This window comes from Oreochromis niloticus, linkage group LG5, assembly GCF_001858045.2.
Source record: "Oreochromis niloticus isolate F11D_XX linkage group LG5, O_niloticus_UMD_NMBU, whole genome shotgun sequence".
Taxonomy (NCBI): domain Eukaryota; kingdom Metazoa; phylum Chordata; class Actinopteri; order Cichliformes; family Cichlidae; genus Oreochromis; species Oreochromis niloticus.
Genome location: NC_031970.2, coordinates 18,243,629 through 18,303,019, shown reverse-complemented (window position 1 = coordinate 18,303,019; position 59,391 = coordinate 18,243,629). Strand labels below are relative to the sequence as shown.

General features: G+C 40.3%; 3 protein-coding genes and 1 long non-coding RNA gene across 19 annotated transcripts; 2 read left to right on the top strand and 2 right to left on the bottom strand.

Moving 5' to 3' along the window:
* Window positions 1-4,899: 4,899 nt before the first annotated feature.
* On the bottom strand, window positions 4,900-18,886 carry LOC102082205 (uncharacterized). 3 transcript variants are annotated; one of them, XM_005469730.4, is made up of 4 exons: window positions 18,761-18,886; window positions 18,445-18,531; window positions 8,763-8,912; window positions 4,942-6,563 (listed from the first exon to the last, which is right to left on the bottom strand). In XM_005469730.4, exons 3-4 carry the CDS (start codon window positions 8,908-8,910, stop codon window positions 5,470-5,472), a joined length of 1,242 nt encoding a protein of 413 aa, XP_005469787.1. In that variant the 5' UTR covers window positions 8,911-8,912; window positions 18,445-18,531; window positions 18,761-18,886; the 3' UTR covers window positions 4,942-5,469. The 3 variants fall into 3 exon arrangements, with proteins under 3 accessions (XP_019214831.1, XP_025763026.1, XP_005469787.1); XM_019359286.2 differs by lacking the exons at window positions 18,445-18,531; window positions 18,761-18,886 and adding an exon at window positions 9,465-10,060 and having other exon boundaries at window positions 4,900-6,563; XM_025907241.1 differs by lacking the exons at window positions 18,445-18,531; window positions 18,761-18,886 and adding an exon at window positions 9,317-9,389 and having other exon boundaries at window positions 4,900-6,563.
* On the top strand, window positions 15,452-28,790 carry znf362a (zinc finger protein 362a). Of its 10 annotated transcripts, none has more exons than XM_003459578.5 (9): window positions 15,452-15,748; window positions 19,288-19,351; window positions 20,723-20,963; window positions 21,235-21,360; window positions 22,993-23,317; window positions 23,502-23,726; window positions 26,586-26,664; window positions 26,760-26,918; window positions 27,007-28,790. In XM_003459578.5, exons 2-9 carry the CDS (start codon window positions 19,289-19,291, stop codon window positions 27,124-27,126), a joined length of 1,338 nt encoding a protein of 445 aa, XP_003459626.1. In that variant the 5' UTR covers window positions 15,452-15,748; window position 19,288; the 3' UTR covers window positions 27,127-28,790. The 10 variants fall into 10 exon arrangements, 8 of the variants coding, with proteins under 8 accessions (XP_003459626.1, XP_013122657.1, XP_005469788.1 ...); XM_013267203.3 differs by having other exon boundaries at window positions 15,453-15,748; window positions 20,756-20,963; XR_001223554.3 differs by lacking the exons at window positions 15,452-15,748; window positions 27,007-28,790 and adding exons at window positions 15,783-16,118; window positions 24,054-24,260 and having other exon boundaries at window positions 26,760-26,807.
* Window positions 20,788-41,396, bottom strand: LOC112846907 (uncharacterized). The gene is made up of 3 exons (XR_003220123.1): window positions 41,270-41,396; window positions 34,937-35,010; window positions 20,788-21,002 (listed from the first exon to the last, which is right to left on the bottom strand). It is a non-coding gene; the product is annotated as an uncharacterized LOC112846907 (long non-coding RNA).
* LOC100691157 (alpha-1,3-galactosyltransferase 2) lies at window positions 40,232-55,069 on the top strand. 5 transcript variants are annotated; one of them, XM_019359289.1, is made up of 6 exons: window positions 40,232-40,491; window positions 43,984-44,032; window positions 44,168-44,257; window positions 46,665-46,760; window positions 53,077-53,214; window positions 53,360-55,069. In XM_019359289.1, exons 2-6 carry the CDS (start codon window positions 44,028-44,030, stop codon window positions 54,042-54,044), a joined length of 1,014 nt encoding a protein of 337 aa, XP_019214834.1. In that variant the 5' UTR covers window positions 40,232-40,491; window positions 43,984-44,027; the 3' UTR covers window positions 54,045-55,069. The 5 variants fall into 5 exon arrangements, with proteins under 5 accessions (XP_019214834.1, XP_019214837.1, XP_019214833.1 ...); XM_019359292.2 differs by lacking the exon at window positions 40,232-40,491 and adding an exon at window positions 40,807-41,190 and having other exon boundaries at window positions 46,676-46,760; XM_019359288.2 differs by lacking the exon at window positions 40,232-40,491 and adding an exon at window positions 40,807-41,190.
* The last annotated feature ends 4,322 nt before the right edge of the window (window positions 55,070-59,391 follow it).

Here is a 59,391-nt window from a genome sequence, read left to right as displayed (position 1 = left end):
CTTCGCTCTCAGACTGCTGGCTTACTTTCAATTCCTTGAATTTCTAAAAGTAGAAGGGGAGGCAGGCCCCTCTCCTCTGGATTCAGCTCCCAGTTTGGATTCAGGAGACAAGACACCCTCTCTGCTTTTAAGACTAGGCTTAAAACCTTCCTTATAGAGCTGGATAGGATGGCTGTCCCTCCCTGAGCCTGCTTTATGGGGTATTTTCCTGTTAAAAGGGAGTTTTTCCTTCCCACCATGACCAAGTGCTTTATAGGGGGTTATTTAATTGTAGGGGTTTTCTTCAGTACCTTGAGCAATCTGTTGTTGTCATTTGGAGCTTCATAAAGGAACAGATGAACTTTAGATAGAGTTTTGTATCCCCCTTTGGTTGATAAACACACTCCAGAGCTCATTAAAGAAATAAAAAAATCTTGCCTTCATCCTGTCTCAGAAATTGAAAACAGAAAAGAAAAAAAAGTTATGTGTAGGTGAAGCAGAGGATTACTCATCTAGCTGGGAGCAGATAAATCACTTGTGGGCGCCTTGTTAAGGCAATAAAATGTTACGCCATTAGGAAGAAAATGATCTCAAATCTTGTATAACAATACAGTTTGTTGTTCTTTTCCCCCCTCCTCACAGATCACAGTTTCAGCACTGAATGTAAGAACTTCAGGAATGAGGAAATTTGAACCAACTTTTCCTCAAAATTTCATCATCTACTTATATAAAATAAAAAATCCTCCCTCTCCCTCTCGCTTTCACACACACACACACCACACTCTCCACTGCACTCCTCAAACTTTAGCGGACACACAGAGAAATTGACCTCCTTGTATAATCTTGCGTGAGTCAGTGTATTTGTCAGCACAAGTCTCTGCACCGTAAAAGAAGCAGTGCGAAGGCCTTTGGCTCAATCAGAGAGGAGACAGTCTAATTCACCTTCATCCTGTTTCCTGAGTCCTCCTCATGCCTCTCCTGTTACATGCTGAAGCACTGAACACAGCGAAGTCCAGGCTTGTTGTTGTAGCAGAGTGCCCTCTGGTGTTGGCATGCTTCCCTAAGTTTTGCCTGCTACATCATGTCAGTATTTTTTTTTTATCTGAATTATTCATCATTAAAAGAACAACGCGGACATTTTTTATGCAAATAGTTGAAGTAGAAACCTGAAGCAGTAGTAAAAGTTTCAAAGGGGAAAAAAAATCATTTCCATGTCTCCTCTAGAGACGTCAGGCCTGTGCAGCAGGTGATAACAATAGTTTGGTCCTAAGTTTTTGGATAGTGACACAGTTTTGGGTTTTGTTTGTTTGTTGTTTGTTTTTTAATTTTGTCTCTGCACACCACTGCAGTGGATTTTAAATCAAAGAATCGGTATGTGACGCACAGGCTTCCAGCTTTAATTCAAAGGGTTTGACAAAAGTAATGCAATAATTCAGGAGTTATAGTCTTTTTTAAATTTTTAAAATGTTTTTTTTAAATAAATAGTCCCCCATTTTCTAAAAACGTTCAGAATCAGTTGAACAAACTAGCAGAATTGTAATTGTTTTGATTACGCGGATGAAAATCCTTTGCAGTTAATGATGTTCTGCTGAAGGTGCTGCTTGTTTGTGAGTCTCTCTGCCTCCAGTTTTGCATTTATTGAAAAGCGACACTGCTGGATTGTGATCAGCTATCTGACTTGGCCATTCAAGAATATGCCCAACCTGTTTACTTTTCTTTAGCAGTATGCTTTGGTCATTATCCATTATTAGCACTGCGAAGCACTCGGCCATAGCCTGAATCTGTAGACTTCAGATGTGATGATGTGACTGCTGCTCTACATCATCAAATAAACACTAGTGGCCTGGTTCCCTGCAGCCATTCATGCCGATGCCATAACGCTACGTCGATCATGTTTGACAGATTTCTGGCTTCAGATGAGCCGTTTCTCTCCTCCATCAATTTCTCTTCCCATGATTCTGGTACAAGTTTATTTTAGTTTCAACGCTCTGAAGAACAGAACTGTGCAGGTTCCTGCAGATATTTTCTGTCAAAGTCTAATCTAATCTGTCCTCCTTGTTCTTGAGTGTAACCAGTGGTTTGCACCTTGTTGTAAACCGTCTATATTTCCATACATGAAGGTGTCTCTTGATTGTAGATCTAAAAAAATGATACACCTCGACTTGGATGGATGTTATGAAGGTGTTTTCCTTAAAGACGGAAATAATTCTGCCATCATACACTTTAACTGTCTGTTATGGTCTTTCAGATCTTTTGATGTTGCTGAGCTGGCCGGTGCATTCCTTCTTTTCAGGAATGTGATTGATGATTTGGCAACTCTTAAAGTCTTTCCCATTTTTTTCAGTCGGAAAATAGAATTCTTCACTTTTCACTGACAAGATCAACACTTGGAATTAACTCCAGCTCATTTATCAGCTTCATTTGTCATGAAATAACCAGGGAACCTGGCTATGAAATGGCCTGTCAGTTAATTATCCAATTATTTCTGAGCCACTGAAAATCTCTGTAACACCTAAACAGTTGATGGAAAACTTTTGCTCAGTCACTCGAATTAAAGCTTAAAGTCTGCACTTAAATCACATGATGATTGTTTGATTTAAATAGTCTGTAGCAAAAAAAAAAAAGGTCTCACTGTCCACAAACGTATGGAATGAACTGTAGATGTCTCAATAAAGCGCAGAGACAAGAGAAGAAGCACAAAATTGAAGTAAATGTGATGGGAAACTAAATTAAGATTAATTTGAAAGTTATTCCTCTAAAAGTTTAATTTGGATTTTTTTTTTTTTAATTTTTAATGCTCTCTTTAACTAAAGAGAGCATGCCAGAAGCAATTTGAGACCTATTGGTCTAAAGCGGCTCTACCATTTGCGAAACTGGTCTTAAGTTGTTTTGGGTTTCCTTTTTTCTTTTTTTTTCACAGATTTGAGAAATGTGCTGTCTCCTGTGTCTGGACAGGAAAACCCGATAACCTTTTCTGAGCCGGATACATGCCTGTTAAATATGAAGATATTGCCAGAGGACTAAGTCAGTGTTGTTTGTAAAGCAGAGGTGTCAAGTGTACAGCCTGCAGGCCAGAACCAGCAGAGAGAGAGAGGGGGGCCATGAACATGAACGAGTTTGACACCACTGATATAAAAGAAACAAAAACTTATCGTCAATTATCTCTAAATCTCACTAATAACACCTTACATTTTGTTTGTTTAGCCAATGCATACAAAAGAAGATTCTTCTGTAGGATCACAGACTTTAAGAGCCAGGTTTTAGTTTTTGCAGGGACTTGTTGCCAGACAACCAGATGAAAGTCGAACAAGTCCCCAACAACAGAAACAGGCAACACGGGAACAACTTCAGCTGTTAATCAGAGAGATTTAGTGGGGCTGAATAGTACTTCTTTGGGACTTTTTGAAAGAGCAAGGGTACCTATTCCAATCTGTGCAAAGTTAATATTCAACTTAAAGGACAAAAATGAGAGTGGAAATAATTTCTATTTACTAAAAAAGAGCTTTTATTACTCATAAATAAGCATTATAAGTAGACACTCATTGGACATTTTATTAGAAACACCTTGCTAGTACAATAGTTCAATGCTTTTGAATTTTTTAATTGAACAAGAAACATTCCTCAGAGATTCTGGTCCATATTGATATCATAGCATCACATGGGTGCTGCAGATTTGCTTTCGGCACATCCATGATGTGAATCTGTTGTTCCACAAAATCCCAGAGATGCTCTGTTGGATTACTGGATTGAGATCTGTTGACAGTGGAGGCCATTTGAGTACAGTGAACTCATTGTCACGTTCAACAAAGCAGTTTGAGATGATTTGAGCTTTGTGACATGACGCTTTATCCTGCTGGAAGCAGCCATCAGAAGATGGGTACAGTGTGTCAGAAACAATACTCAGGTAGACTTTGGTGTTTAAATGATACTCAGATCATACAAAGTGACCCAAAATGTGCCAAAAAATATCCCTCACACTTACCATCACCACCAGCCTGAGCCACTGATATCAGGCAGGATGGATGCAACCTTTCATGTTATTAACACCAAATTCTGACCCTACCATCTGATCAGATCAGGCAACATTTTACCAATCTTTTATTGTCCAATTTTGGGGAACCTGTGTGATGATAGCCTCAGTTTCCTGTTCTTAGCTGTCAGGATTGGAACCACGTGTGGTCTTCTGCTATTGTAGCCCATCTGCTTTAAGGTTCAAGAAGAGATGCTCTTCTGCACACCTTGGTTGTAATGTTCTTTGAGTGTTCCCGAGAGGCTGAAGCAGTCTGGCCATTCTCCTCTGACCTCAACATAAGTATTTTCTCTTTTATGGAGAAAATACTTATGGTTAAGTGGGAAAATCCCAGCATATCTGCAGCTTCTGAAATTCTCAGGCCAGCCTGTCTGGCATCAACAACCCCAGCACGTTCAAGGTCACCCAGATCTTTCTTCCCCATTCTTCAGTTGGATGTTACGACCATGTCTACAAGCCTAAATGCATAGAGTTGCTGCCAGTTGACTGGTTGACTGGAGATTGATGTTAAAGAGCAGTTGAACAGGTGTCCCTAGTGAAGTGGATGGTAAGTGTGTGTATATATATATATATATATATATATATATATATATATATATATATATATATATATATATATATATATATATATCTACACATAATAAAAGTACTTTCTGCAAAACAGTTTTTTATTACTAATAAGTATGTATACAGTGTCACATTATATATTATATTGCAGTTAGCTGAGATGTTGAAGATGAATAAAAATACCCTTCAGTGTTTTTCTCTTCTGTTGTAGCAGCTAACAAGTCACAGAAAGCAGAAACATGGCAAAGAAACAGAAATCACAGATTTAACACTTCAGGATGCTTTTATAAAGTGATCATTTGTTCTCTTTCAGTGCGCAATTGTGATTGTTAACTTTCGAATAACTTGAATAATAAGTATTCAAGTTCACGTACTTCAGCTTCAGTTGAATCCTTTGGAACAAACCTACAAAGAAAACCAAAAGAATTCCCGGTGTGCCCTGCAGTCACTCAGCATTTATTTATATGCAGCTTTAAACAGGCATTATGTGATGGAGCATCAGCAGACTCATATTAATTCATCCTGTTCATAACTTTCAAAACAGTGTTTGCTCCTGTATTAGTCTTATTTATACTGGAGTGGCTTGTTTTGTAACCCACTGTGTAATGACAAATAGTGGCAGATCTCAAAGCTCTGAATAGTAAAGAGAGGCCTTCCAGCCATCTGTTCCAGTCGAGGTTTTTAGTGTCTTTCTACCAAGCACGCCTCAACCTGCCTCCTCAACAGCTATCAGCAGTTTCCACATATTACTCCTCACATGTGAATAGCTGCACGCAAATGTGTATTTGTGCTCTATTCAAGTCAGTGTTAACAGCCAAGCCAGCTGTAATCTGATGACTGTGTCGCAAACGGCGACCAATCAGGTTCCACTTTCTCTCCTCATTTGTTTGGCGTTAAATAAGTGTTTCATCACCAGAGGTAGACGTGTCTCTTGTGTTTGCCGCTATGTTTGATGAAAGTAAAGATTTGATACACAGCTCCAGCAGATTCTCAATAGTCCTGATGAGAACAACATTGACGCTTAGGTTGAGAGGCAGCGCAAATATGGAGAGCACACATACCAACCCTATCATTACATTCACCCCGAGGCAGGGAAAACCCCACTGTCGCCACCCACACCAGCTCCTGCACTGCGAGTCCACGTTTTCCTCTCTGATAAATGCCACAGATACATCTCTCCTTGCCATTTCTTGCTCCTGTCCTCCCTTCTTTCCAGACAAACACATTGGGGAAGTAAGGACAAAGTCTCCATGGTTGCATGTCAACATCTGCCAGCTGTTCCAGGCTGTATGAACAGTACAGCTGCTCTCTGTTTTCTCTGGGTCAACATGCTGTGCTGGCTCAGACACCAACATCCCTGGTTTTACAGGCTTGAAGGGTGCAGACAACTCTGGAATGAGTTCTTGGCAGTGACAGTCGCCTTTATTGAAGACTCTGAACATCAGCGAATGGGCTTGGCGTCTCCTTTGAAGGCCTGTGGTGCTCGTGGTCAGCAGGAGCAGAAGGAGAAAGAAGCCCATGGACCAGCAGGGATTTATGCCACTTGGAATGGGGCTGAAAAGGCTGGGCAGACATCTGACAAGGGAGCTATTTGTGTGGAGACAGGCAGCAGCCCACACTTCCTCCAGCTTCCATTGCCCCCTGACATTGAGGGCAACAATGACCCACACTGACAGGCAGCAGAGGTAGCCGACAACATGAGACCGCATGTCTTCATCTGAGCCGCTGCTGTCTTCCTCTTCCTCCTCCTTCCCATCACAACACTGTCCATCAGAGCCTGCTGTCCGCCTTGCTGTCCTGAGAGGGACGACAACACAGGGCCACAGGAGTCTGATCACAGTCTCCACAGCGATCAGAGGTGCAGTCAGGAGCAGCACCGCTCCATAGGTTTGGCTGAGAAAGAGCAGAAAACGCAGGGCAATAAAATCCCCTGATGGAGTCAAGTCCGTCAGCCAAGAGTCAAAGATGCAAAGGCAACTCAGAAAAGCTGCAGAAACACAAAACACAAAGAAAAAGTGTCAGAGTCAGTGAGTTAGATGACTGGATTAGACCAGATAATTAGATATCAGAAAGAAGAGAAAGAGTTGCTTTAATAAAGTAACTTAAAATAAATATTCTGCTATTTTATTAAAGGCAAAGCTCTGAAAAACACTTCATCCTAATATAGGTGTAAGGTAACTCGGCCCGCACCCACTAAAACAACAGCGAACACAGAGACAAAGCCTAAACCAAACAGGTTTCCATACATGCACTGCAGCCCTGAGCTGTTCGAAACATTACCCAGTGCAGATGTATGTCAAATGTCCAAATCATTTTTTATCCTAACACACCCCTCCATACAAAGGCAGTTTGACTGATTGAAGTATGAATAACTCAGGTAACTGTGTAGTAGTTAATGTGTCTTGCCTCCCAAATGCTCTACCAGTGCCCCAGCCAAAACCAAAAGGAGTGGTGAAATTTACATAAGGTCGGTTGTATTTATCTTTATTTTAGCAAACGATAGCATTTGCATCTCCTATCATTTGCTACATGTAAATAAAAAGCATCTGGCAGCGAGTGGAACTGGTTCCAGCATCATTACATCTCACATAACAGCAACTTGCATTGATTTTTATTATTGTAGAATCTGTAAATTGTTTTCTTGTTCTGTCAGAAAATTGTGAAAATGTTCATCCGAAGTTCCAAAAGTAAAGTAACAACAACAACCCAAACTCAAAGATTACAATAATTCTTTAATCTGTAGCTCTCAGATAAAGATATAAGTTCATTTCCTTTTCTATTTTACCTACAGTGAACATGAAAAACACTTTTATATCTTTTTTAAATTCATACTTCTATATTCTTCTCAAGTTTGTTTGGTAGATATAGCTGCTTTGATGTCTAATCACCTTATGAAATATAAACATTCATTATAGATGAGGTTATTATAGATTAGATTAGATTAAATAGGCTCCCAATTAATTTACCAGGCATTTTGGTTCTTAAAGCCGATTAGACCGACTCAGGTTGGAGTTGTGAAACCACTGCTCGTATTTACCTGAGATCTCTTTGTACTAAAAAGAATGAGTTGTAACGCGTCTCTGTTAAGAAACGCCAGCTCCATTTCTTAATAGATACAGAGTTTCTTTTTTCCCATGTTCAATAAAAGCAAATTATCGACAATAAAAGTACATTTCTAAAGTCATCACCTGTCAGAGTTTAGACCTCTTGCAGAAGGAGATAAGGCAGGTTTTCAGATTTGACTGGACCATGGATGTGTAATTAAGAGGAATTTTGAAATATGGGAATGCACAGTATTTATGATGTGCTGTTAATCTATGAATTGAGAAACTGCTGAAACATTTAGGAGCATTATACTCATTGACTTTGTCAAGTGTTACATAACTTCAAGATTTAAAAAGTTCAACACTTAACAAATGTATTGAAAGTAAGTTTAAAGGTTTCCTCTTTTGTTTCATTTTTTCTGATGTAGGAAAACTCTGGCTTCTCATGGCTCCTGCTGACTCCTGCTAGCATAATGTTTTGCCCGCCCTGCGCTTCAAAATGCTCCTTCAGTCCTCTCACTCTAACAGTTTAATCAGAAACCTCACAGAAATGTTTTCTTCCATCGACAGAGGCACACATCCACATCCAAATGCTGCTGAAGCCTGAGCATTAATCACATCCTCAGCCAGCAGATCCCAGGCAGAGCAGCTGCAGCTGTGATCAAAGCCTGTGGCTACATACTGCCACATCTCAGCCACTGGCAATGAATTAAACGTGTGACGTTTCACAGCATCTCCTTTCTGTTGTGTCTGCAGTGCATTTATTACAGAGCGTGTACTGGATCAACAAATTCACTATTTCTGTAAGGCCATTGAGGCATCATTATTCGATTTGATTCTTTATTTGCTGCACCTATAGCCACGCCCAGCAGTGATGTCACAGGCCTCGGGTAACGCCTGCGAATCACCATTGCAGGGTGAGTGCTTAAGCCACTGGAGGTCAGTAAAACCAAGATTCTGCTGTGGGGTAAGTTTACTCTTAAAAAATAAAAAAATTTTATTTGGAAACTTGAACGTACAGGTTGTTGGAAACACCTTCTGATATTTTAAACTAATTCAAGTGACTCAGTTTGTATAAGAGGGCTGTGGGGCAACTGTAAACACTGGCTTACAATCCTGCAGTGTCCTAATCAAGCCCTCACCTGTGACCAGGAAGTCTGTGAAGACGAGGAGGCAGCAGCAGCAGAAACTGACAGCACTGTACGAGTCGGCCAATGAGGGCAGGAAGAGAAGACTGCAGGCCAGTTTACATGCACACAACACAGCCGCGCCTTCCAACACACCATCCATGGCTGAAAAAACACAGAGTTAACATATTAAAATGGCTTCTTGTCTCAGGGTGGAAGAATTCAGGGATGACAAATACAAACACTTCTGGAACATCTTACAGAGTCATATTTATGTTTTACATGGTCATTCTGGCCATTCAACCTCCAGTGTTTTAACACCATGCTTCACAATCAATATTTAGTTGTTTACATTAACACTGAACCCTGGAACTGAAGCCTGTTTGCAAAAGACCGAAATGAAAATTCTAGGAATAGGTTCATGTCATGTCACTGGGTAAATATCAATACTATTCAAATTTTTTCAAAATGATGTCTTCCAAAGGCAAGACAAGAAATAAATAGTAATAAATGCAGTTCACATTCAGTAATGTGAACAGGTGCAAATGTACAGTAAACTTTGCTGCGACCTGTCTGCCAGCATGTCCACTTCCTGGCCATGAAACTGGTTTAACCTGTGTAAACACTCCCGCCACCTCTACCACACAGCTACAGGTGAAAATCTATACTACAAGCACCAGATAGTATCAATCTTCTACGAAGTTCATTCGTTCTTACCTGTGCACACAGGAGCCTACAGAGCCACATGTCAATATGAGCTTCAAATGCTTCATCCGCTTTCTTCGCCTCCCCTTTTGCTCCACCCTCAAAGGGGATAATGACCCTCCTCCTTCCTCCCCTTTGCCTCCCCCACCCCTCTCTGTGATCCCTGCACCTGGACAGTGGAGGTGAGAGAACTGCAAGGGTGTGGCGTTGTTTGTGCTGACGAGAAAACCTGTCGAACGAGTACGTAACCAGCAGCGTGTGATGCAAAGGGGGTGTCTGTTTGCTTGTAAAGAAAACATTATCTAAACAGTTCTGTGTTATGCCCCTGAGCCTGTTCATACTGCACTGTGCTAGTTCAAAGGGTACTTTAAATACATACATGCTCCATGCAGTCTTATAAAGCTGGATTAAACTCCAGACCACTGAAAATGGAAATACGGTTTGTTATTTATTAGCTTTTCAATGCTACATTTTAATCACTTGATCCTATTTAGGCATCACAAGTGATTAGTTATTATACTGGTTTCCAGTAATGCTCTGTTTGTAGAGACAGAATGGTCCTCTGTATCCAGTAGATAGACCCTGCATGCCACATTATTTATCTATAAGATCCTTGTGGTGAAAACTGCCTGATTACTTCTGCTCTTTTATATTGAGAAATGAAGTGTAAATAAAGTGCATCTTCATAGGATTTTAGGCCCTACGCTTAGCTTTTAAAGCACATCAAGAGTAATAAATTAAAACACAGCACAGTTATCTTTAATTATATAGAAAGCAACTCACTGAAGCAGGCAGTGTGTTGATCATTTCTCATCAGCTACTGCATCTTTATCTTTAAAAACAATGAGGTCATTTTTTAAACAAGCCTAAATGTTCTTGGCAGGAATCCCTAACACAGCATCGTCACTGTGATATGCTTAGCAAAAACAGAACATTTACTTTTCAGAAGGTCATCTTGTGCTCAGATCTTGCCTTTAAAAATGCTGCACCGCCAGAAAGATTTGTGCAACTTTCTTCTGAGCAGATAAGCTTCAAACGCTCAGGTTGAGAGTGGATTTTTCCCCACAGAAGCTGTGCTTTTGCATGATCCTCCTTTGCATTTCAGCCCATTAAGGAACAGAGCAAGCTCCCAGACAGTTGAAAACATGTGCAGACTAATGAGTGCCTTTATTGAATGACGAATCAGACATATGAAGGTGTTGCATTGTTTTATGGATGTCAAAGGGACTGTGTGTCTATAGCTCTAGTATCTTGGATATCAGATGAGGACTCACACACATACATATATATATATATATATATATATATATAGTAGCTTGCAACATATTTTTTAAGGTACAAAAGGAAAATAATCTTGTGATGTCCTCCAAGGGGAGTCTAGGCTTGAAATTTTGAAGTTTATTTTAGTGGCTGCCTGAAAAGCCAATCATGTATTTTCTACCACTTATCCGGGTTTGTGTTTTGGGGGATGAGAGTCTGAGCAGAGAAGCCCCAAGTTCCCTCACTATGGCTCTCTCTATCAGCTCATCAAGTCATTTACAAGTCAGCTGAAAGATATAATATCTTTAGCGAGTCCTGGGTTTCCCCCGTGGCCATTCTGCTAGTAGGAAATACTCGAAACACCTCACCTATGAGGCATCCAGCAGTCACCTGACTAGGATGCCTCCTGGTTACCACCTGAACTGGCTGCTTTTAATCTGGAGGAGCAACGGCTCTACTCAGAGTCCCTCTGAAAGATTGAGCTCTTCCTTCTATCTCTAAGTGAGAGCCCAGATATCCTGATAAACACAGTGTAGGAACCATCTAAACTTACAAAAGCGTTCCTAAAAACTGAGCCTATTCATGAGAGGCCCCCGCACCGATTTCTATGGCATAATAGTGTCATGATGTGTGTGTGTCAGAGGAAGCCAAATTCAGACTTAAACTCAGGCAGACAGAAATAAAACTTCAAGCATAGTAGGAAATGGTCCAAAGAAAAAAAAATCCAGGAAACAAATACAAAAACATGTTAGAAACATCTTGGGGTGGAATAACAAATGCATTGACAAAGGATAAGTAGAAAACTGGTTACTTAAACACACAAGGCTCCCCACGGGAAGTGAACACAGCTGGGGAACAACACAGGTGCAAACAATCAGGGAAACAAGAGGAAGTAAAAGTGAACACGAGACAGACAGGACAGAGAACTATAAAGAAGCTAAAGCAGAAAGTGAAATGTGATAAATAAACAGTCACAGACACAAAGAACTGAGATGAGAGGATGGATCGAAACCCTGAAACAATTAGGAACTGAGAATGAGACTAAAAAGGAAAATATATGAATAACAATATAAACAAAACTATAAGCACGAACCAAGGAAGGAAGAACGAATTTGCACAATCAGTCTGATGAGGTTTATCCCAACTTGCAAAGTGAAGAGATGTGCTTCTTCTTTCCCCTCATAAAATTAAATATCATACATAATATACACTGTAAATGTGCAAGACTTGTTTTTTTAACCTGACTCTGCATCCTGACCTGATGTAAGACACGGGCTTCACCTGCAGTGAAATATCTCATTGGGTTTCTTTGCCTCAATAACTCATTAACCTCTGATCTGTAACTCTACTGGCAGGAATCATCACCAGTCAGTTTTTCCTCACAATTTTTAAAATCTGTGGATTTCCAGAGATTTGGAAAAGTTGCTGCAGCACTCCATTTACAATCCACTTCAATAAAACTAGAGTTAAGATGATTTTAACAACTGTAATAAAGTTTCTTTGTTTTTTTGTGTGATTACACTATGCAGCTCAGTTTTTGTTTTGAAAGTGTTATATCCTGTTTGATTTTGTCTCCAGGGTACAGAAAATATATTTTATTATTTTTAAACTGTCACTTTTTTGTGACTAGAACAGTGAAAAAAAAAAACAGATGACCTTTCTGATGCAACCCAAAGGGGTGTATATATGTATATATATATATATATATATATACATATGTGTGTGTGTGTTTATCATTTATTTGTTATAGAGTACTCCCAAAAACTTTGATCATATAGGAGAAAAAATGGCTGGCATCACAATTACTAGCTGTAAGACCGGGGTGTTAAATACTATTTTAAAGAGATCATGAAATACAAATGCATTTTCGACATCTTATGTAAGCATAATGATGACATTTACAAATTGAATTATTTCCCACAATAAATCAGCAACACATTTTCAAACGTTTTGCTTAATTTAAATCAAAACAGGGTGAAAGGAACCCTTTAGTTTGCATCTGACTAGGTGAGGGGCTTCTAGCATGTCCTACAAGGAGTAGGTGCCAGAGCAGACCCAGAACACGTTGGAGAGAATCCTTGGTGCCTCCCAGAAGACCAGGAGGAGGTGGGAGGGGAAAGCGGTGGCATGCTTTGGCTGCAGCCAGCATGAAAAACGGCTGGATGTATTAGTTAAGATAAATTTTTATGTATGTTGGAATTTAACTTTGTGGCAATAAACAAAAAAGGAAAAATGTGGCCATTACCTATGTTATAGTGTTATTCCATGGCAAATATGAGCTGACCGCATTTACTTTCAGCCCAAGTAAGAGCCACATATGTGTAGTCAGAAATCTGCCAATTAAATCAGAGCCTACTGCTCTCTATGTGCACCCGCTTTGTATTTAGTGGCAGTTCATTTGAATGCATTTTGTTTTCTCTGTCTGACTCATTTCAAATATGGAAGAGGTGGAGTCCCACTGAGATATACATTTTACATAGATTTGAATGTGTGTGTGAGCACTTGCCCTTATGCTAACAGCAAGAGGATGCAGAGTGTAAAGAGAGCTGCAGCATGTTAGTAAATGACACATTAAAGAAAATCATTAATTAAGGTTGGAAGGTTAAAAACCCCAATAATCCAACAGTCCTGGACTAAATCATCTGATCTTATTAAGGCTCCATTGTATGTTGCTGGATATTATAAAATTAACACCAAACATTCAGCCTACTTTTACAAGCAGAGACAAAAAGCTTGAAGCATCACCTGCAGCACAGCGCGTCAAACAAACATAGTCAACAGAGAAGGTAAGAAGCTTACTCAGCTGTGCAAACAGTCTTATCACAAAGTAAAGAACTACCACCGGTGTGATATTGGCACCTTAAAACAGTTTACAGCAATTAAATCACAAGGATGTGTGCTTTCAAACAATTTTTGTCAAATATAATCCATAAAAGGGCCATGCTGTTTAATAACGTTGGGATTGTCCCCTGAAATTCTTTTTTTAGAGAGATTTTTGTATCAAAGCCAAGCTTAGAATTCAGTATTTTATAGCATAAAGTATATGTTACACCTGCAGTAAAGCACCACACAGAAGCACAGGCATCAATCTAGGCGTTTTAACGGTTTGCTCCACCCTGCCACAGGACTAAAGCTAACACTGATGGCTGTGACGTTGTGCAGTGTGATGGCCTGGAAAAAAAGTGAAAGCAACACGGACAAAATTCTGTATGCGGTAAAAGATAAATCACTAAAGAACATATTTGCATTCATGTACAAATACACTTCAAAAAATTTAATTTTACAAAAAAGAAAGAAAGACAGGAAGCACTCCGTGGCTCTCACATCTGATCAAACAGACATTTCACACAAGGAACAAAATCCAAGAAAAAGTGCTAATCACTACTATATGTGGTGCAAATGTAGCCATGCAGTATGTTATCACCAAAGGTAAAACGAAACAACAACAAAGAAAACTCCACATGCATCCTCCTATTCACTCAGGCCACCAAACCTGTCTCACAGGTACATCTTAGACCCTTGAAGGTTCTTATCTACATCCTATATTATTACTTCCTCATGTATCCTAGCAACCAAATGGATTAAAAATGACCCATTTTGACCCACCTTACTAAAACATCACATTAACATCTAATCTATATCCACAAAACTTGAATTATCAACAGGTTAACAACACTGTAGCATGGGCATGTAGTAGTAAACCTCATCTGTGTAGTTTGGTAGTTTTTTTTATGGTTATGCTCTGAAAGGATTCAACACTGAAGAAGACTTCCTGAATTTGGATTCCTTTTAAAACTTACTTTATCGCATAGCACATATTTACAGATACTTTTTGGAGTAAAATGTAGCAAAAAATTGTTTTGAAGCAAAATCCAAACTCACCACCTTTGAACTGGTCTCTTTCAGTGATGAAGAAACAGTACAGTGTTTTTGCACTTCACAGGATGGACCGTGAATGTTATGAAAAAAACACAAATCCTATTTTTATTTAAACAAAACCTTTGTTTGTAAAAACTGACAGCCCCATTTTCAGTTAAAAGTGATGCATGTCTGCTGCTAAAACATAAAAGTCTGACATTACTGCAATACATGCTAGTATTACCTCAAAGAAGATTCACTTCTTACTAATGAGCCCCTTTGAAATGGTGTCTTCAATCACTAAAAGAACCACACTGACAGTTTTATACTGCCTCTATCGTTCCGTTAAATAATGTATTGTTAGATACAAATAACCATCACAAACATTACCTCCAGTAATAAATGACCAGTGGGAGTTTAGCGGTGTCCCATTCCCTAATGTAAAGTGACTAAGGCTAAATATCTCCTGTTTTCAGCATTGAGGCAAAACCTTCACCATCAGCTGAAGCCCTCTCTGTGGCAGCAGTGCCATCTCCTGCTGAGCTAAGCACAGAGCATATTAGCAGCCTGTCATGCTGCTGCTGCTGAGAGGATTACACTTCATATGTGTGCATGACCATCATGATCTCCTACACATGGGCGCCAGCTTTTTACAGACCATGAAACAGATTACACCTGCATAGGGCAAATCCCACTGTTAGGCTGCACACTTGTTACCCCACCTCTATCTCTCTGATGGAGGAAAAAAAAACAAAAAACAAACCAAAAGCAAAACAAAAAACTCAGCAATAAAACTTGTTTTATTATTTGTGTGCACGTCTGTTCTCAGTGATGACACAAGAAAGAGACACCCTTGCACATGCAAATATATAAAATAAAATAAGATAAAATTCATTATTGCCAAACAATCAGTGCACAGATATATGTGAACTTTTCCAATTTGTATCTAACGCTACAGCGCAAATGCGCACACGTTCAGCATCTGCGAGGAAACCAGAAGCCAGAAAATGGGTTAAAAAATCTGTTTGAGCGCAGTGTTTTTACACTGAACAATTCCTCGCCTGCAGCACCCAGAAGTGAACAGCAGGCGACCCGGAAGATTTGAAGTCCGACTGAGAGCGAGCAGAAAGAAGACTCTAATCCTTTTTAAAAAATTATTTCCTTGCTCGCTGGTTCAGGTATGTTGGCCACTCGATGCAATTTCTCTGCCTCTTTTTGCTTTTTTTACCCTCCTTACCCCCTCTCTCTCTCGCTCACACACACACGCAGCTGCTCCGTGTCGCTTCGTCACCGTTTCTATTTAAGTCATGCAAAAGTTGGAATTTAAAAAAGCGCATTTGCAGCGCATTAATGGCGAATAATCACTTGGTTTTTCGGCCGCAGTGCCACTTAAAGCTTCCACGGCGCGTCAGGATTATCATCGACGTTTGGATTTATGGCTCAGCAGCTGCAGAGCATTCAGCAAAGGCATGATGATTGTTGTAGGAAGTGTCAGGGCTTTTTTTTTTCCTCCTCCTCAAGCCGGGCTATTCAAACCTGCAAATCAAAGTAAACAATCATTCGTACGCTTAATGCAAACATGCCGCTAGCAGATGCGTCGCAGCAGCGTTTAGTCACATCCGGAGAATTATCTGCTTATAATATTCGGATCTGCAGAATATGGCGTCCAGTGCTTATAAAAATAAGACTGGGCTGCCATTTTTGTTTTCCTTTTGTCTGAAATTTTTTAATAAACTGTCTGAGAATGTGGGAGAGGCGGCGGACAGACCGAGGAGAGCGGAGGATCGTGTCTCTCCGGGGGGAACGGCTCGTGTTTAAAGCTGCTCGGGTTAAGATTTGCACAGTGTTTCGGATCCCTTTTTTGTTTTTAACGGAGGGTTAAATCAGCAGAGCAGGTACAGAAATGGGAAAGTTAACGCCAACTTTTGTTTCAGGGAGAAGTTGGGTGTCATTTTTTTAGAGGCAATCTCGCAGTCTGATATATTTTTAAAGCTGAAATATTGAGGTTTAAAGAGGATGTTCTGGATTTAAAATGTGCCGCCAGCAGACCCAGACTGACTAACCAACTGTGTGATCGTTAGGATCTAAAAACTATGCAGATATATTCGTCTACTTATGCAATAACAGTTCATGCAAAATTAACAACATGAAGCATGTTTAACATGATTGTTTTTAGAGCCTTAATAAAGCTTTAAAAGTCGAAGGAAAATGTTATTTAACCCAATTATTTATGCTACATAAGCCACTGATAAAAGCTTCGTGATTTCTATTTTCTGAGTGTATATTCACACCCTTTTCTCTTATTAATAATACTATTAATAAATAGTCATAATAACCACAAAGTATCAAGGTATAAATATTAACGAACCCAAAATAGGGAATTTTAATCTGCCATGTCTGCAGCTGTAAATATTAATATGTTTAAAACTCATAAATTTCAGAAAGTGACAGGTCAACTTAAAGCTGATCTGTAGTACCACATTAACCTATAAGGGTCACTGATGTGATGTGTCCAAGTGCATCATATGATTTATTTAATTCATCACCTGCAGTAACCAGTAAGAGTGTCACAGTAACCTCAGAGTTTTAAACAGCATTATTAATGTCTTTAAGTGACATTTCTTGCTGTTGCATTACCCGATTTTCTTCATTTTAAACTTGAACACCTGGATTAACTTTTGTGTTTGTAGCAAGAGTAAACATAAAGTTGTTCAAATGAAATAAAGATTTATTTTTATAATTGGTCACAAGCACAATCTTTAACTCTACAAGTAAAATCTTATAAGTCATCCATTAAGAAACCAAGTTTCATATTGTTGGTAAACCTGTTAGTTTAGAGAGAGAGCAGAATAAATACTGGCGTGAATTTTTACTTAGACTTACTTTATTTTAAGAAGCTGTAGGGCTGAAAAAGACAATCTGATATTGAAGCAAAAACTAATGAAACTAAAAATCAGTGGTTAAAAAGTCACTGTGGGCTGTGGGAAAAGATCATTTTCACTATTTTCTTAAATCTGATTCATTAATCGGAATTGACTGCAAAACTCTACGTGTGCACAAGAGCTCCTTTCCCAAACACCTGCATAGCTTGGATGTGCAAGTCTTTTTTTTCCTTCCGACTGGAAATAATTACACCTTTAACTTGCCATACTCAAGGTCAGATGCAGTACTACAAAAAAATTAAACTAATCTGGCCAAACTTGGCACAGTCAATCCTTAAGTAAGCAAAACAATGCGGTCCTGACTCTATAGGACGTAAAAATTAACCTGCTGATTGGCTGCTGTTGCAAGCGTTTTCAGTGTGTCAGGGTGTCGCGTCTGAAAGTGACAGAAAGATGTCCAGCACCAGACGGACTCCTAAACTGAGCCTGCTGCCTTAAGACAGAAATGGTCCGGGAACTGAAACGTATCCCCACTGGCATCATTAGAGAAATATTTTGCGGGGTGCACTGTACGCTCGTACCCCTGAACATATCAGTTTTGTTTCTCTTGGCTCGCAGATGTGGACTCTGTTCTGCCTCTGCTAAGCCAAACAGACTTAGGAATGGGGATGTGTGCCAAAGCATGCAATGCGAAATGTTTTAAAAAGAACTTCATACAGGGTTGAAAAGAGAAGTTATGGAAAGAAAGGCCATCGGGTCAGGACTTGAGCAGTTAGTAACTTTCTTTGCCTGAAAAATAGGAGTGTTTCTGCCCACCTGGTCAAACCAGCTACTTGATAAAGCACTGTTAGGTTTGTGCCCGCATTGTGCCATCATAGTCAACCAGGGAAGAAAACAATTAAGGTTAACAGCTGAGTCATTTACAAATGAGTGTAGCATGTAGTGTCTGTGAAGCAATACAAGTAGTCTGTGTTTATAATTTGATTACTGACCTTCTGGTTTAGGCACTGGCTGTCTTTTGGGTCTTGCTGTACTCTGTGCTGACACCGTGCAAACTTTGCTCTGTTGCCCATCAGACTCTTAACCAGCCGGGGCCCCATGTGTCAAGGAGGAGACAGAGAGAGCGGGAGATTACGATCTGAGCCACTTTGCTTCTAACATTTCTGTTTTCTCTGATAACTGTTGCTCTAGCTAGCTGTTGTAATCTTGCACGAGCCTCTCTCGGGCAGCATGTCCATCATGCAGACTTGTGGTTGGAGATCTTAAAGAAAAGCCTGACATCACTCACACACAAAAAAAAAAACTCACCGAATGCAACTTGGAAGCATCCTCCCTGCTATCAGTGATGAAGATGAAGTGTGAGAAAACAGCATTTTCTCACACACTTTTCGGGAAGCAGGAGGACTCATACAGGGTTTCTTTGAAAATGCTGTCACAAGACTAGAAAAGATTATCTCAAATTATCACGTCTAACAGTCAGCTGCTGCACGGGTGGAGAGCTACTGACACATGTTTTAACCGCTGTTTGCTACATGAACAACAGATCCACACATAAATATATAGGACATCGTTTTACAGGGATTCTCACAACAGTGGGCTCAAACAAGATCAATCTGAGGAGCCGCACACTGGTAATCAGTGAAGGGAGTTCAAAATAACTTCCTGCATTGTTATTTAAAACTTAAAAACAATCACTCACCTGTGGAACCAGGGATAAGGTATCACACGTAAATGTGGATGTCCCCGTCTTGTAAGTCTGATTACCAATGTTTCCTCAGTCCTGAGCATTTACAGCACCCTTCACCTTTTTTATAACCCCTATGTATTTATTTCAGGATGGCTGAACCCCGCTTTAACAACCCCTATTTTTGGCCTCCCCCTCCTGCCATGCCTGGTCAGGTGAGTGACTGTGGTATTCACCCTTGTTTCTAAACATCTTAACACTAGACTATACATGACTGTAACTTTTAGAATATTTTTTGCTTTTGTTTTAAATATATATATATTTTTAAATGATCTAGACAAATAGAGCATTCAATATTTAATTTCTTCATATTTTGCTTCAAAAGAGCCAGATGTTCTTGTAGTATTTTAAATAGGTCTTGAGCAATAGTTGTCCAGACTCTCAAAGCTGTTCTTTGGACCATGGCTGCTTTTTCACTTTTTGCTCCAGTCCTTGTAGCTGACCATTGTCTGAGGTACAGATTTATGAGCATAAACAAAGCATCAAACTCAAGCGATCAACCAGTGTGGTGTCTAAATACGAACGAAAAATGCCAAAATTAACACAGTAGGCATAAAACAGTATTTTTACACCAACAAGGTGATTCCAAAAGAGGTATTTTATGTACAGTGGACACTGGACAAGTGGAGGATTAAAATAAGAAGTAGCAGGTCTTCTGTTCATATGAACCAGATAAACAGTATCTGAATGTCATGTCCCTAAGAAATAGGAAAAAAATCCAGTAAAAACCTGACAAAGGACCTAAGAGATGCATCTGGTCCTCCACTTGAAGAGCTATTTACTGAAGCTTCATCATAACTGATCTTCATGGAAGGGTGCCTAATGAGAAGTGTGTATATATATATATATGTATAGGTTGTAGCTCTATAAATATAGAGCTACAACCAGAAAACTATTTAGCTTAGCCTAGCATGAATAAAAATTAAAAAGCACCTAACTAGTGTTGTGTACAACTAAATCCTTAAATGGTGATATGTGATGATGATATGTAACTTCGTGTAAAACTACATTCTGATTTATTTTCATGGTTTTTTATTTATTGCAGTTAAACAGGTGTGACATGTAGGGAAAGGCTTTTTAATTTGGAGAGAGCTAGGCTAGCTTTTTATTTTCTAACAGTTTTCCCATTCTTTAAGCTAAGCTAAGTTGTGCTAACTGTCTGTTAGTTTTGGCAACACAGTTAGCATAAATCTTCCCACCTGAATACTGTCAATAAAATGAATATAGAGAAAGTGTAAGTGTATGTTTAAATAAAAGTGTTACAAACCTTGACACCAAGGATTCTTTAAGATCACTCAGAGGAAGTCACTTTTTATTTTTTATTTTTTTCTGCAGTATTCAGTAGCTACTACCTATTTGGGCTTCTTTCTGGTTTTAAAAATCATAAAAAAAAAAAAAAAAAAAAGCGCCTCCAAAGGGAAATGTAATATCAGGTGTTAGCCACAAGAGGGAACCATTTCCTTATGAACTGACTGACTGAACTGATGGCTGTTTTCTTGTCACAAATGTTGTTTTCTGGCTGTCAGCTGGATAACCTAGTATTGATCAATAAAATCAAGGAGCAGCTGATGGCGGAGAAGATCAGACCGCATCATCTGCCCCCTGCTTCAGCCCCTTCCCAGCAGCCCCTACTGGCTACCTCCAGCCAGCCTGAAGGCGGCCAGCATGGAATATCCAAAGCCCAGCAGATGCCTGTTCTTCACAACCACAGCCCATCTCAGCCTGATATCGCCCTGCACGCCCGCCCTGCCTCCAGCTCAGTCACAGGTACTCCAGCGCTAAGTGCACACCAGTTTCCTCAGTCCCCTGCAAAGAGTCATTTGGCTCATTAAAGGCTCTTATAATTAGTAATGAAAAGTTTATTCACATGTCCACATATCAGGAAGTTACAGTTATATATGTTGTATCAGCAAGGGCGCACATATATGTGTCTGTATTCGGTGGATTTGGGGACATTTCTTCAATAATTTTACTGTAATGTCATTTCATTGCTTTAGACTGTAATTACACAGGCTGTGTGTGTGGCTGTGTCTTTCAGGCCGTATTCTTGGAGATGTAAATTTGAATCTAGATGATAAGGCAGCTATAAAAGCCAGAGGATTATGGGAAGACTGGCATCTGCGTCAACTCATAGATCATCCTTCTAGAACAAACCACGTCTCAGGTAACCATGCAGATTTCTGCAGATATTATTGATTATTCAGAATTACAAACATATTTATGGGTGTGGCTGTAGCTCAGGAGGTAGAGCAGGTCAGTTGGTAATCAAAAGGTTGGTGGGTAGCTGGTCCAGTCTTCATGCCAAAGTATCCTTGGTGAGATACAGATCTCCAAGATGCTCTCGGTGTATTCATCTTGGTGTATCAATGTGTGTAAATGTTAGCTAGAAAGCATTTAGGTGCAGAAAAAGTGATTGAATGAATGGGTGTCAATGAGGCATGTTTTATAAAGTGCTTTAAGTGCTTAAGTTGAGTAGCAAAGTGTTGGATAAGAGCCAGTCCATTTACCTTTTACCATATTTACAGAGATAAATTTAAACACTAAGATTTCACAGCTTTATAATGAATACGTTGTATTTTAAGATGAGAGAATTTAAATGGATGGATGGATGTAGACAATGTGATCAAAGCCACATGGTAACCTAAACTAAGGAACTGCAGTTTAAACTCTACCTGTGCTCTTTGGCACCTGCAGACTGGGATATTTCATCATTGTAAAATGGATCAACTAAACTCAGATGGAGCATCAAGTTATTTGCATTTGACTATACATGCAAATTCATAGTTTTTCTGCGGCATGCTACATTGTACACCATTAATGGGTCCAGGTGCCTAAACTGTGTCACGGCTTAATGAAATCATGCCAAGTCCTATCGCCAGGCAAACAATACTTGTGTGTGCAGTCCTGTGAAAAAGTGGAAACACTAATACACTTTTACTGCTTCCATGTGAAGTTAAAGGGTAAGTAGCAACCAGGTGGTGCTAATCAAATGCATGCGAATAATTGATGATCAGCAAGTCTGAGCACCTCTATAAAAGTGGAAGTTTTGTTGGTTTGCTGGTCTGAAGCATTCAGGTATGTGTGTGAACACAAGGCCACAGTCCTCCCAGGAGTGGATGTCCCAGCAAATTCATCCCGAGGTCAGACCGTGCAATGCTCAGAGAAACTGAACTAGTTTGAAGGATTGTTGGAAGAAAACCTTAGGTTTCAAAAGTTGCATCTGAACAAATCAGTCCTGAAACAAAGTAGAGATGTTTGACCATAATGCACAGCATTTAAACACACCCCCCTCATAGCAACTGTCAAGCATGGTAGTGGAGTGGGGATGATTTGGGCTTGTTTTTCAGCCACAGGCACCTTGAGGTCCTAAAGTCAACCATGAGCTCCTCTGTATACCAAAAGTCATGCAACGGGACAAGATAGATCACAAGCACAGCAGCAAAATCTACAACAGAAAGGCTGAAAAAGGAAAAATCACAGTGTTACAAAGTCCACACCTCAAAATTTTGTGGCAGTACCTTAATCTAACCTCAGCGAACTGAAGACACACTGTAATGAAGAATGATGTCAAAGAGAAAACAGTTACTTCAAGTTACTGGTGTTAAAGGTTGTTCTACAAGCTAATGAATCACTACACAGATGTTTTTTTTCCCATTTTCACTGTTGATTTAAAATGAAACGTTTGGGGATCCCAGGAAATATGAAATGTCTGTGAATATCTATTCGATCCTCTCTGGATTTATGTCAGCTGAAAGGCAATCGCTTTGCAATCATGTCTTTGTCTTCCATCTATTAGGTGTGGCGCTGGCATCCAGAACAGGCAACCTAAACACCTCGGAGATCATCACCCCCACCACGCCCACCTCAAGCAGCCACAGCCGGCTGGGTGGAGCTCCCTCCCCTCACCTCATCTCAGGGTTGGCCGGCCACGGCATGGAGCCTGGGAAAAACAGCGGTGGACTCGTGGGACTCCTTGGTCCTCCTCCGAAGCAGGAACGAGGACGCAAGAAGATTAAGGCAGAGAACGGGTCATCTCTTTTGGTGGTGCCCTACCCATTTCTAGCCTCAGGCAACGACCAGTCGTGCATCACCATTGCTGCCAAAGAGGGAAAAACCTATAGGTAGCAAAGGACCTGCATTTACAGCAGCTCGTTTCAGTCCAATAATAATTTAAGACAGCGCTTCCTCATACCTTTAACATGCAAAGAAACTCTAAAGTGGTTTGACGACACTTCTGCTTTTTTTGGAATAATGGGGGTTGGAAGAATATTGACAAGTGCATCTCTGTTTCTGTTTTTGACACAGGTGTAAAGTTTGTCCGCTGACCTTCTTCTCTAAGTCAGACATGCAGATTCACTCCAAAACACACACAGAGGCGAAGGCTCACAAGTGTCCTCACTGCACCAAGTCCTTTGCGAACGCGTCCTACCTAGCCCAGCACCTGCGCATACACCTGGGCGTCAAACCTTATCGCTGTACCTACTGTGAGAAATGTTTTCGCCAGCTCTCCCACCTTCAGCAGCACACCAGGTCTGAAATGGTTATGGTGTATTTGTGACAGTTTGTTTTGCAATTACGTTGTCATCTTCTAAAAGCACAGGGAACATATATAGACAAGTCCTATTTTAACGTGACAGCTGGATCTTTCCCTACAGTTCAATGTTTCCTAATGAGGATAATCACTTAATACTACAACATGAGAGAAAATATATGCGTGAACTTGACATATTTATTTTGTATGTAGGGTGAATGACTCTATAAATAATGGTAACTTGTAAGAACAGGAGCTGACGTTTGAGCCTGGTGTACAGCCCGGAATTCTCTGTGAAATCTACAAATAAACATTCATTTTATTAGGTTTGCCTGTTCAACTACTTCTCTGAACAAACACTACTTTAGAACTTGAAGCAGATGAGCTTATAGTAGAAGAAGACCACACCAGACGCCACTCCTGTCAGCTAAGAGCAGGAAACTGAACTTCACCAAAACTGGACAACAGAGGATTGGAATAAACATTGTCTGGCCTCAGATTCTTAAATTCTGATACCACATCTGGATTGTAGGGTAAGAATTTGGCATAAACAATGTTGTAATGGTGTGGGGGATATTTCCTTGGCACGCTTTGGACCCCTTAGTCCCACGGGTACTTAGATGGCTGCTTTCAGCAGGATAACACACCATTACACAAAGTTCAAATCACCTCAAACTGGTTTCACGAACATGACAGTGAGTTCATTGTACTCGAATGGCCTCCAGAGTCTCTAGATCTCAATCAAATCGAGCAACTTTGGAGTGGCAAGATTGGCATCGTGGATGTGTCGCCGACAAATGTGCTATCATATCAATATGGTCCAAAATCTCTGAGGAATGTTTCCAGCACCTCGATGAATCTATGCCGTAAAGATTAAAGGCAGTTCAAAGCAAAAGGGCAGCCAACCAGGTACAAGCGAAGAAAAGAAAATGCATCTTTTTTAAACTCATTTAAACCCTGTATTTAATTTAAATAGTTCCATGACAACATAACAAAGGCAGACACTGAGAAATACTTAATTTTTTTTTTGTGTGTTCATTCTGAATTTTGATGCAAGCAACAAAAAACTGAAAAGTCGTGTAATACTAAAAATGAATCAACTGATGGAAAATCCAAAACTAATTAGGGTTATCAGCAAGAAGTCATAAACATGATCACATAGAGAGCATCCACAAGAGGCAGAACCATCAGAAGTCCACAGGGGTTTAACATGAAGTGAGAGTAATGGGTTAGCAAAGTGTGTTGAGCTTAGAGTTTTTCATGTCATGAAGACAGCGTTATTTCTAACTTTGACAGATAATTACATGAACTTATACTGAACACATACTTTGGACAATAGAAGATTATGATCACAGTTTTTGTCTTTGGAATCAGCTGTAAAACCACCAAATTGGTACCAGTTCTTTATGAATGGCACAATCCTACTATAAACTGCACCAATTACATATACATCCAAATTCATTCACCAGGCAATATAAAAAAAAAAACCCAAAAATGCAGAAACAACCAAAGTTTATAAATGTAGGTGTCAATAAAAGTAGTAAAAGTAAATTTTCTAGGTAATAATATTCCAGCAAAACATTTGCAGGCTAAAGTAATTGCATTGAACTCACTTAAAATGGCCTTAAATCCCCTTAAGTTTCAGTTGATTCTGCAGCTGATTCAAGGAGAAAGAAACTGAAAATTTGATTGCTCTTTTTCCAAGTTCAGTGCAAACCTTTGGGGCAAACAGAAGAAATGAACAATAACTTCTCACATTAATAATCTCTGGCTCTCTTCCACAGTGTCTCTCTTGTCCTGTCTTCCTCACCTCACCCCCAACCGGCCGCAGCAGATGGCCGCCCCTCCCTGAACCTGGTTCTGCCGGAGGTTTCTTCCTGTTAAAAGGGAGTTTTTTCTTACCACTGTCGCCAGAATGTGCTTGCCCATAGGGGGTCATATGATTTTTGGGATTTTCTCTATTTTTTATTTTTTTTTGTATTATTATAGGGTTACTGTGTAAACTTACTGTGTAAAGTGCCCTGAAGCAACTGTTGTTGTGATTTGATGCTACATAAATGAAATTGAATTAAATTGAACTTTTTGGTGACTGTAAGTCAATTCGATTCAATTCGATTTTATTTATATAGCACCAAATCACAACAACAGTCGCCTCAAGGCGCTTTATATTGTACAGTAGATTGTACAATAATAGATACAGAGAAAAACCCAACAACCATATGACCCCCTATGAGCAAGCACTTTGGCGACAGTGGGAAGGAAAAACTCCCTTTTAACAGGAAGAAACCTCCAACAGAACCAGGCTCAGGGAGGGGCGGCTATCTGCTGCGACCGGTTGGTGTGAGAGAAGGAAGTCAGTGAATAAGATGTGAAAAAATCAAAATCAACTCTATAAATGAGAGTATACGAGTTTATGACAAGACAAAGGAGGCCACCCAGCCTGAGCAAACGACACACAGTGTTAAATAAGAGTTTTAAAATGTGTAATGGATCTCACGTCTCAATCATAAACATATCATATAATATGTAAGCTTCCTGTGGACGCATGGATATAAATCACGTTGCCATCATCATGTACAGACTTAAAAGTGGAAAGAAGTCTCTTTCTTGCTTCAGAGGACAGACTTTATTTTAAAGGTCGGCCATTCTTTCAAGCATCTGTGTTGCTTTTTGCTGGTATTTTTTTTCCACTTTCCATGACTGAGTTAACCTCACTGAAGACACTTACTGTTCATTGCTGTGCAGAAGTCCTTGTAACTTGAGCAGTCATTTGAATTCATTCAAAACGAAGTAGATTGCAAACATCTACAAGCTGCCGGCTTCCCGTCTCAGCTGTTGGTTCATTTTTCTCATTTCAGAATCCACACGGGTGATCGGCCTTATAAATGTGCCCATCCTGGATGTGAAAAAGCTTTTACTCAGCTGTCTAATCTGCAGGTAGGTAAACATGAATGTGACATGCTTTCTTTTTTTTCTTAAACGTGCCTGACGACAGTTCGGCTTTGTGTGCATGTTTTCTTTTCTCTCTAAAGTCTCACCAGAGGCAGCACAACAAAGACAAGCCCTTCAAATGTTCCAACTGTTACCGTGCCTACTCAGACTCTGCCTCGCTTCAAATACACTTGTCTGCACATGCCATAAAAAACGCCAAGGCCTACTGCTGCAGCATGTGCGGCAGGTCGTACACCTCTGTGAGTTTGAAACCCGAGTCATATTTTTAAGTCTCAATTATAAGGGGCAGCGGTCACATCTAAAAAGCTTTCCTCTGCTTCTTCTCAGGAGACCTACCTTATGAAACACATGTCTAAACATGCAGTGGTGGAACACGTGGTGTCTCATCACTCCCCTCATCACAGGACAGACTCTCCCGCCATCCCTATACGGATCTCCCTCATCTGAGCCCCTCACGCGTCTCCTGCCCTCCTGTTTTCTGTGACATCGTCACTTTGGTCCTCTGATGAACCACACAGCCCGCTACTGGGATCCAAAAACGTGCCAGATTGCCAGTATTTTGTGACGAGGTGCTCTTTTATTGAGTATATCCTCCTGTCCTTCCTTGCTGACCAGATAGTATTATCGGGGGCATCCAAAGATGATTTCTCAGCACTTTCCGGCCTGAAAATCACAGGCCTAAAATTTCATTTTTCTATGTGACTTCACAGGAAAAAAAAATGCTCCAGGCAGCTACATGGAAAACCTTTTTAACCTTTTTTTTTGTGTGTTTCACAGATTTATTTGTCTTTTTTATACAGTCCTTTACTTTCTTTACTCAAATCTTTACAAAATAAATATATTTGCATCAGAAATAGTCTTCCATTAGCTGAGTGGCCAAGTTAACATAAAAGTGAATGCTTATATACTGTGTAGCTATTCATGTATATCGTGCCACTTCTCATGTCAGCTTTGTCAGCAACGTTTCATCAACCACACGACCGTAATACACACATCTTATTATTCTTATTCTTTTCAGCCTGCTGCCAAGTTCAACCTGAGCCGCTGTGACTCATTATAGTTTTAATTCTTTTCTTTTTTTTTAATTTTTGTTTTTGTATTGTTAAACAAATATTGCTCAAAGCAATCCTGGAGAACTCAGTTTAATCTGGTCAAGGTTTAAAAGTTCTGAATGATGAGGACTGTTATAAACCGTCTCATAAAAAGATACTAAATAAACCTCCAAGCCACTGAAAAATGAAATGGAAGCTGTCACACAACTAATGCAAGAGGTTCTGCATTCAGTAGTGTTACAAATGCAAGGAACAATGTTTCATTACTCCGCCCATAAAAGGCAAAAAACCCAAAAACAACCCTCAGAAAGTGACTGTAAAGCTCTGTGTTATGAATTGAAGGTTTATGGTTAAAAATAAATGAGTATGCTCCTGGTCATGCTCTCAACCTTGATGCGCCACCTTGGGGCATGAATACCGTGGACTGTTCCACTGAAGACCGAGATGATGCTCAACATAGAAGTCCGTTTGATGCAGAACCCGCACATATATGTGTGACTCTGATGGGCAGTGCAAATGGAAGATGCAAGATAGAAGCAGTACAGTGCTTCACAGTGGCCAAATTTAAAATCAGAGAGTTTTTTGCTTCTTATGGGCGGAGTTAAAAAATGTTATATGTTGTAACCCAAACATGTGTTACTCTCAGTTTAAGTTAAAACTGAAAAAAAGACAATGTATAATCACTTATCTTGCCAAATTTATATTTGTTTGTGTGTGTGTGCGTGTGTGAGTGTGTGTGTTGTGTGCACTTTGTTTTGTCCGTTTTGTATTTAATCTGGTTTTAAAATAAACCAATGTGGTGGCAAGACTTCCACCACCGTTATTTGACAATAAGCTTTTTCCTTTTTGGTTGTGTAATCAAAGCATCAACCTTATTTGAATATGAATTTTTTCATTGATTTATGAATGAATATTTTGTCATTTTATATGCATTTAAGCCTTAACTTTGTTACAATTCTACATTTCATTTTGTTGTTGGCTTTACATTTGCCTTTTATGTTATAGCATGACGTATACTGTAAATAAACTATACCTACTGTCAACCCATTTTATATTAAATAGTTGTAAAAGTCTTTTCCCCCCTCCCCTCTTCGCTTTTGTGGTTGCACATAAACAAAATAAGCAAGAAAAAAAGACTTCAGGTGACAGAGGTGTGGAGGAATGACTCACAGGAAATCAACCCCAGTCCCTTACAGGCATATAGATCACTTGCTCAGCCAGGTGAACCATAGTGGAACTGCGCAAACATTGCACATTTAGTCCAATACAACAAAGGTTTTACTGTATTGTAAACTAATGAAAGAAAATGCTGTACAAGTCACCTTATCAGTCCTCATAGCAAAAGTCATGTCACACTGGTCATAGTCCATTAGACCAACTTCTGTGGCATAAGAGTAAATGTGATTCTAAGGTGTGGACTTCACATCACTTATCTTGTTCTTTATACAGATGACGACTATGTTTTGACAACTTCCTTTAAAGAAAAAATGGTTTAGGGTTGGTCAAAAAGATTCTCTTTAGTGACAACTGTGGGGGCATATCTGAAACTACACATTGTAGTTGATGCAAACAGGAGCAAAGAACTTGTATTTGCATTATCAGTTTATGAAATTGATGTGGAATAAAATCAAGAAAGTGCACTTGTACAGCTAAAGTCTCTGATCACTGTGAGCACTATCATCGGGTATCATTGGGTACTTCCAACTTCACACACTGTGCACTGAAGTTGCTTCCAGACAGGAGTCACTTTATGCTTTGTTACCCCCCCCCTCAAACCCAACAAACAACTTAAACATAAAAAAAAAATCACAAAGAAAGAACAATACAGTATCCACATCTGAACCAAAGAGTAAAACAGTGAAATGTGGATTATTAAATATTAGGTCTTTCTCCTCCAAGTCTCTGTTAGTACATGACTTAATAATTGATCAACAAATCGATTTACTCTGCCTTACAGAAACCTGGTTGCAGCAGGATGACTATGTTAGTTTAAATGAATCAACACCCCCGAGTCATTCTAACTACCAGAAATCTCGAAGCACAGGCCGAGGGGGCGGTGTGGCAGCAATTTTTCACACCAGCCTATTAATCAACGAAAGACCAAGACAGACTTTTAATTCATTTGAAATCCTGATGCTTAGCCTTGTCCACCCCAGCTGTAAAACTCAGAAACCAGTCTTACTTGTTATCATCTATCGACCACCTGGGCCTTACACAGAGTTTCTCTCTGATTTCTCAGACTTTTTATCTGATTTAGTGCTCAGCTCAGATAATTAATTCAATTCAATTCAATTCAATTTTATTTATATAGCGCCAAATCACAACAAAAGTCGCCTCAAGGCGCTTTAGTATTGTACAGTAGATCGCACAATAATAAATACAGAGAAAAACCCAACAATCATATGACCCCCTATGAGCAAGCACTTTGGCGACAGTGGGAAGGAAAAACTCCCTTTTAACAGGAAGAAACCTCCGGCAGAACCAGGCTCAGGGAGGGGCGGGGCCATCTGCTGCGACCGGTTGGGGTGAAAGAAGGAAAACAGGATGAAAGACATGCTGTGGAAGAGAGACAGAGATTAATAACAGATATGATTCGATGCAGAGAGGTTTATTAACACATAGTGAGTGAGAAAGGTGACTGGAAAGGAAAAACTCAATGCATCATGGGAATCCTTCAGCAGCCTACGTCTATTGCAGCATAACTAAGGGAGGATTCAGGGTCACCTGGTCCAGCCCTAACTATATGCTTTAGCAAAAAGGAAAGTTTTAAGCCTAATCTTACAAGTAGAGATAGTGTCTGTCTCCCGAATCCAAACTGGAAGCTGGTTCCACAGAAGAGGGGCCTGAAAACTGAAGGCTCTCCCTCCCATTCTACTTTTAAATACTCTAGGAACAACAAGTAAGCCTGCAGTGCGAGAGCCAAGTGCTCTAATAGGGTGATATGGTACTACAAGGTCATTAAGATAAGATGGGGCCTGATTATTTAAGACCTTGTATGTGAGGAGCAGGATTTTGAATTCAATTCATAATTATTGTGGGTGAGTTTAACATCCATGTAGATGCTAAAATGACAGCCTCAACATGGCATTTAATCTGTTATTAGACTCAATTGGCTTCTCTCAAAATGTTAAAGAACCCACCCACCACTTTAACCACACTCTAGATCTTGTTTTAACATATGGCATAGAAACTAAACATTTAACAGTGTTTCCTGAAAACCCTCTCCTGTCTGATCATTTCCTGATAACATTTACATTTACAATAATTGATTACACAGCAGTGGAGAGTAGACTTTATCACAGTAGATGTCTTTCTGAAAGTGCTGTAACTAAGTTTAAGAATATAATCCACCCACTGTTATCATCTTCAATGCCTTGTACCAACATAGAGCAGAGCAGCTATCTGAACGCTATGCCAACAGAGGTTGATTATCTTGTTAATAATTTTACCTCCTCACTACGTACGACTCTGGATACTGTAGCTCCTGTGAAAACTAAGGCCTCAAATCCGAAGTACCTGACTCCGTGGTATAATTCTCAAACACGTAGCCTAAAGCAGATAACTCGTAAACTGGAGAGGAAATGGCATGTCACAAATTTAGAGGATCATCATTTAGCCTGGAGAAATAGTTTGTTGCTTTATAAGAAAGCCCTCCGCAAAGCCAGAACATCTTACTATTCGTCACTTATTGAAGAAAATAAGAACAACCCCAGGTTTCTCTTCAGCACTGTAGCCAGGCTGACAAAAAGTCAGAGCACTGTTGAGCCAACCATCCCTTTAGCATTAACTAGTAATGAATTCTTGAACTTCTTCACAAATAAAATTTTAATCATTAGAGAAAAAATTACCAATAATCATCCCACAGATGTAATATTATCAACAGCTACTTTCAGTACCACTGATATTCATTTAGACTCTTTTTCTCCAATTGATCTTTCTGAGTTAACTTCAATAATTACTTCCTCCAAACCATCAACGTGTCTTTTAGACCCCATTCCTACAAAACTGCTCAAAGTCCTGCCATTAATTAATGCTTCAATCTTAAATCTTCTTCAATCAACCCATTTCTAATAATCGGCTATGTACCACAGGCCTTCAAGCTGGTTCTAATTAAACCTTTACTTAAAAAGCCATCTCTAGACCCAGCTGTCTTAGCTAATTATAGGCCAATCTCCAACCTTCCTTTCATATCAAAAATCCTTGAAAGTAGTAGTCAAACAGCTAACAGATCATCTGCAGAGGAATGGCTTATTTGAAGAGTTTCAGTCAGGTTTCAGAGCTCATCACAGCACAGAAACAGCTTTAGTGAAGGTTACAAATGATCTTCTTATGGCCTCTGACAGTGGACTCATCTCTGTGTTTGTCCTGCTAGACCTCAGTGCAGCGTTCGATACTGTTGACCATAATATCCTATTAGAGCGATTAGAGCACGCTGTAGGTATTACAGGTACTGCACTGCAGTGGTTTGTATCATATCTATCTAATAGACTCCAATTTGTGCATGTAAATGGAGAGTCCTCTTCACACACTAAGGTCAATTATGGTGTTCCACAGGGTTCAGTGCTAGGACCAATTCTGTTTACATTATACATGCTTCCCCTAGGCAGTATCATTAGAAGACATAGTATACATTTCCACTGCTATGCTGATGACACCCAACTCTATCTGTCCATGAAGCCAGATAACACACACCAATTAGTTAAACTGCAGGAATGTCTTAAAGACATAAAGACCTGGATGGCCGCTAACTTTCTGCTTCTTAATTCAGATAAAACTGAGGTCATTGTACTCGGCCCTGAAAACCTTAGAAATATGGTATCTAACCAGATCAGATTCTTACTCTGGATGCCATTACCTTGGCCTCCAGTAACACTGTGAGGAACCTTGGAGTCATTTTTGACCAGGACATGTCCTTCAATGCACATATTAAACAAATATGTAAGACTGCTTTCTTCCATTTGCGCAGCATCTCTAAAATTAGAAATATCCTGTCTCTTAGTGACGCTGAAAAACTAGTTCATGCATTTATTACTTCCAGGCTGGACTACTGTAATTCATTATTATCAGGCTGTCCTAAAACCTCCCTGAAAAGCCTTCAGTTAATCCAAAATGCTGCAGCAAGAGTACTGACAGGGACTAGAAAGAGAGAGCATATTTCTCCTGTTTTGGCTTCCCTTCATTGACTTCCTGTTAAATCCAGAATTTAATTCAAAATCCTGCTCCTCACATACAAGGTCTTAAAAAAATCAGGTCCCATCTTATCTTAATGACCTTGTAGTACCATATCACCCCATTAGAGCACTTGGCTCTCGCACTGCAGGCCTACTTGCTGTTCCTAGAGTATTTAAAAGTAGAATGGGAGGGAGAGCCCTCAGTTTTCAGGCCCCTCTTCTGTGGAACCAGCTTCCAGTTTGGATTCGGGAGACAGACACTATCTCTACTTGTAAGATTAGGCTTAAAACTTTCCTTTTTGCTAAAGCATATAGTTAGGGCTGGACCAGGTGACCCTGAATCCTCCCTTAGTTGTGCTGCAATAGGAGTAGGCTGCCGGGGGATTCCCATGATGCATTGAGTTTTTCCTTTCCAGTCACCTTTCTCACTCACTATGTGTTAATAAACCTCTCTGCATTGAATCATACCTGTTATTAATCTCTGTCTCTCTTCCACAGCATGTCTTTCATCCTGTTTTCCTTCTTTCACCCCAACCGGTCGCAGCAGATGGCCGCGCCTCCCTGAGCCTGGTTCTGCCGGAGGTTTCTTCCTGTTAAAAGGGAGTTTTTCCTTCCCACTGTCGCAAAAGTGCTTGCTCATAGGGGGTCATATGATTGTTGGGTTTTTTTCTGTATCTATTATTGTACAATCTACTGTACAATATAAAGCACCCTGAGGCGATTGTTGTTGTGATTTGGCGCTATATAAATAAAATTGAATTGAATTGAATTGAATTGGATCTGAGATGTGACTTTTCCAGTTGCTCTTAAGTCTGTCCTGGCACTTCTGATTAACTACATTCACCACTCATTTGTATTTCGAACACTCCCAGAGCAACTGAAATAAGAGAGCTCGCTGTCTACAGCTAACAACAATTGACAATCCAGGCAAACTCCAGGGACACACAGGATTTAAACTTAAAGCAAACAGTTTTTCCACCCACAACGCCTCATGGATGCATCCCATCATGTTCATTTCATGACAGTAGCATATCATCGATTCATTGATATCCAGAGAAACATACTGCTTTTATGGGTTAAGAAAGACGTTTGAGTAAGAAATGTTCGAAACCCAACTAATTTGTCAAAAGGCTGAAATGTAGGAGAACAGTTTGGTTGAAAAGAAAATGATGCTATAAGCTGTACAATCGCCTTAAGAATAAAAAGAAAAAAAAAACATGTTCAGACTCCATGGCAGAGCTGAGGCACCTGGTGGTTATAAAGTTGGGAGAGGGAGACTGGGCAGAAATTTCAGGCACATGTCCTACAGGAGATGTTAACAGACAGCATCATGATTGGGATATAACAATAATCAGGCCTATAGGATCACAGTAGCATCCCTATGTAATGAGTTGCAGAAGGAATTTCCTCCACTCATGGACAATGCAAAAATTTCTGCATGCAAATTAAAGGATGATAAACCTGTTCAGGAGCATTAAGCTCATCTGACTGAAGTGTTCACCGTGCACAGTGGTACTGACCGAACTGCAGACCTGGGTTCTCCGAGAGGAGATAGCAGCAGAGGTCAAGAGAAGCTGTTTTTCCAAGAGGCCAAACTATAAAGGTCAGGCATCCTGCCTTTGATGTTGACATTAAACTCAAACCCCATCAGAAGAAGGAAAAGGAAAAAGAGCTCCATATGAGCACCATGTATCAAGCTCGGAGGAAGAGGTGGCTACAAAACAGGATAAAATGACTCGGACATCTTTTTAAGGTGGTGATATTGGGCTAGGAATTGCAGCAGGGACAACACTACTGATGATTAGCATGGGGCTGGGGTGGAGGCACATGAGAAATGTGCACCTACTCTTGCTTAGCTGACGTTTGAAATTGCACCACACCTAAAGCACACACACATGACACAGGGTAATCTCACAATTGTAACACAAGCTATTCACTACCTTCAGAATGAATTGAGAGTTTCCAACCCCTCTGCAGGGTAGTGGCAACTATGTTTACTCTGACTCTACTGATCTCACCCTCAGGATTACTCACCTGTTTGGCATCACGCTTCTCTGGAGTTTCACCGTCTCACCTGCCTTTCCTCCTGCCACCGGCTCCTATTGCACCTGGAAAACAGGTTGGAAATTGCTTGCTCCTGGACACTCACTCAGATTTCCTCATCACGGCTTCTCGCCTGGAAACTCAAGCCACTCTCCATTCCAGTGTTACTGTTTACTGTCTCGACCACTAACAGATCTCTCCTTCTGTTGCAGTGTCCCTTCCCCCCAGAGACTCATTGCAGGTCACACGACCGAACCATGGCTCCTAAATTCACACCATGTCACTGTTAATTGTGTATATACACAATAAACTAGTGAGAAGCTATCCTTGCCTTCGCATTGTCTTGCATTTGGCTCCATGCTGCCTTCTGGCCACCAGGCCTTACATTAAAGTTGAGTTTCGCTGGACTGACCCACTGAACATCATAGTGGGATGCATAGGGCCCATGAGCCAAAATAATTTTGAAGAGTCAGATGTATGTGTTTTGTCTCTGTTTTGATTCTTCTAACAATTCCTACACATTAAACCTGCCTATTCTGCATGAAAACATCCGTTTGCTCTCCGTATGACTCACAGATGACCTAGATTGAACCTACACTGTAAAATGTAATATTGTGTTTAATTAAAAATATTAAATAGGCTGGACTCAATTTTTATCAATTTGTTATTAGAACTCAATTTAAATAAGTTACCAGTACTTTTAATGCAAAAACGCTGATAAACTCCATTTATTTGAGTTGTCTTAACTTAGAAAAACTAAGTAAGCTGGAAGTTTTGCTTCTCAGTGCGGAAGGATGAAAGATGTGTTTTGAAAATGCCACGTGACTACCGTCCTCCTCCCTCGCGGATCAGTCCGCATGTTCACGGTGCATTTTTTATGGAATATGTTGAGCAAACCTGGAGAAGCGTCAGCTCAAGATATTATTGTTGTCATTGCTGTGGATTTTTACCTGATACACTGACTTGGTGAGTAAATGTTTACTCTTATTCAAACTGATTTTGTGGCTTCTCTTAGTTTAGCACCAGGTTTAAAATCTTGCTAGCTAGTTAGTGTTAGCCTAGCGTTGCTGCTGCCGCTGGGCTCATGTTACTCAAAAATTAACACCACAGCCTTAAAAACCTTACATAAAACTATGTGGTGAAATTTTCTGTTGATTGTTTGAAATAAATAAGTGAGATAAGAGCCCAGACAAAATTCTTCGGGAGGTGCAGCCCTTAGGGGTGGGGTAGGTGTGGGATAGGTGTGGGATGTGGGGGGTGGATAACAGAGCTCTCCGAAAACGTGGAAGCACTTTTGCAAATATGTGATATTTTGATAAATTAAGTAGATATTTGAGCATTACATAGCTACATTGTCGCCTGAAAATATCTTAAAAGGTTATTTTGTGACCCAGAAAGGGTAGTCTGGGGAAAAGGAGGATCGCATTTGTCGGCCACGGTTGTCGGAGCCTGTGCGTACTTGTAAGCGCGGCAATGGCGGAGGAGCGCCGCTGAAAAACGTATTACTTTTTCTGGGTCACAAAATAAACTTTTAAGATATTTTCAGGCGAGAATGTAGCTGTGTAAATTTCAAATATCTGCTCGATTTATCAAGACATCACATATTTGCAAAAATGCTCCGACGTTTTCGGAGACGTCTATTTTTTTTTTTTTTCATGCTTTGTGGCAGGTTTAGAACATCTGTGGCATCTATTAATGTCAAATCTAGCCTTTATTTAACAACATAAGCAAACTCTATGTTACAATGATTGCACAGCCATTAAGGATCAAATCAGTTTCTGAAAAATGTTCTGTTTTTTCTCCCTCTGCTTGCTTCTTACTGTCTTTGAGGCTCGGGACCAGCACTCCTGTTGTTGGACAGAAAGACATCAACTCAGTGGTAAGTGTTTTGGTTTTCCAATATATTAGCAACTGTCGGTGACATTTATATTAATCAGGCTGAACTTTAATCATACTTTAGATCAGCCTGTTTTACTTATTGTTTTATTTGTGCTTTGATTTGGGGAAGTTGTTTCTTTACTGATCTTTTCCTGTCTTCTGTTATTAGACTTGAGATATGACTGCACGATGCTGTTGCTGGTGACTCCAGTTAATTCTACAAGACATGCTGTGTAAGTAAACAAACAACAACAGTTTGGTCTGCATTTCTTGAAAGATCACATCCCCCAAACTTAGTTTAGAGGGTCTACACTGTATATAGTGAAGTCTGCAAGTTTTCTAACAGCAAAATCTGTTTTGTGCCCAAAATCATTTTGCACATCATTAGAATGAAAGTTATTGGCCATGTTTGCATAGCCCTTTTTTAAAATGATGCTTTCATGACATTATTGTGTGTTGGGTGGTGGTCACGGCTATCCAGACTGACAATTTGGGACATTGAATGTCACCTCTCCGGTGGGGAGGGAGCCTGAGATTGTCTAAATTGGAGTCTGTTTTATACCAAATGCAGAAAAAAATGTTTTAAGAAAGCAATTAAGTTCATGTTCCAAAAAATATGATTGTTTGCTTGCAGGACAACAGGAGAGATGAGTCCTCCGTCACAGATGGTGTGGTCAGTGAAGATGGTCGCCTGCAGGTTCAAGCTCATTGCATCTCCAACCCACATCCACTGCCACTGTACTTAAGGGAAGTTAAAGACTTTCTTCTGCACCTACATTTGGATCACCTCGATCCATGATAGTCATTCAGGCAGTGATGCCTGGACTGGAAACAAGCATCCTTAAAATAATACAACATTCCAGCTCATGTGTTGGAATGGAAAACAAATGTGTTGTTTAAATTAGAGACTGCACTTGTGACAGAACAATAAATATTTTATTTTGATTATATAAGTAATGTAAGTACAAAACAAACTTGTGGTAGGCCTAAACTTATTTTCAGAATAATTACATCTGAGACTTTGTTTCATTGTAAGATTATAACAGTGATGGCAATATAATTGTTTGTTGTTCAGCAGAACAGTGTCCAGTATGTTGGCTGTTGTACTTTGTTGTGTTTGAAAATAAAAGTTGGGCTGATTTTAACATCATTACAAAAATTGTTGTTAATTATTTTTAATCATATTCAGGTTACCACAAATTGTTTTTTCATTTAGTTGAACTTAACATGTTTGTCAGTAGGTAAACAATTAGTATTGTACAGTCAGAAATATCAAGTTATTGTTAATACTGCAGACTTGCAATGTATAAGTTGTCCTAACAGTCATCTTAAGTAAGCTTTACTTAGTTTTTTTGAGGCAACGAGTTTCCATAATTTTTTTGAGTTCTGGGAACTAACAAGGCTGTACAGTGTACTCAAAATGAGTAAGTTGCCCTAACTTGGTCATCTTACATAAACTTGATCCAATTTTTTTGAGTTCTGGGAACAAATGAGCTTGTACAGAGTACTCAAACTAAATAAGTTGTCCTAACTTAGTCATTTTTAGCTAAGCTTTACTCAATTTTTTTGAGGCAACGAGTTTCCATAATTTTTTTGAGTTCTGGGAACTAATTAGATTTTACAGTGTAGTTAGATTGTCTGTTTTTTGTTGTTGTTGTTTTTTTAAATATATTGTTTGTGTCTTTGTAAAGACGTTGTACCTATGTGATCAATAAATGATGATAAAGGAGGAATGTCATGGGAAATTTTAAGCTCTTCTGTGTGTTAAGCTGATCTGACTGAATGGAATGCTCCATAATGTCATGTTTTTGCTGTTTTCCAGTCTTTTAATACAAGAGATACCCAACTGTGTACGCCATCTATTGTACAGAATGTTCTAACTGCATTTTGTGATTCGAGGACCTTCTTAATCCCACTGACACATCTTCCGTAGAGGGAGCAGAGTCCAGGTGATCAGCAGAAAGACTCGTCCATAACTGGGGTTGAGGTCACTGAGGCAGTTAAACAACTCCTTGGTGGCAGGGCCCCTAGGGTGGATGAAGTTCGCCCTGAGTTTCTGAAGGCTCTGGATGTTGTAGGGTTGTCTTGGTTGAAACACCTCTGCAATGTTGCGTGGAAATCAGGAGTGGTACCTTTGGACTGGCAGACCAGAGTGGTGAGTCCCATCTTTAAGAAGTGGGACTGGAGGCTGTGCTCTAACTATAGGGGAATCATACTCATCAGCCTTCCCAGGAAACTCTGTGCCAGGGTAATGAAAAGGAGTGTCCATCTGTTAGTCGAACCTCTGCTACAGGAGGAATAATGTGGTTTTAAGTATCTCTGGGTCTTGTTCATGAGTGAGGGGAGAGGGGAATGGGAGATCAACTGATGGATTGGTGCTGCATTGATGTGGACGCTGTACTGGTCCATTGTGGTGAAGAGAGAGCTGAGCGTAAAAGCAAAGCTCTTGATTTACCGGTCAATCTTTCCCCACCCTCACCTAGCACGAGATAGCGGATACAAGTGGTGGAAATGAGCTTTCTCCTAAGGGTGGCTGGCCTCTCTCTTAGAGATGGGGTGAGGAGTTCAGCCATCCATTAGGGGCTATGAGCAGAGCCACTGCTCCTCCACATCGAAAGGAGCCAGTTGAGGTAGGGTTGGGCATCTGACAAGGATGACTCCTGGGTGAGGTGTTCCGGGCATGTCCCACCAGGAGGAGGCCCTGGGGCAGTTTGTTCACCAGTAATAGCAGAAACTGATAATAGGAGGTGGTTAGTCTGTGATATTAATCATGACTGAACTAAATTTAATGCCCTTGTATTGAAGATTTTGTCCCAGTGGCAGTTGGGTCACACATTGATCTTAACAACTTAAATGTGACTGGGGAGTATTAGCAATTTATAGCCGACAGTTTGTGTTGTTTATGTTTATTTTATTTTTTTTATAAATGAAATTTTTAATGAGATGCAGCACTTTCTCTTGTATTTTGATAATAGCAAATATTTAAGATTTGGTGGGCCCCATGGGAATTTTTGCTTTTTTAGCGGGCTACAGCACTCTTAACACTTTGGAAATAACTGTTATAAATTATTCTGTGCTTGTCATTATTCACTGTCAAAAGTCATGAAGAATGCTGTTTGAGTTTGTATTGTTGTTTGTCCCCTTCAGAAAGGTTACACTTTAAAATAACATGCTACTGAACTCACAATTCGTTTAAAAGTTTAGCCCTCCTGAATGTGGTGAAAGTTGCTATTGTATATAAGAAGTTAGCTGGGCCGGCATGCAGACAAGGATCAAACCGACCTTCTGAGTAGTAGGTGACTGGCACTGCCATCTAACCTACAGCCACCCCAGCTACATATCTATCAGCCTGAAAGCAATGAACATAGTTTAAGTACATGCAATTGCACTTACTTGCCTCTGTGAGTAATCTACTGAAAATGTGTTTGTGATCAGTATGTGGACCATTGTTTTAAGTTTTAGTTTAAGCTTCATCTCCAGATCTTTGAGATAATACAACACATGATCAAATACAACGCCTCATCATTGCGGTATTCTTAATTTAGGCTATCTTCTTCATGAACTACAGACACGGAAACACAAAGGCATTTTATGGCACTCCTGTCATGTAGTTTTCCACACCAGCCACTGAGGCAGACTGCGATTTCCTGCCATCTCTAAAACTACAGGTAATCACTGTTCTTCACTCTTTATTTGAATAGTTGTTCATTTGTTTCAGAATTGCAATATAATAGAATAAATCCCTGAATTTTTCTGGCGGCTATTACTTTATTTGACCTGTCAGAGAGGCTGAGATCTGTAAACTGGAGAGAAAATCCAACGCGGTAAAGACAAGCAAGAAGATAAAAAATATAATTTAGTGTCGTGAGAAAATAGTTTTTCACGCTTTGTTACCCTACAGATAACAATTTTTACATCTTTAATGTGTTGCAGCCTACAGCACCTTCTGTTGAATTAAAGATAACAGGTAACATGAGCCACACAGCAGTGCGTAATGGCTGCGCGCAGTGGCTCGCCTTTAGTTCCGTCGTTGTTCGCACTTCTATGATAAAAGAAAGGATTGAGTGTCACAGGCGACACTGAGGAGGTATTTTTGCCCATAAGCAGACAGAAGAAGAAAGACGTGATTACATCCACTAACAAGCCACGTGGAGTCACAGCTGTGGATATTTGTAGAAGATGGAAGAAAATAAAACTGCGGGGGCAAGGAACCTCTGAGTACAGGGCTGGCAACAGACTTTTGACGCTGGAGAAACGAAATATGTGAAAACGTCTCTCTTCGTGCATCTACAGGGAGATTTCAAAGCATGGAAGTTTGTTTCCACCACTGAAGAAGTTGCCATCCTTATTTAAAAATTTCGTTTTAGGTAAAACAAAGCAAGGCAGCTTTATTTATATAGTATTTTTCCCCTGTGCAATGCGCAGATATCTAAAATATCGACTTACTTGGACGTTTGCATGGCTGCATTTCCCATATTTTCCGTATTTCCATAAATATGCTTCAATATTTGTGCACTTTGCACCTGTTTCTAAAATTACGTAGTTTTAAGCCGAATTATAACTAATTTCATATAGTTCGCTGCACTCTTCACTGCTGGTTTAACGCTTAAGCTTTCTATTGTAGCTAGACGCTGTGAAGCAGCCATCTCTGTAAAGGAAAGAGGAGATATACGTTGCTTTTCCTTTAAATTGAGCCACTCCCTGAGCCAATTTTACCTGTGAGCAGGGAGGCTCTTCAGTGAGCCACAACGCTACACCGAATCTTCCTCCTGAACTGGTAGCCTGTTGTTGTTTTTTTTGTTTTGTTTTGTTTTCGTTTGTATTTAAGGGCGTCGCCGACTCGCAGGTAGAAGTACATTTATTTTCATCTTGGTTCCTTATAGGAAGCTTTTTTTCTTTACTTAAACTCAAGATAAATTTTAGTGCTTTTAGGTCGTGCCAACCTTAACGATGAATTCTCATTAATTTTCCAGTTGGACGTAATTTGACCTCTTCTTGCACGTTCACCAGCAGTAAATGCTGATATCACAAGGAGTTTAAACAAATTAAAACGTCTCTTAAGAAAAAAAAATTGAAATAGAAATCCTGCAATGAAATTACAGGTCTTGCTTTTTAATTTTATAATTAATTTTATATCATTACTGAGAGAAAACAAACAACCTGCAGCTGTGTCGTAACTGTTCAGGCCGGGACACGTTCAAAGGAATCTTTAAACAATGCGTAACATCTCACCGGCCACAGCACAAGCTACTTTAAAACACGATCATGAACCACTATGCACTACTGCTACTAATTACAACCCCAGTACACGCCTACAGAAATGTAGCCGCAGTTACAAAAGTACAAACATGTCTGTCAAGCAGGAGAGAGTTTTTTTTCCCCTTCCTTTGGTTGCAGACATGGATTAAGGATTTCACTAGACACTAGAAAAGTTGACTATGAGTGCAGATTATAAACAACACATTTCCTTTTTATTTGCAACTTTTGTACGGGGTCATGCTTTTAAAACAGCTGGTGAATTATCTCTTTTTAGACACGTGGTTGTTAACATATCTTTTGTGCTCAGCAAGTCCAGTGTTCAGTTACCTTCTTTACAAGTCTTTATGGGCACAGCATACGATTAATCTTGAATTTAATATTTAACCAGCATGTGTTTAAACACTTTGAGGAAAAATGTGTTTTAGAATCGTGATTGGGAATCTTTGAGGAATTCACCTTAAGAAAAGATGGTGTTAAAAGTTTAACTTTAATGCGAAAAGAAACTTTTAAAAGTCTTAGTCTGGGAGGAAAAGTAAGCAGAGTAGAATAATTTGCTCCTGTAAGGATGGTGAGCCTCCGTGGCTCCAGATGCAATATTCCCAAACCAAACCATACATCAGCAAAGACTCCAATTCATGTTATCTTTAAAATGTTTCAGATAAGCAAAGGTTGTTGTTTTGGAAAACAGGAATTTCCTGCTTGCAGTCCGTTCATACACACTCATAGCATATGCATTTACACAGCATTAATAGGTTGTTCTGTTGATTTTTTTTTTTTTTTTTTTTTTACACCAGCTGGTACATCCACAAGTGGATTGTGTCCAGACTTGAAGCAGGGATGTTTTGGCTATTAATGTAAGCTGCAACACCACGGTGCCACGGAGCAATTCTTAATGCTATGATGCATTTCCTTTCAATGTTTTCTAAAGATCTGAGTTTGTTAAATAAAAACGGAATGCCTTCTCACACAAGCCTGTCATCTCACAGGTTGAAAACACCTGATTCCGATCTGATCTTTTAATTTACCAAAAAATGTCAGTATTAAAAGATGACAAAACACTTAAAATGAGAGAAAAGAATGAGAAGAGAATAATAAACATTAAAAATGCAGCATACAAGGAGTTCAGTTTTAGCTGAGTTCAGTGGCAAGAAATTGGAAGTCATCCAATCCTTAGGCAGAGAGGCAGGAATGCAGGGAATCATGCGTTTTCCCAGGACTAAATGAGACTTGAGGCTGGCATTAATGACACCTGTTGTATGATGAGCGACAACGCAGAAGTGCAAAATTCTGTATTTCCACTCAGGGCCAACTAAGGCTGGCTTGCAAAGGATGAAGGACTGGAAACCACCTTGTGTTTGATTCCATGCAGGTTGCCAGCGTTGCCTGTAGTTTTCATGCAAGGTGGCAACTTGTTTGCAATAACTTGCAGGCGGCAAGTGAAACTGTGAAAATGCAGCACAAAAAGAAGAAAATAGACTGTAGTGGCTTACCGCAGTAACCAACACATTTTAGAAAGGGGCCTCTCAGTTTTCATTATCATTCAGCAAGTAGCTGGTGAGCCTTACTTAGCAACAGAAGTTTCCAGGCGGTTGCCAATGGTCTGTAGACCTGTGTGACTAAGACTTGAGATAAACAAACCCTGATGCATGTTCATATGAATGATTAATTGCATGGGTGCAAAGTCCTGCAGATTCCTAGGCAAAAGGATGCAGGACCCAGGTGTGGTGCTGGTATCTTTGATCTTAAACATTTAAGAGTTCCAAATATGCAAAATGTTTAGAAAAGATTGGTTTCTCATGCTGATGCTGTTGTCTGGGTAATAGTTATAGCAAAGTTTAGGAATAATGTCAGAGTTGCCAATTCAACCAAACCCACAGCCGCCTTTTTCTGTCTTTTCTCAGGTTATTTCTCAGTGTTGTCTGGTGAAATTGAAGGACTGTCAACTATGAGGTATTAAAAAACCCATTATTGTTTACTGTTTGTGTCATCTTTGCCAGTTCAGTAACACTTCTGCCCAGTTATTGAAAGTAAAATTGAAATTCAGTCTCAGTATTTATGGTTAATCTTTGAACGTTTCACCTGCAGATTCTTCCAGAAGACAAAGTGCACGCTGAAATGTTTGCTTTGGGTTCCGGCTGCACTCTGTGCTCTCTACTTCACATGTTCATCCATGAAGTGAGTATCTTTAAAAAAAAAAAAAAAAAGTCTATATGTCTTACTCAGCTGTCAGTTTAATTCGGCCTAAAACAGCACTCCTGCAACACAATCATGTGGGTCCAACAGGGACCATCGTTTTGGAGATGTAGATTTTGTTGCTTTTGAAATATGTGGCTGACTTTTCTTGTGTCCACTCTGTTTGAATCACTGTTGTTAGGTAAATGACAGAAATACCATTATACATATTACAGCTAAATGTTATCCAAAATGTTCCTTTCAATAAAACAACCTTAATCCTATTTCTTATTTCTAAATATAGCCTCCTGAGACCCAGCAATTCATTTTTGTGCACTGTAGTACACATTTAGTTTTTGCTTGTATCACTCATACTCTACATACCACTCTGCTGAGTCCTGATGTTTCTTAGAGAGGACAACAGTACCTTTAAAATGATGTCACGTGTGTGGGGGTGTGGCCTTCCCAACTCTCTTTTCCCCGCCTTTCAAAATGGCTGTCATGCCGACAAGCACATTTTATGGAAAAAAGAAATGTAAGCATGATATCTACATTTAAAATATTTTTTAAACTCAGATTTGGATTAATTTTCAATAATAAACATCTAGTAAGTAATTTCAGGTGGTTTTCAGACCTAAGCTCATTTAGTTTCACGGAGGAAATGACTAATTTATTAATGTGTACTCTAGTGCACGTCAGGACTTTGTACTTAAATTTGTTTCACTTTTTTCTAGTAGACAACTTTTTGACAGAGGCAGAAAGAATTCTTAATACAATCATTGAGGGAGATTCAGACATAGATCTTTCAGAAGATGAGAGTCATATGAGCCAGATAGGAAAGGGTGAAAACCCAGGAGGAGCCAGACAAAGATTATCAAGATGCAGGGGCAGATGTAATGGAGAACGACACAGGGTCAGCTGAAATCTGCCGTCATCCTATCTGGTCCAAAACCAGCATGTAGGACAATCAGGAATTTTTGATTTTGACTGAAAACAGTATGGGTAACATGCAGAAATGTTTCCAGTAAATTGATTTAACTTATAATCATAGTGTAAATGTGTTGTAAGTGAACTATATCGGATATTGGAGTAAATTTTATTTTGCTAAATAATTTTCCATTATAGTCAAAGGAGTTTGCAAAGAAAAGCGTCTGGACTTCTTTAAGTTGCTTGAAGACGTTTCACCTCTCATCCGAGAGGTTCTGAAGAAGCTTCTCCTTTGACTACGATGACCTGGATGACTGAGAACCTTCACAGACAATTTTCCATTATCTTAGGTTCATGCCTTTGTTTGGAGAATGCAGAATTGGAGATGATGGTACCCTAATGACACTTAATGATTGGAGCCCACAGCAGTATTTCCAGCAAACAAACTAATTCAGGACTTGTCCTTGTTGACCAACCAGCGTATGGTACAGGATTCAGGGTGTAGTTTAAACAACACCAGAAGAAATCAATAGCTTTTTAGGAATCTCAGTGTACATTGCATGCCTTGGATATCCGAAAATTAGAATGTACTGGGCTGCCAAAACAAGAGTCGCAGTTACAGCTGATTCGATGACATGTGGTCATTTCTACAAGATCAGGTCTTTGCTGAAAGTAGTCGATGATCTGCCAGAAATTTTTTTTTTAAAAAGAATTTCCTGGGGAAAGTCGGACCACTTCTAAAGAGAGTCCTTCAAGGTTGCCTCAGTCTGCCCAGGCCAACAAAGGTCTTTATGATGAACAGATCATTCCATTCACTGGCTGTCCCAATTCACAAGTCCCAAGACCTGCAGTGGTTGTAGAATATAATATCGACATGGGAGGGGTTGACCTATCAGATTGCATGCTCAGCTTTTACAGAATATCTAGTCGGACCAAAAAGTGAACTGTTCGCACCACGCTTTATTTCATTGATTTGGCCATCACCAACTCCTGGCTTCAGTACCATCAAAATAGCGAGGACATGCAACGACCTCAAAAGAACTCCCAGTACCTGGAGTTCATGTGCCTCTTGGCTAAGGAACTGATAAACAAGGGACAAACATGTGAACAAGACCTGAATAATATCAGTGATGTAGAGTTCTCTCTAGAAATCAAGAAAAGGATTGAATTTTGTTAGTTTCACATTCGTGATCAATGAACTCCCCTTGTGCACTGTAGTGCACATGTTGTAAAATTTAAATAATATTAGTTAAAAACAAAAATTTTTTTGCAATGTGTTTTTTAACAACCCAACACTTGGTTTATATGAAAAAAATCAAAATCAAAATACTTTTTTTTTCCTGGGTCTCAGGAGGATAGACTAGATTACATTAGTTGAAACAAGGTGCTGACAGTAAATTTTTAACTCACCCCTGAGTATTACATATTGTCATTGTTATGATGGCATTTAAAAAAACAAACTATAAAATGCTTTTGATATCAGTATTTTCATAGGTTTCCTACCCATGGAAAAATGCACACTGGAAAAAGGAAAGCTGCCAACCCTGGACAACAGCGTTGATGTCAGCCTCGACTTTTGGTAAGACCATCAAGACATTTCATTTTGGCAACCAAGGTGCTACCGTTACTGTTTCACTTAAGTCTCAGTGTTTCTGGCCTCAAACACCATAAACTTGTTCTCATATGTTGTAAAGCTACATGTTAAACCCAAAACACAGTAACAGACAAAACTCCTCCTTGGGTATTTACTTTGTTTTAACAGGTTAAACTTTAATCCCTTTAAGATGTGTGCTTACCTGTAACAACACCCCCACGGCAGCTGTCATGCAGACTAGGTTTACTGTTGGATTAGGCTGTTCTCATCATACAGGTCTCACCTTTTCCACAGACAGTAGTGCTAGTTCAGACTCAATGTTAATCTCATCCTTATGAAATGGACAAACTGAACTTTTTGTGCCTACACACACATTTTTTTTTTTTTTTGTTTTGTTTGTTTTTAAATTAAACCTTTTGATAAACTATGGAGCGCAGCAGTGTCTTGGGGTATAAATTGCTCATCCAGCGGTCAGCATTTTGATTGAGCAGAATGGAGAAGAATGGAAATGACTACATCAGAGAGCCAGGTTGGGTTGAATGGTTTGGTGACAAAGTTAGAGACGAGATGTGCAAAGGAAAGAGGGTGAAGAAGGTTTGTGACATCCATGACTGAACTGTCTGCATCATATTCGAAATAAAGGTTTAAATAAGATAAGATAAGATAAGATAAGATAACCTTTATTAGTCCCACACGTGGGAAATTTGTTTTGTCACAGCAGGAAGTGGACAGTGCAAAAGTTGTGAAGGAAAAATTAGAATAAAATAAGATAAGAATAAATACAGTACACAACTGTACAGAATAGAATAAAATACTATATACAGTAGAATAAAATAGAATAAAATATACAATAAGATAAAAATAGAATACAAATGCTATATACAACTGAGTAAAAATACAACGATGCCAGAAAGGATTATTGCACATTAGTATTATTGCACATGTGTGGATGTGTGTGTTAGATCAGTCAAAGTCTTTATTGTGGAGTCTGACAGCAGTGGGGAGGAAAGACCTGCGAAATCTCTCCGTCCCACACCGTGGGTGCCGCAGTCTCCCACTGAAGGTGGTGCGTGCCTGAATACCACACACTTCCACAGCACACCTTTGTTCTGTCTTCCTCCCCTTATCATTTCTTTTAAACTGTAAAACAAGCAAGACTATTGCATGAATGGCCCCCTGGTATCTGAGTTGTGGTTTAAAGGCGCCTTCAGAGATGAGTAACTCTCTCTGGTTTGTGTGCTGCTTTTTTTTTCTTTTTTCAAAAACCTGGTTGCCTAGCTACTGTCTGATCTCACCAGATCCTCTCGAGACTTTTGTGGCCAGCATTGTTTGTTTTCATGGTTCCTGTTTAAAAATTCTTTCAACTGAATTTAAATAGTTTGAAACTGTATTTAGAAAGTAAGGAGAGGTGCAGTTCAGTGTACTTTTAACACTATATTATTGATTATATAAATAGAGTAAATATGACTTATAGCTGATTGTGTATTCCACATTTTTTTGTGGTCTCTATTTCTTCTACATATTGTGATTTAACACCCCCCCCCCCCCCCCCCCCGAAAAAAACAAAACAGGAAACCGTCAAAGTTTTAACTTACAAATTGCTTCTTATCCATAATGGATGGTGGGTGTGGTCGCTTTGTCCTTTGCTCAGGCTTCTCGTATGTCCTCTGAGCTCTCACCTTCCTGCTCTAATAACTGGGACTCCTCCACCTCATCCCCTGACACCTACACATCTGACTCCCACTATCCAATTTGAAGTAAAATCCTTTGTGTCTCACCTCTGCTTTTTTTAAAGTCTTACTGTCCCCTACAAAGGATACTGAATACAATTTGTATTTTTAAAGTGTTAGAATTACTGTAGATTTCAGAAATTATACCAAATTAAGCATAAGAACATGTATTGAATAACTGCTCAATCATTCAGGTAGCGAAATCCCCAAAACTTGATTTTGTTCATCTGGACGTGGCGTTTTAATGACCATTGATTAATAGCCATGAGTACCATAAATGCTGGGGTACCACAAACGCTGGTTTGAGTGAAGCATCAATGTGGCCATTTATGTGAAAAGGAAAAGATCATCTCTAAATCAAGGATGCATCTTTCACCAGCTTACAGCTTGTTATTGCAGCCATTCCCCAACTCTCTGTGAATGGTACTCATGGCCATTGACCAACGGTGGGCATGATAATTTGCATATTATTGACAATAAAACTGACCTCACGGCCCATTGTTCACCAGTGGTGCTAGTTTCAATCATTATGTAAATGTACTCTTTATGAGGCTGGGGAAACCTGAAGTGACCCTGCAGCTGAGACTAAAGATGTCACTCGGATGAGTGACGAAATGTTTCTCCCACTGAAAACACTGCATCCAGATGAACAGTATTATATTTTGGGAATCATCACTTAAGCTTCCTTATAGCCATAAAATGTGGAAGCTGCAATAGATGTTGTTAGAGTCAAATTGTTAAATGCTGCCATTATTGTACTTACATTATTAAGTCTTAGTTCAAACTATATGATCAAAGACACTCCCTTGTTTCTGACCCCCTCCGCAGCCTGTTGAATAGTGGGGGAGGCTATAGTGTTTAACTACAGGGACATCCTATGGGAAGGTTGTTTTTCTGTCCTTATTTAGTGAGGATGTTTACTTCTTGCCATTTATGACCTGTTTGTGTATGGTTAGACTGTTAAAGAGGAGTTAAGCAATATACAGGGTGTGAGCAGGAGATCACATAAACACCCACATTCACAAACACACTCGCACATGCATACACACATAAAGGGCCTGACACACCACAGGTGGTTTTACAATGGTTGTTGTTGTAAACTGTGTGTCACAGAATAAAAGGGCTGCAAGGAAGGCTGTTTATTTGTCCTATAATAGGACTCAGATAATTAAGATGGCATAAATTTTGCTTGACGTAGAAGTCTTAGGGTGCGTTTACACCGAACGCGATAGACACAACCGAAAAGCGCCAGACGCCCCTAGCTGGTCGCGTGCACATCCGCACCTCGAAGCCCGTCCAAAGCGAACTGGTCAGACTTTAAAATATGCAATTTTCACACGCGTGAAGCGGAAATGTGGGAGGAAGTAGTGCCAGACGGTATGTTTGCAAGATGGCAGCTGTCGATCTAGCGTTTGAAGAGAGAGTCTCCCTTCTCTATTCACTGTGGAGAGCAGAGCAGAGGCATAAAGGATGCTTTACACATTAGTCATTACAAAAATTTATTTGAAATAATATTAAGATGCTCAAACAGAAAAACATTAAACATAAATATATAAAATATAACTATTTACAGAGAGACAGGAATAAAAAGGACCCAGCTTAAAGTGGAAGAGCCTCAGGGAGAAGGAGAAAAATAAGAACATTGTTTCTGCCCTGGAGAGCCTGCTGCCTCATCAGAAAACTACTGATTGCTAGAATGAATGGCTTTGGCTGGACCTGCCCCTTTGAACTAGCCGCATTCCGCTTGGCCTGTCGATACCTGTCGGCTGCCTCCGGAGTCCCACAGGCTAACCAAGCCCGATAGGACTCCTTCTTCAGCCTGGTGGCTCCCTTCACCTCTGGTGTCCACCATTTGGTTCGGGGATTACCACCACGGCAGGCACCAACCACCTTGCGGCCGCAGCTCAATGCAGCAGCTTCGGCGATGGAGACGCTGAACATGGTCCATTCGGACTCAATGTCCCCAGTCTCCCTCGGAATGCTGTTGAAGCTCTGCCGGAGGTGTGCGTTGAAGATCTCGCGGACTGGGGCCTCTGCTAGATGTTCCCAGCACACCCTCACTACGCGTTTAGGTGCACCGGGTCTGTCCAGCGTCCTCCCCCGCCACCTGATCCAACTCACCACCAGGTGGTGATCAGTTGACAGCTCAGCCCCTCTCTTTACCCGAGTGTCCAGAACATATGGTCGCAGGTCTGGTGATATGATTACAAAATCGATCATCGACCTGTGGCCTAGAGCGTCCTGGTGCCACGTGCACTTATGGACACTCTTATGTTCGAACAAGGTGTTCGTTATGGCCAAACTGTGATTTGCATAGAAGTCCAATAACAAAACACCGCTCGGATTCAGATCAGGGAGGCCGTTCCTCCCAATCACGCCCCTCCAGGTCTCGCTGTTGTTACCCACGTGAGCATTGAAGTCTCCCAGCAGGACAACAGAGTCTCCAGGTGGGGCACCTTCCAGCACCCCCCCCCCCCCCCCCCCCCCCCCCCCCCCCCCCCCCCAGGGACTCTAAGAAGGCTGGGTACTCTGAACTGCCACTCGGCGCATAAGCGCAGATGACAGTCAGGACCCGTTCCCCGACCCTAAGGCGCAGGGAACAAACCCTCTCATCCACCGGGAAAAACCCCAACGTACCGGCAGCAAGCTGAGGGGATATTAAAATACCCACCCCAGCCCGCCGCCTCTCACCAGGGGCAACTCCAGACTGAGACAGAGTCCAGCCCCTCTCCAGGAGACTGGTTCCAGAGCCCAAGCCATGTGTAGAGGTGAGCCCGACTATATCTAGCCGGTACCTCTCAACCTCACGCACTAACTCAGGCTCCTTCCCCACTAGAGAGGTGACATTCCATGTCCCTATTGCCAGTCTTGGCAGCCGGGGATCAGTCCGCCAGGGCCTCCGCTCCTGGCCGCCGCCCAACACACAATGCACCCGACCCCTATGGCGCCTCCTGCGGGTGGTGGGCCTGCAGGAGGATGGGCCCATGTCTCCTCTTCGGGCTGTGCCCGGCCGGGCCCCATGGACTAAGGCCCGGCCACCAGACGCTCGCCCTCGGGCACCCTCCCGGGCCTGGCTCCAGGGCGGGGCCCCGGTAACCCTTTGTCTGGTCCCTCACCCAGGACCAATTTGCCATGGGAGACCCTACCAGGGGGCCAAAGCCCCCAGACAACATAGCCCCTGGGATCCCTGGGACACACAAACCCCTCCACCACAATAAGGTAGCGATTCACGGAGGAATGTTAGAAATGTTTTGAACTGATTTTCCAGGGTGGAATAATTGTATAGCACACACCTTTAAAGACTTGGATGAACTAGTTTGAAATTACTTTGGATTTTCTCTAATCTACACTAGTAAAAGGTATGCATACACCCCCACTAACACTGGATTAAATGTCCCGTAGCAAACTGCACCTCACTCAGACACTTTTGGTTCCCATTAGCAGGCGTCTGGTATAATTTGGATATTTGAGCATTCTTCTTGGCAGAATTAGTAATTTTATTTAAATTAGTTCTTGTTAAGCATAAGCACATTTTCAATACGTTTGAGGTTGGGGCTTTGGGAAGTACATTGCAGAAAGTTTAATGTTAGCCTGCTTTATCTATTCCAAAACCAGCTTTGATGTGGCTTTAGGATTATTGTCCTGCTGAAACACCTAATTATGTCCAAATTTCAACTGTACAGCTGTTGATTTAATTTAGGTAGTCCTCCTTCTTTATGATTCCATCTAATTCGTACAATATCTGAGTACCACTAGCAGCAAAATGGCCCCACAGCATGATGCTACCACTACTATGCTTGAAATTTCAGTTGAGCTTGATGGTAGCAATTCTAGTAGTCTCCTCTCAGTCCATGATGATATAAAACTCAATTCACTGTAAACAGTGCCGTTGATGTCCCAGCAGTTTCCAGTTCATGCCATGCTTGAGCCCAAAATAACATTATGACCAGTTTCCACTCATCTGAGGGTGATTTGGTTTTCTTACAGAACTAGTGACACATCTGTGGCGGTGTGTGTGGTTCATGGTGCAGCTGCGGGGGGGAGGTGGACACATCTGAGCTCGATCAGCTCATCACACCTCCCCTATTAAACGTGCCAGGACCTGAGGAGTTATTGTTGTTGTTGTTGTTGTTGAATGTGTTATGTGGCTGGCAGCTGAAAAGCTACAGCTGAGAGTCGTAAGAGACGATAACCGAAATAAAGAAAAGTGTTGAAAGAGTGAAATATGTGGTTGGGTCCATCCTTACTGCCACAACATCTAAATAATGCTTATGTATAACTGTTTGAACTGATGATCTTTGAAATGGAAAGAAACTTTCGCAGTTTTGAAAGCTTACAGTTCTCCTTATCTGATCTTCACTGACTTCTTTTACCATTGTTCTGAGGACTGTTCAGTCCATTTTACACTGGCAAAGAGAAACTGCCAGTTGTAGTTGATCATTATCACAAACAAGGCCTTACCACATCTGTAGTTTTGTTTAAAAAAACAACAACAAAAAAACCCAGATAAAACCACCACAGGAAGTCCTAACTTAACTGTGACCGGTTTAACTGTTTTCATTCCACTTCAGGTCTCGAACTGACGTTCAAACATGCACAACTTGGAAAGCTCCTATTATCTGGGAGGGGATGTTTGACTCTAAACATTACGACCAGAACCACAAGAAGGAAGGATCCTCTGTTGCTCTAACAGTGTTTGCTGTGGGAAGGTTTGTTTTCACATTAGTACGACTGTTTAAAATACATCCTGGTCTTCTAATTGCCATTTAGTCTGTATATTTGTGCTCTATTCGTCTAACTGTTTTAGACTGTGAAATAAAGCATGAACTCTCTTTGTCTCCACTATCACCAAAGGTACTTGGACGAATACCTCGAGACCTTTCTGAACTCCTCAGAACACCACTTTATGGTGGGTTTGCCTGTGTCCTACTACGTATTTACAGACATGCCAGAGAAGGTCCCGCACATCGATCTCGGTCCTCAGCGAACCTTGAAAGTGATCAAAGTGCAACGGCACTCAAGATGGCAGGACATTTCGATGATGCGAATGAAGGCGATATCAGATGTCATAGAGTCTGATATTCGCCACCACTCCACGCATGTCTTCTGCTTCGATGTAGATCAGGTGTTCACTGGGAGATTTGGCTCAGAGGCTCTGGGAGACTCTGTGGCTCTGCTCCATGCCTACTACTACCACCTTCCAAAGAGTTTCTATACTTATGACCGAAACCCGAAATCCAAGGCTTACATGGAAACCGGGGATTTCTACTATCACGCTGCTGTCTTTGGAGGTTCATGGAAAAGCGTAAAATCTCTGGTTGAGGCCTGCTACCAAAACATCATGGAGGATAAACAAAATAACGTGGAGGCTTTGTGGCACGATGAAAGCCACCTAAACAAATACCTGTGGCTGCACAAACCCAGCAGGGTGCTTTCTCCAGAGTACTGCTGGGATACCCAAATCGGCTACAGGAGTGACATTCAAGTCACTCGACTGCTATGGGCACCAAAACAATATGATAAACTGCGCACACCTTAGTATTTCTTGGAATTACACACAAAACCATGCAAATTCAGCAACTCTAATAACATGAAAACTATATGAAAACACATTTTTCTACGTACTCCCAAATATGCAAAAGTCGGCAACCATTTCAAGTAATGGTATGAAAACAATATGGTAAAGTAAAATTTTCCTAGTTACTCATGCTTCCTCTTTGAGTTCATTTACACTCAACTCCAAAATGCAGGATAAGTTTGCTTACAAGAACTCAGATAAACGTCTATGCAATATTGTCTTCATTTTCTAAAATTACATGTGCTGATGAAAGGTCAAACAAGCAAACCGAACTGCATATAATATACAATTTCAGCTCTTCTTTATCTCATTTCTTCAGCTTCACTTCTTGTTTTGTTTTGTGGTGTTTTTTTGTACTGATGTCCTGTTCACATTATGTGGTAAAATGCATTTCTGGTTTCCAAGTATTAAGCGCAGGTGGCTGATCTGTTCAAAATTTAACCCTGTATTTGAATTTCATATAAAGTTATTTTGCATTCCTGGAATTAAGATCAGCTGCAGCTCATTATTCTTGGGGATAAGCCTGTGATCTGAATATCAGAGTTATAATTTTTAAACATCATTTATAACACATGAACTTTGAACCAAAGGTTTAGTGTTCATTGTCAGCTCGTGCTGTTTTTACAAGTGTGCTATTAATTGGTGTAATGTTGAAAAATGACTGAACTGTTTTGTATATTTATATTGTTGTGGTATAACGAATGTTGGTGAGTACAACTGCAAGTTATTTTGTACTGATATCAATAAAATGACATCTGGGGCATTACTGAATTCTATGATGGCAACCTTCGTAGTAGAAGTAAGGATGCCATATTTTAAAGAGCTGTTTTTGACAGTTTGAGACACGTCTGTGTGCGCATCAAGTGCCTTTCTGCAATAATAATGGCCGTGTTTGCTTTTCTTTCTTTTGATTAAAACATGTCATAATAAAATAAATGTTTGTAGGACTTTTTTGAGGAGAAATATATTATGTACAAAAACTGCAATGTTGGGTCTATGATGTTTTTCAAGTGAAGACGCATGTGAGGAAAAAGTTTTCGTTGATACAAGAAATACTTCCATTGAAAAGCCACGTAATGTGATTCATGGGAATTTCTTTTACTTGGCTTCAGGTTAAACTGGTATCCTGCGGTAATCTGACTTCAATCGGGCCGTTATTCTTCCTCAATGAAAAAGTGGAACTGGTTTTGTATGAGGGGCCGTACAAGCCAAAATTCATTCTTTCACTCTCACACACATACATTCTTCTTTCACACACATATACTTTCACTCTCACATACATATATTGTCACTCTCACATCCATATATTCTTCTTTCACATACATATACTTTCACTCTCACATAGTTTTATTTTAATTTTTATATTTAGGTATTTTTATTCTCATGTTTACACATATTTAACACACACATTGCAATATTGTGCTCTCTTATACATGTATTTTAATGGACATATTTACAAATTCTCATTCTTAACATACATGCATTTTCATTTATGCATTCCTACATTTTGCTCTCATTTACATGCATTCAATATGCATTTAATCTCACAAATAATATATGTATGTAAGAAGAGAATGCATACATGTCTGAAGAAAATATATGTATGCAAGAGAATAATGTATGTGAATGAAAGAGTATAGTGGAAACGGAAGGAGTTTAATGGAAACGGAAGGCTGGGTGTCTGTACCACTGTGATTGGCTGAGAAGCACGCGCGGGTCACTTTCAAGTGTCTGACAGCATTGAGGGGGGAGAAGAAACTCGAGTTCTTCAGCAAGCTATCGGGGTGTTAAGAAATATTTTATCATCTCCTGAAACGGTCACATGCACCTGCAAACTTTTTTTTTTTGCGCTCAGAATAGTGGCACAAAAATAACGCCATAAAAGACTGCCCCACTTCAGTCGAACTCCGTGTAGCTACTTGGCTCGTTGAAGCTACCCGGGTGTTAGCTGGTCTAAAAAGTTCCCTCATCTCACTTTCCACCGTGCTGTGGGTAACACTGGGTGCAGTTGAGCCCGTCCCATCTCGATCAAGTGACGAGGACAACGATGTGACCGTTTCAGTAGCTTCCTCTTCTCAGAGAGTAGTTTCTCATTTTCCACAGTTATGCTTATGACAAGCTTATTCTCCTGACCATGAAAAGGAAAAGCAAAACATTTACCACCTTAAGTTTTATATCTGCTCCTACAGTCCCCCTTGACGAAAGATTGACAAATTCGGCTTCATCACTGAACCAATAAGACAGCAAACAGAAGGACACAAGTAGCAGTTTTCTGTGTTATTTAGGGGACATAAAATACAGACTAAGCAACTGTAAAAAGAACTGCACTCAATGTTACTGCTCCACCTCAAACATCCAAGTGCAGACTCACCTTTGCTACTGAATGACAGCACAAGGACAATTCTCTCTCTAGACTTTTTATCTTCTCATCACGCCATGTGGTTTCATCTTCAAATTTCTGTTTGGCTCTGCAAAGTTTGGCCTTGTGTTTTTGCTTCATCTTGTGGAATTTGCTGAAGGGACATGGACACAAAATCAAATGCAAAAAGCCAATTTCATCATGGCAAAAGATGCTTATGATTTATACTGTGCACAGCCGTTTTATTTCATTTAATTATAGCTGTCTCCTGTATGGATGGATGGACGTTTAATCATAATTACACATCAAACTCTATGGGCTCAAATTGTGGTCATAAATATTTTGTACTTGTAAATCAGGATTTGTATGTGTAAAAAGAATTTGTGTGCGCGTAAAAAAGATTTGTGTGTGAACTTGACTGTGATTGACATGACATTGGCCAATCAGATGAAAGGAAGAAAAATAGGGTCAAAATTCGTACTTGTAACTTGAAACTTGAGTGCAGAGTTTCACAGTTTCACACAAATCTTTTTTACGCACACACACACAGAGAGAAAGAGAGATCAGGTCAGCTATTTAATCCTGACAGGGAATTTTTTTCACTGCATTAACACAAAATGCAGATTTAGATTTTATTAGAATAGAGATAAGATAAGATAAGATAAGATAAGATAAGAAGAACTTTATTTATCCCGAGGGAAATTCTGTTGTCATACACATGCTCAATACAGCAAGAGAGACAGAGGAGCAGAGGAATAAGATATACAATATGTACAATAGAATACAAGTTTACAGTAATATACAGTAGGATAGTGCAAAATATAATATCAAATAACTGTAACAAGTAACAATATAACTATATCCTGAAAAATAAATAGCTTAGCTTAGCTATCAGTGCAGGTGATTCTAAAAGTGGCATATTATTGTGCAAATGAATAAAAGAGTAGCAGCATATGATAGGGAGATGAAACAAACATTCAATGAAAAACTGTTGGGTGATATTGCACGATCTGAATGGGAACAGAATAGCTTTGTTATTAATCCTCAGGAAAATCACCTACAGAGTGAGGAAGAGTTGTACAGTCTTACTGCCACCGGCACGAAGGATTTCCTGTGGCGGTCAGTTCTGCATTCCGGGGCAATGAGTCTTTTGCTGTGTGTGCTCCGATGGTCAATCGTGGAGGCGTGCATGGGCTGGGAGGGGTTGTCCATGATACAAAGAAGCTTTTTTAGCATTCTCCTCTCAGACACCTCCTCTAGGTTCTCCAGTCTGACACCCGGGACAGAACCAGCCTTTTTAATCAGTTTGTTCAGCCTGTTGGCATCAGCTGTCTTCACCCCACTGCCCCAGCACACAGCTGCAAAGAACACAACACTCTCTACGCCACAGAGCAATAGAACATTGTCAGCATTTTCCTACAAACATTAAAGGACCTGAGACGCCTCAATAGGAAAAGCCAACTCTGCCCTTGTTTAAAGACAGCATTGGTGTTCTTGGTCGAGTCCAGTTTACAGTCCAAGTGTACCCCCAGGTACCAGTAGTCCTCCACGATCTCTACATCAGCCCCTCTGATGGTGACAGGGGTAGGAGGAGGAGCATGCTTCCTAAAGTCCATTATCAGTTCTTTTGTCTTTGTGATGTTAAGTTGTAGATGGTTTAGCTCACACCACTCAACAAAGCTGTCCACCACACTCCTCTACTCCTCCTCCTGTCCATCCCTGATAAAGCCCACAATAGCAGAGTCATCAGAGAATTTCTGCAGATAACATGACTGAGACTTGTACCTGAAGTCAGACGTGTAGAGGGTGAGGAGGAAGGGTGATAAGAAAGTCCTCTGCGGCGCCCCGGTGCTGCTCAGGATGTTATCCCAGCGGCAGCCCTTCAGCCGAACATGCTGTGGTCGACTTGTTAAATAGTCCATGATCCAAGCTACCAGTGGGGCGTCCACCTGCATTTCCGTGAGCTTATTCCCCAGCAGTGATGGTCTGATCATGTTAAAAGCACTAGAGAAGTCAAAGAACATGACCCTCACAGTGCTCCCAACAATGTCCAGGTGAGAATAAGCCTGGTCCAGCAGGTAGATGATGGCATCCTCCACACCGATACGGGGCTGATAAGCAAACTGCAGGGGGTCCAGCCAAGGCTCCACCAGCAGACGCAAGTGTCTCAGGATGAATCTCTCCAGCGTCTTCATGACATGTGAAGTCAGAGCCATTGGGTAGGCTCTGACCCACTCTGATAGGATCATCTAACATAATGGTCATAGATCTGTACAGTGAGACTCACTCTAGCTAACTACTTTGCATGGTCAGCTTGAAGCTGCATAGTGATGAGTTGCTCCCTCAGGCCTGACGGCAGCCGCTCCACCTCCTTCTGCAGAGACTCAATCTCAGACACAGTGCAGGACACTGTAGTCAACAAATGTCTGGCACACTGCTCAGATCCACGTAATGCATTTTAGAGCTCTGACAGGTAGTTTTTAAATGTGTTTACAATACAGGCCTCCTGCGGTTGCTTAATCCACCTTGGCAGATGTGTGTTTTCAGTCCCACCTGTTTAGCAGGATGACTCAGCAAGATTACTCAACAACTGTCAGACTGAGAGCAAAGGAAGAAACACATTCAATTTTAGATCTATTTAAAACTGTGATAAGCAGTTCGTGGATGCACTTTTCACATGTCGTTCAAATCATCCTTCTAATTGTAATTTAATATATATTAAACTTGACAGCGACGAACGAATTCAGCATTTCTCTGCTGAAACTCTGTACTATAAACAGCAAAGGTTTGCCTGTCAAGGTGTGCTGTGTGGGTTGTAGCGCTTAGGTGTGTTGAGGTAACAAACTGTGGAGCGTAGGCAGTACAAATAGTGTAAACAAAAGGCGGCTTTTAATAGAATAGGATAGAATAGAATTCAACTTTATTGTCATTGCACATGCACAGGTACAG

What these genes read in the sequence shown, in the direction of transcription:
- znf362a (XM_005469731.4), top strand. Translation starts at nt 16,006, where the DNA reads ATGGCTCAGCAGCTGCAGAGCATTCAGCAAAGGCATGATGATTGTTGT. An exon ending in ATTCAAACCTGCAAATCAAA is followed by an intron (nt 16,119 to 19,287) that starts GTAAACAATCAT and finishes TATTTATTTCAG; the next exon opens with GATGGCTGAACCCCGCTTTA. An exon ending in GCGGCAGGTCGTACACCTCT is followed by an intron (nt 26,919 to 27,006) that starts GTGAGTTTGAAA and finishes GCTTCTTCTCAG; the next exon opens with GAGACCTACCTTATGAAACA.
- LOC100691157 (XM_019359289.1), top strand. An exon ending in TTCACATGTTCATCCATGAA is followed by an intron (nt 44,258 to 46,664) that starts GTGAGTATCTTT and finishes TTTTGATATCAG; the next exon opens with TATTTTCATAGGTTTCCTAC. An exon ending in GATGTCAGCCTCGACTTTTG is followed by an intron (nt 46,761 to 53,076) that starts GTAAGACCATCA and finishes ATTCCACTTCAG; the next exon opens with GTCTCGAACTGACGTTCAAA.
- LOC102082205 (XM_025907241.1), bottom strand. Translation starts at nt 9,347, where the DNA reads ATGGCCAGGAAGTGGACATGCTGGCAGACAG. An exon ending in GTGGACATGCTGGCAGACAG is followed by an intron (nt 8,913 to 9,316) that starts GTCGCAGCAAAG and finishes GTGTTTTTTCAG; the next exon opens with CCATGGATGGTGTGTTGGAA. An exon ending in CACAGACTTCCTGGTCACAG is followed by an intron (nt 6,564 to 8,762) that starts GTGAGGGCTTGA and finishes GTGTTTCTGCAG; the next exon opens with CTTTTCTGAGTTGCCTTTGC.